The sequence below is a fragment of the Octopus bimaculoides genome, chromosome 7, assembly GCF_046866305.1.
Source record: "Octopus bimaculoides isolate indiv1 chromosome 7, ASM4686630v1, whole genome shotgun sequence".
In the NCBI taxonomy this organism is placed as follows: domain Eukaryota; kingdom Metazoa; phylum Mollusca; class Cephalopoda; order Octopoda; family Octopodidae; genus Octopus; species Octopus bimaculoides.
In genome coordinates, this window is record NC_142934.1 from 73,901,725 (window position 1) to 73,973,813 (window position 72,089).

General features: G+C 36.6%; 2 protein-coding genes across 2 annotated transcripts in view; one reads left to right on the plus strand and one right to left on the minus strand.

Moving 5' to 3' along the window:
* The first annotated feature begins 8,501 nt into the window (after positions 1-8,501).
* Positions 8,502-41,766, plus strand: LOC106876492 (dolichyl pyrophosphate Man9GlcNAc2 alpha-1,3-glucosyltransferase). Its single transcript, XM_014925055.3, has 14 exons — positions 8,502-8,661; positions 22,283-22,367; positions 24,207-24,296; positions 25,296-25,384; positions 27,660-27,742; positions 29,038-29,102; positions 33,579-33,761; positions 34,841-34,976; positions 36,028-36,113; positions 36,816-36,900; positions 37,107-37,177; positions 38,327-38,395; positions 40,482-40,638; positions 41,441-41,766. The coding sequence occupies exons 1-14, from the start codon at positions 8,559-8,561 to the stop codon at positions 41,708-41,710; spliced, it is 1,572 nt and encodes a 523-aa protein (XP_014780541.1). The 5' UTR covers positions 8,502-8,558; the 3' UTR covers positions 41,711-41,766.
* Positions 41,767-48,679: 6,913 nt separating this feature from the next.
* Positions 48,680-72,089, minus strand: part of LOC106876491 (uncharacterized) — a 72,655-nt gene continuing 49,245 nt past the window's right edge. The window contains exons 2-9 of the mRNA XM_014925054.3: positions 64,264-64,347; positions 58,683-58,904; positions 57,216-57,390; positions 56,951-57,027; positions 54,871-55,155; positions 54,631-54,707; positions 52,258-52,377; positions 48,680-50,131 (exon numbers count right to left, since the gene is read on the minus strand). Coding sequence (XP_014780540.1) covers positions 49,958-50,131; positions 52,258-52,377; positions 54,631-54,707; positions 54,871-55,155; positions 56,951-57,027; positions 57,216-57,390; positions 58,683-58,904; positions 64,264-64,347 — 1,214 coding nt within the window. The 3' untranslated portion in view covers positions 48,680-49,957. The remainder of the gene's footprint in view (positions 50,132-52,257; positions 52,378-54,630; positions 54,708-54,870; positions 55,156-56,950; positions 57,028-57,215; positions 57,391-58,682; positions 58,905-64,263; positions 64,348-72,089) is intronic.

A 72,089-nucleotide genomic window follows, 5' to 3' on the forward strand; every position in this document is an offset into this window, starting at 1 on the left:
TATAATACTAACAAATGCACCAATCCTTTGGATGGTTAAAGTTGCTTTGGTGGTATTTTTCACCAAATAATTGAACTACTGAGAAGGTTTAGGAGTAGCATGGCAATCTGTTTCTGATTAACCTTGGGAACAGAAAATCAAATTGAAGGCTTGTTATTGTGGAGGTCATTGTACTTCAATGATCATAGAACATATAAATTTGCAAGTGATGCAAAGTAGAGCTACTGAAGTGTTTTGGAAGTAGATTAGGGATAATGACTACAAAATATAATTGTTTTACATGAAAGTGAAATTTCCTGTCAGAAACAGCCACATACATGGTATAATGAAATTGAAGGAAGATGTTGAAACTTCCCCTCTGTGAGTTTATTTTATTCAACAGCAAAGGGAGCTATTTTTTCAGAGAGATAAGCTTACAAAAGCCCCTTTATTCTGTCTTTCCACATAGCCTGTGCATAAACTAACAGGTGAATGCTGCATAAAGTTAAATTGGTATGGAGCTTTCTGAAAGATACATATAGCTTTCACTAGTGGAAGCAAAACTCTTATTTAAAGGTTGATTGTTTGGGACAAAGCATATGAGATTGTTTAAAAAAGGCTAGAATGACAATGCTAAAATGTATTTGAAACAATGGACAACAGTTGAAATATCATAATGGATGGGTAAAGTGAAACAACGCATTGGTAGGTAAACAAAGGAATCAACTAATAGAAGAGAGGGAAGGGAACATCACCTTTCAAGTAACTCAGAATAGGTAAAGGTAAGCTTGCCAAAGTTTAATGCAGTTTAAATATGGGGATTAAGATTGTTTAATATTTGATATTCAATGCGTACAGTGTTCCTAGTCAATTTAATCCCCACGACAGGTGGACAGTCGAAATAAATGGACAAAATCCTTTCACTTTTATAACAAGATTAAAAAAGTATGGAAGACCCTACATACAAAACAACTATGTCCATTTAGGTCCATTTACTCGGGAGCTCTGGGTAAAATGTTTAGCGCATGACCATTCTTGGGACATAAATAATGTGTGTGTAAAGTTTGGTGAAAATCAGTTGAGAATTGTGGAAAAATATGCGTTAGTCATTATACACACACCTACTGTGATTTGTACATACTAGATCAATAGTGATAAGAAGAACAGAGATTTTTCACATCCATAATTTTATTTAACAGTTATTTACAGCATAGGTCCCGTAAAGATGTTATAAATAGCTGTTAAATAAAATCATAAATGTGAAAAATTTCCGTTCTCTTTATCATTGTTAATACTATTACTTACTCTATGAAAAATATGCAGTCCTGAGCAGGATACTTTGATTTACCCAGTGAGAAAAGTTACCAGAGCTTAGCAATTTATTGTTAGCTAGGGTACCACATAAGGACTGTTGTGGTTAGCCCATATCTGAAACTGACTTGAATGGTACTTTTAATGTTCCACTGGCACGGGTGCCAATCAGGTACTGTCATCGGCCAAGACAGCGATTTCACATGCCTCAACAGGTCTTTGCAAGCATAGTTTATTGTCCAATGATTGAAGGGTACTCTTAAATGAGCTGGTTATACAGCACTGGTATAGGCCATGGTTATGGTCTCACTTGGCTTGGCAGGTCTTCTCAAGCACAACATATTTGCAAAGGTCTTGGTCACTTGTCATTGCCTATATATATATATATATATATATATATATATATATATATATTAAATCAATAGTTATATATATATATATAATTATTGATTTAATATATAAATTGTTATAAATTGCTTTTTTCTATGCTGGTTGCCTGATAATTATCATTAACGTGATTTTTATCCTTATTTTATGAACACACACACCCAACATGGGCTTCCACACAGCTTTCATGTACCAAATTCACTTGCGAGGCACTGGTCAGTCCAAGGCCATAACAGAAGACACTTGCTCAAAGCATTGCCCAGTGAGACTGAACCCAAACCAACATGGTGACAAAGTGATCTTCTTAACTGCACATATAAAGAAAAGATTTTTAGATATTAAAAATATTTTTAAATAGTAAAAAAGTAAATAAATAATGAAAACATAATTATGAAAATGGGAAGGAAACTTGTTTGAAACTTAAAATGGCATCTATACAAATCAGTTGATAAAACGGAAACTGTAACACTGTTATTCATGATTGTCTTATGCTGTTACAGATTTATTCACTAGGATTGACCTATGCCCATCAGCTGTCATAAAGAATATTGGTTTAATCAATAAAGTTTATTATTCCATTTGATTTCATCCCCAGTCAATTTGTTTGTGACAAAATGATGATTATGAGTTAGGTTGTAATCATCATCATCATCTAACGTCTGTTTTCCATACTGGCATGGGTTAGGTGGTTAGACCAGTGTTGGTAAACAGAAGAGCTGCACCAGGCTCCAGTCATCCTAACACCACCCACTTTACAGAGTGTACTGGGTGTCTTTTGCATGTCACTGGCATGGGTGGCCTTTACATGTCACCAGCATGAATACCTTTAGCTTGTCACTGGTATAGATGTCTTCTGCATGTCACTGGCACACGTACCTTTAATGCATCACTGGCATGATGTCTTCTCAAGCACAGCAAATTGCCTGAAGTCTCATCGTTGCCAGTGCCCCTGGACTGGCTCTTGTACAGGTGGCACGTAAAATACACCATTTTGAGAGTGGCTGTTGCCAGTACCGCCTGACTGGCCTTCATGCCGGTGGCATGTAAAAGCACCCATTACACTCTCGGAGTGGTTGGCGTTAGGAAGGGCATCCACCTTAGAAACTCTGCCAAATCAGATTGGAGCCTGGTGTAGCCATCTGGTTCACCAGTCTTCAGTCAAATCGTCCAACCCATGCTAGCATGGAAAGCAGACGTTAAACGATGATGATGATGATGATGATGTTGTATATCTTCCATGTTAAGTTTGAAACAAATTGTGTGTGTGTGTGTGTGTGCATTTTAATATTCATTTGTATTATACATGCACCATTCTATTATTGGTGCCCTAGTGATAGATTAAAATTCCATATGATGAGATCATATTTTACAGGAGAGCAGTGATAAAGGTGTTTGGTTTCACCCAGATTAACGTTCCCACTTGACCTATGTTTTATTTTTTTTTTTTAATAACTTGCTGAATCTGGAGAAAGGGTCAATATCCATGACCTTTGTAGGCCCTTCCAAGACTGGTAACCTTGATGCCATTGATGTTTTGCTATAACTATTGCAGGTCAACATCTGCAGGAAAGCCATGAACAGAGAGAAGATTCCAGGAGACCAAAGCTTAGGGAGAAAGGACTGGCTATTGTGGTTAGTGCAGGGCTGAAGAGGTTTGATACAACAAAGGTGATGAGATGTGGAGAGATGAGTGAGTCAGACAAAGGTGGGCACTGTTAACTGAAAAGTTAACTTTGTTAACTGTTAATCCATTAACCAAAAGTTAATTTCAATAATCAGTTAATTCTTTAAAAATGTAACAGAAGTTATTGATAAACCATGAACATTAATTTCTGTTATACAAACAAAAACAAAAAAATCAGTTTTTGCTCTAAAACTACCTAAAAACACATTTAAAAAATGTCAAAAGTATAAAATCAGCCTATTTTGGCCTTTTTAAGGGCCTTAGAACCCCAAAACTAGTTTTTGTTTTTTGCTTTAGAGTTTAAGAATGCTGATTTTATAGTTTTAACTTAAAAGACCTAAAAAAAGGCTGATTTTAAAGCTTTTCCCCAATTTTTTTAGGTTTATAAAGTCTTTTAGAGCCAGAAAAGGGTAAAATAAAACACAATATAAGCATTAAACTAAAAAAGTTTATTGATAAAATTGCTATAAAAAAAATAAAAAGAAAAAAATGAAAAACAAGATATATACATAATTTAATTTTTCCTCATTTTTTCGTTCTCCATTTTGTTCATGAGATGCATGCTGCCCTTCATGAAAATTAGCATGTCAAAGTTTTCATCAGACAGGGATTATCTCTTGGCCCTCAAGATGTCCTTGCCCATAGAGAACAAACATCCCACTGCATCACTGGAGGGGATGGCTGTGTGGAACTTGATGAACAAGTCCACCAACACTTGCTCACCCAAGAAGGCAGCATCTGTCAGCAAGTCCTTGGAGATGGTCTCCAGCCAGGTCTTGACCAAATTCTGGGCCTTGTCCTTGAGTGACTTGTGGCTCCTGCTGCTCTGTTTTGGCTGGGTGACACCACTAAAGAATTCCTCCTCCTCTTCATTGTTGCTGCCTCCACTGTTGTTGCTCCACTGTTACTGCCTCAACTGCTGCTGCCTCATGGCCTCCTTGGCCTTACCCTCCATGTTTTTCTTCACCTTGGCAACCTTGGTGTTGTCATATTTATCCAACCAGATGAGGCGAAACCTGGGGTGGAAGGCAGCAGCCAGATGGCATTCTTCATCCTCCAGGAGGGTCCTAAACCTTTTGTCAATGCCTGGCAAAAGTGCGTTGACCAAGGAGCTGCAGTAGACGAGGCCCTTGGACTTGATGTCTTTGAGCCTAAAGATTGTTGTGGTAACTTGAGTTAATGGAAGTTAACTCAAGTGGTCTTTTGTTAATGGAAGTTAAATGTAATGGAAGTTAAATGTAACGGAAGTTAAATGTAACGGAAGTTAAATGTAACAGAAGTTAATTAGTCTGATAATGATTTCCAAAATCAACTTAAAAGTTAAATTGTTGACGAAAATGTTAACTCTGTTAATTAACAATTAACAGAGGAACAGTTTGGTGCCTAAGTTTGGAGTCAGAGTACAAGATGTGCCAGTTTAAAGAAACAGAAGCCATTATAGTAGTGAGGTGGTGAGCTGGCAGATTTGTTAGCACACTGGTTAAAATGGTTAGCAGCATTTCATTGTCTTAACATTCTGAGTTCAAATTCCACCAAAGTCAACTTTGCTTTTAATCCTTTCAGAGTCAACAAAATAAAGTACCAGTTGAATACTGGGGTTGATGTAATTAACTTACTCCTCTCCTGAAATTGCTGGCCTTGTGCAAAAAAATTGAAACTATTATAGTAGTAAGGAGTTATGAGACTAGCCAGCTCTGAGAAACAGATGTCACTATATAGTGAAAAGATTCAAGACAAGCCAATTCTGTGAAACAGAGGCCATTATAGGTACCTTTAGTGAAGACCACACTGTTGCAAGCATTTAGGCCAAGTTTCCTGTCTGAAGCTAAGTTCTCCCTTCTTCCATCAGTCTTGGATATTTTGAAAAGGTCATAGCGCTACCCTCCTTCTTCTCACAAAGCCAATGATGCCAAAATTGGCTTCTGAATTTTAATTTCTTTAGCAAATCTGTTATTGGATTGTCACATTTATTTTTGTTTTAGGTAAACACTTATAGATATGCCTTTTATAACATTGTAGTGGCGCCTAATATCAGTCGCCATTCTGGAGAGTTTATCCATGCATGTGCAGGGACTAGTCTTCCGGAAGGAATGCAGGAAGAGTCTCATGCGCATGCGTAGTCATCCAATATCCAAGCGTTCCCGCGTCTTTCTACCTCTTTGTTCGCTGAACCTCATGGAAGCTAGACATCACAATAGCAGCTCTCCGACAACTCTGCAATGGAGCCACATAGATAACCAGAGAGGAGAAAAATGACTTCTAACCACGCAACTTCATTGACGGCGTCTCATCTAACCAAAGGCGACATGCTACCGAATTCCCTCCTAGTGTGAACAGAATTCTACTGTAATAAAATATTTGTTGTGCTGTTAGTTTAGAGTCTGCGTTCCGTTTTCTTCCTTAAGAAATTGAATGTACGGAATTGGGATACACAGAATGGTGTATATCCACTTCCCTACAACATGATATTGCTGTAAGATATTTTCTTCTCAATTATTAATATTAATATGCATATCTTTGGTTTGCAATCACTGGACCAAAGAAGAACCCCCTACCCCACCCAACCTAATTTCTGAGTTAAAATACTTCTGTAGTAACGCGTGTCTTGTGCGCATGCATAGTCCCACGCATGCGTGGAATTCATCATCCAAGCGTTCCCGCTTCTATTCATTCTCTTTCTCGGCTGGCCGGCATTGAGCATGGACGTGTCAAGCCTTCTCTCCATCTTTCGAACTCTAGGAACAGCTCACATCAACATTCCAACGTCTCAGCAACCATGCTCTCACACAGAAGGCGTCTCAACAACGAAGATTAAAGCTGCACATTTTCCACCATGAATAAATATTGTTGTGTTGATAGTTTGGAGTTTCTGTGTTCCGTTAATTCCTAATTTAATATAGGAAAGTAGGTGCACACCTAAAGGTGTGTAACCACTATTCTTATATAACTGGTGACCCTCTGACGTGATTCGAACACGCAGTCCGGCACACTTTCCTATAAAAGTGGTGACCCCGACTAAAGAACAAACGCGGCCATGGATTCTGGACTATCAACCAATAATACTACACTGCCGCCGCTGACATAAGTAACTACGGCACTTTCCTATAAAACTTTGAATTCATGACAGCATTTTCCAGCAATGCCACTCATCAAGGTCGACGCTAATGGTCGTACAGAGATTGTGTCTGTCGACCGTCTGTAAAAGCGTACCTCTTCAAACACCATCATCACCAAGCAGCCTTTTCTCCACCAGCTTCGTTCAACCAAGATTACCACACGACAACAACAACCACTACCAACTACGAGCATCGCCCCCCGACGTCGCCAACAGCTTCAACATGACATCATTACCACCGTCAACATCATTACCACCACACATACAGAACACAGCTACAGCTATAGCCAGTTCCGACGCCGACGTCTTCACCACCAATGTACTGTCTACCACAATGTCGTGCGCCAACAACCCCACTACCAAGTACACAAGCAACCAATATCAACACACTCGGTTTTATCTTCACTGTATGAGTGGAGTATCCACTCACGGACAACAGTCAGAACTAACCGACTAGGATATTTAGTACCAGGTAACAGGTCTCAACTCGCATCGACGCTCAACTACAGCTCTGCCAACTGACCACAACTTCCTGAGTACAGACATTCAACTTGTGTAACTCTTATACGAACTGGATTTTTTTTTCTCTACAGACACTTTTAATATGTTCTGTGTTTTTTCTCACACACACACTTGTGCACTCATACATTTTCTTTCCTTTCAGTAAAAACAAACAATCAGACTTTTATATTCCGTGATTTCAGTTCCTGGACAGTGGTCATCACGTTTGTTTTATCATTGTCTCATTTGTTTTTCACTAGGTGGCATTTACTGCCCATATTACTTGCATGTTTTCTTTCAATTCATTTGTACATTGCATGCATGTATCTCACGAGTGTACATTCATTTCTTTGATTTTTCTTTGTGTGTGTTTGTGCCACATCTTGTGGGTGGTTTTCAGTGGCCATCCTGCTTCAGGTGTTCCTCCAAAATTTTATATTATCGTGCGTTCCGCACTGGCAAGGGAGCCCTGTAGTAACGCGTGTCTCGTGCGCATGCGTAGTCCCACGCATGCGTGGAATTCATCATCCAAGCGTTCCCGCTTCTATTCATTCTCTTTCTCGGCTGGCCGGCATTGAGCATGGACGTGTCAAGCCTTCTCTCCGTCTTTCGAACTCTAGGGACAGCTCACATCAACATTCCAACGTCTCAGCAACCATGCTCTCACACACAGAAGGCGTCTCAACAACGAAGATTAAAGCTGCATATTTTCCACCATGAATAAATATTGTTGTGTCGATAGTTTGGAGTTTCTGTGTTCCGTAAATTCCTAATTTAATATAGGAAAGTAGGTGCACACCTAAAGGTGTGTAACCACTATTCCTATACTTCCAACACTGATTTGGTTTTCATTTTTTCAGGGATGGACGCAGTGGTATAAAATAAGTAGCAGTAATCCACTGAAGTTGATTTTATCGACAATTGTCTCTTCTCTACAAAAGTTGGTCTATTGTTCGGTTAAAAGTGACCTACACATTTTTATAGAATTAGAATTTCCATTTTGAAATTTCTAACGAAATAATAATTTTCTTAAGTATTTGCATTTTGGGTACTGGTAATTATTCGATTTATACATATTCAATAAATAATGAATGTTTACGTTTAAAATACTATCCCGAACCACATCAATGCAAAGCAAAACAAAAATTTAAAATATGATAAATTACAATCTTATAAAAAAAACATTTTTTTAATTATCAAAAGGCGGTGTATTGGTAGAATTGGTAAAGAGGTTGACAAAAATCTTCTATTATGTATAATAATTACGGCCCTTTACATTCTAGGTTCAAATCCAGTTGGTGTCGACTTTGCTTTTCATTCTTCCGCGGGCGATAAAATAAATATCTGTAAAATACTGGCTCAACTTACGCAATTTTATACCACTCAAAGAATTGTAGCTGTATACAATTGTTAGAAATAAATATATTAACTTGTAAGCCTTTATCATACAAAGGGAATTGTTATTCAAAATATTTGGACAAAACGAAAATGATAAAATGAAATTTATGGAAGAATATTTCAGACGGACATTTACGGGTTAACACCGCCTCCCTGTCTTTTCAAATCGGAGAATCTGACAACATGACCACGAAAACGTCGTCGGCAGCACCTATTTGCGAATTTTTATTCGTGATAGTGTGTGCTGTTCTTGTTCGATGGTTTATATCGCTTGGAGGATATTCTGGTTAGAATATTTACTTATTTTGGTTTTGATTTTAGGCTATATATGCATGTTCCATTTCAATTTATTACAGAAGTCTTTCTCTGCCACGCACCTCCGTTTGCCACATGTTAGCTTCTGCTAGCGCACTTTGATTGTTACAGAAAAAAAAAAAAAAAAGATAGATAGATGCATGTAAGTAGGCAGGAGAAAATAATCATACTTTCATTTTTGTCAACGTAAACATAATATTGTTCATGCTTCATTTCAACAGGTTTGAAGTGTTAAGCAATTTTTTTTTTTTGATTGTTTTATTTTATTTTTAAGTAGACCCATTTTAAATGTTGAAGGCTGTGATGTATCGATCGACTGGCGATAAACAGTATCAGCACATCATTTTGCTTTACTAAAACAAATTAAAAGGTGACAGTGAATGACCCGCCAGTATTAAAAAGAATAGAATTTGATTTCTTGTCTTTTGTGTCGAGTCAGCAATTATAATTTGAAATACAAAATAATATCGTGGTTTACAGAGTGAGTTTTACTAGTAATGGTTTTGAAAATTAAATCCTATTCTGATTGATCAAATCACTGCTTCTATTTTGTACATTAATGAACGTAACATTCCTTGATCGAGTTTTCACCATTTCTGATGTAAGCATCAATAATATATATTTAATAGCGAGCTTTAAACTTTCGATCGTTTATTTAAAATTATATTATACCTATATGGAAGAAGTAAACCATTTTTATTCCATATGGTTGAAATAAGGTTATGCGGCTGGGGGAGGGTCTTGTAATAAAACCAGTGTAGTTCGTGTTTTATCATCACCGTCATCGTGTTATATTTTTAAATACAGAACAGCTGTTAAATGATAATTTGCTAAATCTCACGAATTTGATCCATTTGAATGTTTTGTACTTCATATTGGGAAATTATATTTATATAGATGTGAGGATATTCTGTGTGTGTGTGTATATATATATATATATATATATATATATATATATATATATATACATATATATTTTTTACTATTATTTTCGTCAGTCGACTTGTTCATCCCCACCTGTCGGTTTAACGAGGACGTTAGACGAATCTTGAATCCTATTCAAAATTAATTTAAAAATAAATTTGATCTTATTTTTTTGTTATTGAATCTCTCTCCGATCAGTAAATGTTCTGTTATTGTTAAGTTTCCTTGCTTAGTGGCATTTCTTCCTGCTTTACCTACGTTCTGAGTTCAAGCTCCGCCGAGGTCGACTTTACCTTTTATTCCTTTCGGGGCGGGGGTGGATAAAATAATTACCAGTTGAGCACTGGGGTCAGTGTATTTGACTTACCCCTTCCTTCAAATTTCAGGCGTTATGCCTATAGTGGAATTGATTATTAATTTTCCTTTAGAATAACACCAACTTTGACATCATTATGGCGAGCTGGCTGAATCGTTAGCACGCCGGGCAAAATACTTAGTGGCATTTCGTCCGTCTTCACGTTCTAAGTTCAAATTCCATCGAGGCCAACTTTGCCTTTCATCCTTTCGGAGTCAATAAGATAAGTAGTTGAGTACTAGGGTCAGTGTAATCGACTATCCCTCTTTCCCAAATTTTCAGGCCTTGTGTCTGTAGTAGAAAGGATTACACAAAGATGGCACATGATCAAAAATTTATTGGAAGGAAATATGCAATTGAATTAATGTTAGTATATACCCATTTCTATATTTTTTAAAATCAATCTTGGCTAGAAATGAATAAGTATGAAGTTTAAAGCTGTAAATCTGTATAACTGCGATAATGTAGTTTTAAATTTGATCTATTTTCTTTCTTTCCCTGCCCACATTGTGCTAAGTAGAATATATTTATAGCACAAACACGTTGTCTCTCCATCGCTCCTTTATATTTCTTTCTCTAGCCAACGAGAATCTCCACATAATCGCTTGACCAGTTAAAAATTGTAGCTAAATTTCCCTCAAATCATGTCCTTCCGTCTGAAACACCATTGGTCATTGATCTTAGTGATCAAGGCAGACCCGGAGTCAACATAACAATCACTTTCCATGAGCCTTCAAGTGAGCATCTATGTGATCCTTTGTCTTTCTAGAAATAACAGTTATATATCCCACTTTTCAGTCTTAAATATATTATCTGAATAAAAAGATTGGATGATCATGGCTGGATTGCTTTTAAATAATGATTTGTTGGTGCAGGACTAGCTTGGAACTAACATTTAATCTAGTTAATTCTTAACAGATCAATCATCACATGCTAAATTCAATACAATTCAATATCATGGTGCATTGCAAAACACCTTTCCTTGATAAATCTACTAAATATCTTAACTGAAACAAACTACAACTACATGGTTGCTCAAAACGCCCCCCACCCCCACCCCAAAAAACAGCTAAATCTCTCAAGTCACATGCCACCATCTTAAAAATATAAAGAAGACACTGGATAATGGTCCAAAATAGCTTTATAAGAAGGGGATGATGGCTATGACTCAAATAACTTTTGATTATAGGTCTGCTCAATCATGGTTAACCTGAAAGCTGCACAACACAACACTTTTCTTCAGTCGATGCCACTCAATTCTTCATGCAAGAACAGCTTTCATAATGACTACTTGTTTCAACAATCCATACCGAATGTCATTCAATCACAATAGTGATGAATGTGCTGTATTGTATACAACCCTTTAAGAGCTAAGATCATGAAAGAGCCTTTATGTCCGATGTTGCTAACAGATGGGCTGCTGCTGATGAGTGGGCCTTCAATATTTTCTAAAAACTTTTCAGATTTAACCCTTTAGCATTCAAATTACTCTGTCAAATGTTTTGAATTAATCTTGCATTAACTTGTAACTTTCAGATTTCAATTATGTGATTGTTTATTTTCAGAATGACGTTGTAGGGTAGGTGTGAGAGGCCTGATCCAGTCAGTTTATTTGTGTCTGATATGGCTGGTTTGAATGCTAAAGGGTTAATGTACTTGTGGGCCTTGAGCAATTGATAGCCTTTGGATAGTTTTTTGTATCATGATATGTTTGATTTTTGCTTACATAAGCATTGCCAGTGATGGAAATGGTGGATGGGTACATTTTTTTATTATCCTATACTTGTTTCAGTCATTGGATTGAGCCATGCTGGGACACTACCTTGAATAGTTTCTGTCAAACAAATTGTTCACGCCCCCAATACTTAAAGCCTGGTTCTTATTCTATTGGTCTCTTTTACTGGACTGCTAAGTTATAGGGACATAAAAAACACTAACGCTGGTTCTCAAGCTGTAGTGCTGGTCAAACACACATAAACACAGGTATAAGACAGGCTTCCACATAATTTCCATCTACCAAATTCATTCACAAGGAATTGGTCAGTTTAGGGATCATAGTAAGGTTCTGTACAATGGAATTGAATCTCAGATCACAGGGTTGCAAAGCTATTAGTTTCTTAACCACACAGACATGCCTGCACTCTTTAGGGATTTTTTTTGTAAGATATATAATACTTGAGCCGTGGGCAAATGTAAAAGAATCTGAATGGACCATTACAAAAAGAAGTTACTGATCCCTACTTTATGTAGTTGGTCAACCTGCTAGAAATAGTTGCCAAATCATTTTCAAAGCATACTGTACCATCTTTGGGAAGAAGGACACATTGGTTTAGCCTTTATCTTTTACTTCTTTCAGTCACTAGACTGCGGCCATCCTGGAACACCGCCTTGAAGAATTTTTAGTCAAATGAATCAATCCCCGTACTTATTTTTTCTCTTAATCCTGGTACTTGTATTGTCAGTCTCTTTTGTCGAACTAAGTTACAGGGACATAAACACACCAGCACCAGTTGTCAAGTTGTGGTGGGACACACACACGCATACATAAGCCCAAAGAAGTCGCACGACTCTACTGCAATGTATCATCAGATAAAAGGATGAGCCTATATGAGCAGGAGACTGTGCATGGATATGTTACTAGAAAGCTCCAAGATGATAGTAACATCGATCATCAAAGCAGTTTATCATGGACCAGTAGCCAGATGACTACCTCTCTCTTTGAAGGGTATGCGTTTGCAATCCAGGAACAGGAAATATCAACCAAGCACCTGATGTGCAAAAGCAGTAAAATGTGACAACCAATGTAGACTTTGTGGAATTAACACCAACGATATCACCCACATCATAAGCAGTTGTTCAAAAATGTATTATCTACCAATGAGACATGATGTTGTAGCTAGGACACTCTATAATGAAATCTGTTGGAAGGATAACCCAGAGGACAAAGAAATAAAAACCCACAGTATGGTAAAAGCCATAGCCACTCATAATAAAAAGGAATACTGGTGGAATGTCCCAGTGAAGACCTCAATAAAATGTAAGCACAATAGACCTGACATAATGATTTGGGATAGAGAAGAGAAAATGTGCACAGTTGTGGAAATTAGCTGCCCAACAGATGAAACTGAAGATTGGTGAAAAAGAGAATATCTACACTGAACTATTAAGAAATCTGCTGTTACTCTATTCAGATTACAAGTTAAAGTTTATACCTGTAATTATTGGGGCTCTGGGATATGTAACACACTGCCTAAATGCCAATCTTGAGAAATTAGGCTTCTCAAAACCAGAAAGAAGAAAGCTAATTCAACGACTACAGATCCAATCCATCACTGGAACTGTAAAAATCTATAAAACTTTCCAGAAGTTAATCATTTAAATATATATGAGTGTGTCTAGATATGAGAATACATAGATAAAGCAAAATATACGAATCTGCACATATACATACATACATACAAAAATACCTTGTTGTTGATGTTGAAATTCCAATGAAGGAGCCTTGGATCTAGGTTAGAAACTGGCTCTTTCTCTATTGGCAAGAAATCTTGAAATAAAACTGACCAATGACATACATACCTACATATATGTATATATACAATGGGCTTCTTTCAGTTTCCTTCTACCAAATGCACTCACAAGGCTTTAGTTGGCCCGAGACTATTGAAGAAGACACTTGTCCAAGGTGTCACACTGTGGGATTGAACCTGGAACGATTTGGTAGGGAAGCAAGCTTCTTACCACACAGCCACACTGTCCTGAGTGCATTGCCTGAGGAGGGTTATGGTTGGAATGTCTTTTGATCATAGGTCTGCTGAAGCATGGCTGACCTGATGTTGAACAACAACACCAACTTTATTGTATACTCATAACTCTGGTAACATTTCAGTTTGTAAAGACCTTTTGTTATATTCCAACCAGTCCAGGTATGGGCTCAATGGAATATCACTATTCAGGCCAGTTCTTATCTGGAGTTATTACCTTCCTAATTGGTTTCAAGGACCACATCTTGCTCATACATTTCATATTTGGCGTGGTCTCTATGATTGGATGCTATTTCCTAAACAACACTCGCATTACAGAGTGTATTGAGTACATTTTATCATGGCACCAGCACTCGTAAAAATATGAAGATAATGCTTAAGTGTTTTAACCCATTAGATTGTTAACTCAATGTTAGAAGACTTCCTGTCCATGTAATATTCTGTTAAGAGCATATTGGAGTTGTATCCCATATCTTTCTCCAGACCAACAAGAAGTTTTGAACTTAGCACTGCAATCTGATGAAACATTTATACATTAGTACTGTTTCTTGTAGCCATGGGCTGTACCTCCATATCATACCTACTTATTGCTAGTTTGCTGTTCTTTATCACTAGGTCAAGGTCAGCTCTGATGAACAGGTTTATGATTTAATGTGTCCCAGTCATGATTGTCCTGTTTCTTTTTTTATTTTTTATTTTTTATTTTTAGTGATTTATCTTTTACTTGTTTGAGGCATGAGGCTGTGGCCCTGCTGGGACACTACCTTGAAGAATTTTTAGTTGAATGAAACGACACCAGTACCTAGTATTTTTGCTAAGTCTGTTACTTATTCTATCAGTCCCTTTTGCCAAACTGCTAAGTTATTGGGATGTAAACACACCAATACTAGTCGTGAAGCAGTGGTGGGAGACAAACACAGACACAAAGATACACACACACACACACACACACACACACACACACACACACACACACACACACACGTGTGTGGTTTGATTTATAGTTAAAACATTTGGTGCAGTTAGAGTATAATCTTTTATCTAGGTTTGTATATAGCAGAGCATCACGGTAGAATACATTCCAGCTATTAGCTGTTTTTACCAATCTCATCTGGTTGTAACACCTTTGAAAAATATATGAATTCAGTAATATTGTCAAAGTAGTTTTGCTGTTACTTTCATTTGTGATCTCTATTGAGTAAATATTACTCGGAGTAATGTTGAATGTTAGATACTCCTGATCCATAAAAAATGTAATTAGTAATAGTTGAAAATCATCATCATCATTTTAATGTTCCCTTTCTCATACTTGCATGTCTTGAATGGAGTTTATTGTGGGAGATTTTCTATGGTTGGATGCCCTTGTTGTTGCCAACCCATACTCGTTTCCAAGCAAGGTAATGTTTCCCCATAGTCAGACATGTTTTTGCAGAATATTGAAAGTGAATAACACTGAGTGTATGTCAGTAACATTCATTTACAACTATCGTGCAATGTCGAGACAAGGAAACACGCACACATACACACACACACACACATGCACACATATGCAATGAACTTCTTTCAGTTTCTGTCAACCAAATCCACTCACAGGGCTTTGGTGGGCCCAGAATTATAGTAGTAGACACTTACTCAAGATGCCACAGTGGGACTGAACTTGAAACCATATGGTTGGGATGCAAACTTCTTAACCACATTGCTATAAAAGGTGGTGAATTGATCTGGTTCTGTGTACTTTGGTTTCAAATATCACTAAAGCTAACTTTGCCTTCATCTCTTTGGGTGTCAATAAAGTACCAGTAAATTACTGGAGCCAATTTTCCCCCTCATCTCTTTTTTACTCTCTGGATTGACAACCATGAAGTGGCCAAGAAAGAAGTGTTTGTATTGAGAGCTCTGCTAATCCATTGACCACCACTCTGGGAACATAAGATAAAAAAGAAGAATTACATTTCATAACAGAAATTTCTTGCTTTGACACACTACCCAGCACATCATCATCATCATCATTTAACATTTGTCTTTTATGCTGGCATGGATTAGATTGTTTGACAGGAACTGGCAAGCCAGAGGACTATATCAAGCTCCACTATCTGTTTTGGCATGATTTCTGTAGTTGGATACCCTTCCTAACATGAACAACTTATTTTCCAGTATATGACTAGTTTTTATCTTATAAAATCTGAAGAAATGAAAAAAACAACAAAACATGTTCCACTGGCAGGATTTGAACCAGGAATATGGTGGATCAAAGCTAATTACTGTTAGGCCTTTACTTTTGCTTTCTACTGTGTCTGCCTTTCCAACACTCCAGTATGTTTAGTAATAACGATTTCCAACATTGATACAAGCCCAGGAATTTATAAGGAAGAGGTATGATTATTTGAATTACCCGTGTTACATATTCTCTTGGAAATAGGTGAAGGTTGCCAACAGAAAGGGTATCCAACCATAGAAAATCTGCTTCAACAAATTCCGTCTTTATAAAGACTGGTAAAGTAGACGTTAATGATGATGATGCTCCATGTGAACAACCTACATGTGCACCAGTAGTAAATATCAAGATCTGAATATACAAGTATGAAATTTAGGATAATTTTCTGCACTGCCTTTGTCATAGTTTCATAGTCATACAACCTTAGCAATCAATGTCAGTTATTCTTCCATAACCAACACCCTCATATTCATTTATACCTTCTTCATAAATTTGCGTACATCTCCCATCATCTTTACTATTATCATAACTATTAATATCATTCTAATTATTACTGACTCCATTATATACACATCACCAACATTATCAACAGAGTCAACCAACAGTAAATCAACCATAGAAATAATACCTCATCTTACAAGACTAATACATTAAAGATAGTAATATCAATAGTATCATCTTAGTAATATTAATAGTATATCTTAAGGTGGTAACCTGACAGAAATGTTGCATGCTGCGCAAAATGCTTAGCAGCATTTTGTCCGTCTTTACACTCTTAAGTTCAAATTCTGCCAAGGTGGACTTTACCTTTCATCTTTTTGGGATCAATAAATTAAGTACCAGACAAATACTGAGGTCAATATAATCGACTTACTTACCTTCCTCCCCCAAAATTACTGGTCTTGTGCCAAAATTTGAAACCAATATTATTATTATTATTAGTATTGCAATCATTATTGTGAGGATTCATTTTATTACCGTTATTGAGGTGGCAAGTTGGCAGAATCATTAGCGTGCTGGGTAAAATGCTTAGTGGCATTTTGTCTGTTGTTTGGTCTGAGTTCACATGCTACTTGGGGTCATCTTTGCCTTTTATCCTTTCGGAGTCAATAATATAAGTACCAGTTGAACACTGGGGTCAATGTAATCGACTCATCCCCTCCCTCAAAATTGCTGCCCTTGTGGCAAAATTTGAAACCATTATCATTATTATCATGGAGTGAGTGAGAGTGCAGCACATGCCATCAAAGTGACACTAGGGTACAAATATACGAAGCCCAATATATCCACCTTGACTACTTGCCTGATAAGGGTACATCAGACATACAAGCATCACAACCACATGTGCGCAACGTGGTGATCTCATTAAGATAAACAGCCCCTGACCTTGCAGTTGGGGGCCCAGTTAGAATTTTCTTCTGGTCAAGTAGCCCATCCTGCTCAAAAGGTCCCTGAATAAGGGTTGTTCAAGGATGTTGAACGAAACACCCATGTTTCCAGAGGTGAATTATTCAAACCTCAAAGAATTCCTTTCAACACATGGCTATGATACTCCTCCACTACTTCGGCTCATGATCAGGGATGCCCATATTGTCAGCCAGCAAGGGACATGCTCAACTTAAAGTCAAGCAACTGACAAGCAAATCTGTAGTATTGAGCAGAATATTTTCTGTAGCCCATCTTTTGTACCAAGACAAAACATGTACATGATAACTCTTACATCAGGGCAGTTATTATTATTATTATTATTTAGCTGTCTTATTTTCATTGTGTGTTTTCACTACTCTACTAAGTGCAGTACTGTGTGTCTTAGGTTGTGCAGTGTTTTGTTTTGGTTATGTTAATTTTATTGTATTGAAAGTACTCTACATAATGTGTGCAGTGCTTAGTGATACGGTTTTCTGTATATTATACATATTTGCAAGTCCTGTGGTTTTGTCTATTTATTAATCTGCATGCTTTTTTTGATTATTCCCAAAGCCCCTATTATTATAGGGATTATTTCTGTTTTCAGGCTCTCTTAGATCTTTCTACTTAGATAATTTTTCCATATCTTTTAGAGATACATTATCATCCTTTGAAACTGATATATTAGTGAGGAGGTATTTCTTTTCCTGCTGGGTCTTGACAACAATAACTGTTCAGTTAGCCTTAATTTTCCTGTCTGTTTGTATTGGTGTATCCCAGAATATGGTTGCTTTGCCATTCGCAGAGAATTTTCTGGTGTATTTCTCTATCACCTTTTTCTGTTCACTAGTGAACTTCTTAAACATATAGACATTCCTATGCTTAATTTCATTCACTTATCTAATATTGAACATAGCTATAATATTGTAGTAACGCTGTGCGCATGCGTAGTCTCACGCATGCGTAGAATTAAACAACCAAGCGTTCCCGCTCAATTCATTCTCTTTCTTGCTGGCCAGCAATAGAGCATGGACGTGTCAAGAAGTGTCTCCAACACCCAACTCTGGAGACAGTCTCTTTACGTGTATAGCTGTCACTCTCCATCTTTCGGACTTACACTCGACAGCTCGCTTACACCTACATAACAACGTCCCAGCAACTATGCTCACACAATCAGAAGCTGTAACAACAAGAGCTAAAGATGTATATATTTACCACCTGAATAAATGTTGTATAAGTTGATAGTCTGGAGTTCAGCGTTCCGTTATATTTTTTAATTTTATATAGGAAAGTCAGGTATACATCTAATGATGTATAACCAACTTTCCTATACTGAGTTGGGTGTTGGAGACACTTCTTGACACATCCATGCTCTATTGCTGGCCAGCAAGAAAGAGAATGAATTGAGCGGGAACGCTTGGTTGTTTAATTCTACGCATGCATGAGGCTACGCATGCACACGGCGTTACTACAGGGCTCCCTTGCCAGTGCGAGAAACGCACGATAATATTAAATCTGTTAGAACGCCTGAGGCAGGATGGCCACTGAAAACCACCCACAAGAATGTAGCACAAAACACACACAAAGAAAAATGAAAGAAATGAATGTGTACTCGTGAGAACATGCATGCAATGTATAAATGAAATGACAATGACAAAACAACCGTGATGACAACTGTCCAGGAAACTGGAATCACGTGATGTAAAAGTCTGATTGTTTGTTTTCCCTGAAAGGAAAGAAAAATGTACGAGTGCACAAGTGTGTGTGTGAGTGAAAACACAGAACAAGTGAAAGTGTCTGTAGAGACAAAAAATCCAGTTCGTATAAAAGTTACACAAGTTGATTTTTGAATGTCCGTACTCAGGAAGTTGTGGTCAAGGAGCAGAGCTATAGTTGAGTGTCGGATGCTAGTTTCGACCTGTTACCTGGTACTAGGTATCTTAGTCGGTTGGCTCTTGCTATTTTCCGTGAGGGGATGTCCCACTCATACAGTGAAGATAAAACCGAGTGTTTGATATATATATTTGTGCTGCATTTTCTGCGTGGTTTCGGTGGCCATCTCGCCTCAGACGTCCCTCCAAAATTTTTTAATTTCGTGTTCCACACTCAAGGGGGAGCCATTGTAGTGACGTCATATTGGCGCCAAAAGGCATAGGCACCATTGCTGAATCCTTAACCACGCATGCGTGGGTTTTCAACATCGAAGCGTTCCCGCTATTAGACTGTCTCTTTACCAAGCCAGACAGCGACCAAACAAGACGTCTAAGCAGGCTCTCCCATTTGAGTGTGGTTGAACCAAGTTGTCTCTACAATGACACCAGCTCGAGGAACCGTATATCTACATTTCAGGCTACTCTAAAACCGGACGATTGGTAGCTGTTTTATTTTCCACCGTACAATAAATATTTGTTGTTGTTGATCAGTTTGGAGTTTCTGCGTTCAGTTCTCTTCCAATTTAATATAGGAAAGTTAGGTGTATATCTAAAGATATATAACCCACTCTCCTAAAATATCATGTTCAAAAATAAGAAAATGAAATTAAAGAATATATTACACACTGTAAAGGGGTTGGTGTTAGGAAGGGCATCCAGCCAAAGAAACCATGCCAAACTTGATGCAGTCATCTGACTTGCCAACTCCTGTCAACCATCCAACCCATGCCAGCATGAAAAACAGGCATTAAATGATGATGATGATTGATCATGATTTAATGCCAATCATAGATGCTATATGAAATTAAATGTATTGGCCTGACATACTGTTCACAGAGGTGCTTATTTTGTTCTATTAATTTGTAATTTATTGCTGAAAAAAATAAATATATATCAGTGTGTAAGTCAATAAGTATTAACTGTAATATTACTTAATACTTATCACTCATAACTATCCTAGTAGTTGCTAGTGACCTTCTAAGTAGATTTTTGTGAATTTGGCTTTAAAATTTGCACCTGATTATGACCTAAGGCTGAAATGGTCATTATACAAATTTTAAAATGATATATATAATCATTTAATGTCTGTTTACCATGCTTAGATGGTTTAACAGGATCCACTGAGCTGCAATGCAGTCGCATTGTCAGCTTTGGCATGGTTTCTATGGCTAGGTGTCCATTTTAATACCAATAACTTTACAGTGTATACAGTGTTTTTTGTTTTTTTCTTTTGGTGACACCAGCACTAATAATGTTGCCAAATAGCTTGCAAGACAAAGTAAAAAAAGTAAAATGAAAAGATGTGGACAACCCTCACCCCTTCTGAAAGTTTTTGGTATTGATTCGCTTTTGAAAATTTTTCAAGACTTATGTTTTAAAGATCTGAGATAATGATTCTTAAAAAAAATGTGTAACATAAATCTGAAAACATATTTTTCAAAAAATAATGTTAAATCTGAAAAATTCTTGGAAGAGAGGTGGGACAGTCCTCCTCCCTGATCCAAAGTTTTTCTTTTGTTTTAAGCACCTAGAATACTTAAAGCATACACAGTTGAAGAAATTGCAATTTTTGGTATTCTAGATAATTTCCAACTCTATTATTTAGGAATGCCTCTGTGTGTGAGAGTGTATACACATGTATGTATATATATATATATTTTTATATATATATATATATATATATATGTAAGTATGTATATATAAGCTTTTACACAATTTCAATTCATGAAATTTCAAAATTCCAATCCCAAGACATTGTATAGTAAGGTCAAACCAACCTAGAACCATGTAATTTCCAAATGAACTTTATGGTCACAGTGATAGATTTGACACTCTACAACAATAAGCCAACAAAGATACCTCTACGTAGTCACTCAATCTTCTAGAAATAGCATCCCAAATCTCCCTCAGATTTCACCCTAACATCTTCAGTAAAATGTATATGGCCCTGGATTCCCGGTAGATAAGAAAACGACATGATGATCACAGCTAGAACGCCTTTGGTCATAGATCTAACTGATCAGGGTTGACCTAATGCTAAATAGCAGCCAAATGCCCTCGAATCATACCTTACTGTCATAAAGTAAATAGAAAGGACAATATAGTCAAAGTTTACAAAAATATGAGCGGTCAAAGGTGGATCATTTTTCTGCTTAATCAGGGCTAATGATAACAGTAACAATACTTTATCCACTGGTCCTTACTTAACTTCATCATCTTCATCATTTTTTTATGTCCAGCTGCAAGAACTCAGATTATTTATCCTTTTAGTTATGTTGATGCCAATTTTTTGTCATTCCTGTGTAAAGAACTTGAAGTTTAAGATTGTTTCCTTCATATCTGTTGTGATTGTGTGTTATAATAACAAATTAACAAATTACCTGAGAAATTTTATAATACCTTTGTGGTCAGATGCTATGACATGGCTGTGTTAAATTTGTCTGAAATCTGTAACTCTTTCATTAGCACCTTAGCATTCAGATTACCCTGTCAAATGTAATGCTTATTTATTCACATTGTTTTGAATTAATCAAGCAGTATCTCATAGTTTCAAGATTTCAATGATGTGATTGTTTTTTTTTTTTTTTAGAATGACATTGTTGGGTAGGTGTAAGAGACCATATCTGGCCATTTCAAACTTAAAACAGGTGGAATATTTTCGGCTGGATATGGCCAGTTTACATGCAAAGGGGTTAAGATGTCAATAGTTCTATGTTGAAATGGTGAAGCCACATTTACATCCTCTGTAAACATTATGTCCTGTATTTCTGAATTTTAGTGGAATAAAAAACCAAAAACTAAAAAACTTCTTATTTGAGAAACCATACAACATAGTCTGGTAAACAATAAACATAAAACAGTAAATGAACAATTGTAAATGAAGTAATTTACATTGTTGAGCTTTTGAAATTTTCAGTATTAGATATATATATAAAAAGGTGAAAGCACCATTTTTCCAAAATTAACAGAAATACATTTTCTCCCTTTTATTCTAGGTGCTGGCAAACCACCAATGTTTGGTGACTTTGAAGCTCAGAGACATTGGATGGAAATCACCTATAATCTTCCAGTTAAAAAATGGTAAGTAAATAGAAGAAATATTTCACTTACTCTAATTGTTATCACCATTATTCCCATCATTTTCTTATTAATGTGGGTTGTATTGGTTTATTTAGCTAAATTTGTTGTCAAAAGCTCCAGAGTGTAAAGAGCTATCACATTGGAGACCCAAATTTAGAAGAAAGAAAAATTTATATAAACAAATAACATCAACACTACCAATAATAATGATAAATTTCTTTCTATCTCATTTTGCTTTTCTGTTTTTCATTTCGAATGTTACTATATTTACATCTTATGTGTGTGCGCGCACACACACACACATGGCTGGTGTTAAGTAGGGCACCCAGCCATAGAAACCATACCAATGTCGACATTGAAGCTCAATACAGCCCTGCAGCTCATCAGAACCTGTCAAAGCAGCCAACTAATACCAACATGGAAAACTAATGTTGAATACTAACCATGATGACATATATGACATTGATATGGGTGGGTAGTTAAAAAGTTTGCTTTGCAACCTTGTGGGTTGGGGTCCAGTTCCACTGCATCACACTTTGGGCAAGTATCTTCTACTACAGCTCCAGGGCAACCAAATCCTTGAGTGGATCCAGTGGACAGAAACAGAAAGAAGCTTATCATATATGTGTATGTCTCTTCTTGACATTGTGTGCTAGTTGGAAATGAATGTCACCATTTTACATGCAACATTGTTCATTTGCAATCTTCTGTGAATACATGTCTGACTATCATTGATGTGTTCTTGTTTAAACAACTAAGGGAAATATTACCTCACTTGGAAATGGGTGAAAGCTGGAAACAGGATGAGAAGCTAGCAGTAAAAAATCTACCTTCATAAATTTCATTTGATCCATGCAGGCATGGAAAAGTGGAGACTATATAGATGCTACCTTGGCATGTGATCTACAAGGGAGATTACTTTAGGTTACTTTTTAGTTTATTTTTCAATTTCTAAAATCTGTAAGATGCTGGCTAAAGATTTTTACAATGTAATCACTGACAAGATGAAAGCAGTTGCATTTTTAGAAAAAAACAGCACTAAATTCACATAATTTCTTAAGAGAAAGAAAGGTGTCACTTTGGCATGTGATCTACAGTTTCAAGGGAGATTACTTTAGGTTACTTTCTTGTCTACTTTGTGTTAGTGCTGTATTCCATGTGATCTACGTGAGCAAATTTACTTTGGTAGATGATCTATGTACTTATTTTAATTGTTGTATGGTTTTCTTATTAGAATAGTAAGAATTTTGAAAAAATACATTTACAATGCTAAATATATACAAAATAATTTAAAAAGTAACCTAAAGTAATCTCCCTTGTAGATCACACACCAAAGTAGCACCAACTATATGTGTGTGTGTGTGTGTGTAGATTTATAATAAGTATCACATCAATGTTATAATACTTAATTCATTAACATTTTTAGCACATTAAATTAATTAGCCTTGTTTTTGATATTTTCAGTGTCATTAATCATAATACTTTTATCATAACACATACATTACTCATTTACTTTCATCAAAAAAATTGGAAGTTATGATAAAAGTATTATTATGAATAATGAGGCTAACTAATTTAATGTGCTAATAATTTTAACGAATTAAGTATTATAACATTGATGTGATACTTACTGTATGCCTACTTTTGCATCCTCTGTATGTATGTATATATATATATATATATATATATATATATATATATTTGCCAAAACTACGATATAGAGTGACCAGCTTACATATAATATATTAAATTATGAATATCAATATAATCGACTAACCCTCTCGCTCAATAAAAATTCTGAATAAAATGCGATTATATATTGATGTTATTTATTTGTAGGTACCATAACTCCACTGATAATGATCTCATGTATTGGGGCCTTGATTATCCCCCCTTAACAGCTTACCACAGCTGGATTATGGGGGCAATGTAAGTTGATATTTTTTTTTTTTTCTTTCTGACTTCTTTTGTGTCTTATTGTCTTACCGTCCGAAATATTTTTTCATATGACTAGTTTTTTTTCTCTTATTTTTTAAACCTCATTCGTAAGAATCATACAATTTTTGTTTTGAATTCTCAGTTTTCACTCTTTTCTGAAGTTTTAATGTTAGAAAACTTGTTTAATGTATTGTTACTATACATGGACAAACCAGCTTGAATGAGGCCTTATATGGTCATTCTACCTCCTGCAAATAACGGGTCAATCTTCCTCAAACTACACCATACCATTTCAAAAAGCAGAAGGACGCTGTGGATAATGTAGTTCTAGATATTCTGGATGACTGCAGTTGAAATAAGCTTTAGTCATAAGCTGTGTTGTTTAAGATTGATGTAGAGCTAAACAATTATGATTGGATCCTGTAATGAAGTATTGATATCACCCACTACATTCTTGGAGCAGTTGGTATTAAGAAGGGCATCCAGTTGTAAAAACTTTGCAGGATCAGATTGGAGACTGTTGCAGCCTTCTGGCTTGCTAGCCCTCAGTCAAACCGTCCAACCCATGTCAGCATGGAAAGCAGACGTTAAACAATCATGCTGATGATGATGATATATCCAGTAATATTACACAACATAGGATACCACAATTTGTGCCATATCATACTATACCAAACCTGTATTTTCAAACTGTGAAATCTTGGTCACATTCACAAATATATTGGGAGTAGTTCCTTGCAAGGTACAATGGAATTCTAATAGGAGATCTTTTAGATTTTTTTCTTGTTTAGTATCTTAACTTCTATTTCTTTTATGTCTTCAAAAAGCAGCATCAAAACATGTGAAGGCACTGGAGATAAAAGTAAACTTAGATTGATGCCATTTCAATTGATTATTATTGAATTAACTGATATGTCCTACTTGTATAATTAACATACCAAAATTGCATACATGTGCGTGTGGATTTACATCTTCCAATTTTCGTTGTAGTTCACATTACATTAACCCTGACTGGGTTGCTCTCCATTCTTCTCGAGGTCTTGAAAATCCACTTCACAAGTTATTTATGCGATATTCAGGTAATTCTGATTTGACATTTTATAAATTTAATGACTGTGTGTGTGTGTGTGTGTATTACTTTTGAAACTGAAAACACTTTAGTAGTTACTCTAGCACTCTAATTTTGTGTATAACACTGGTAAAACTGTTTGAGAAGTAATATACATGAAACTCAAATACTTGAGTAATTATGTAAGTATGTTCAGCACTTTAAAAAAATACATTTTTGTGCTTTAAGATGAAATGGTGGGAATGCTACATCAAAAGGATCAAAGGTCCTTCCTAAGCCATAGGCTTATAAAGATGGTTTCTTGGATTCCGTAACCTCTCTTTCTGCCCCACTGGATGGGACACCAGTCTGTTGCAGAATTACTCACTTCTATCAGCTGAGTGGACTTGAGCAATGTGAAATGAAGTGTTTCCGTCAAGAACACAATGTAACGTCCAGCCCAGGAATTGAAACCGCAATCTTACAATTATGGGTGCAAACCTCTAACCACTTAGCCATGCTCCTCCACACTTAGCCATGCCCTTCCACACACACACACACAGACACAGATATATATACATTCAATGGAGATCAATAAAAAAAATACCAAACAGAAATAAACTTTAGGCTTAGTGTGGTTAACTAAAATCCTTGAAAGAGATGCCCCAGTATGGCCACAGTTCAATAGCTGATACTAGTCATCAAATATGAGATTTTATTACTCTCTCTGCTCAGGTTACTATGTACCTTCTCTACAACAACACACTTGTTTCTGTCTCTCTGTTTCACTATAACTTTTCATCATCTGATACAAGATCACCTCCTCCAATGCCCTCTCCCCTCTCAAAGGATCTTTGTTTTGCAAGTTACTTGGTGACCCTGTCAGTGCTGGTGCCACTTAAAAAGCATCATGTCCGCATTGTAAAGTGGTTAGCATTTGGAAGGGCATCTGGCTGTAAAAACTATGTCAAAACTGACCTCACATGTGCTTGTACCACGTAAAAAGCACTCAGTCCACTCTGCTAGGTGGTTGCTGTAACAAAGGGCATCCATCCATAAAAATCCTGGCCAGCTCCTGTCAAACCATCCAACCCATGTCGGCATGGAAACCAGACATTAAATGATGATGATGATGATATTACATTGTTTTCACTTCTCATATAAATACACGTTGATTACACTGTGATGTAAACTCTGACAAGTCTCTTGACTGTTTTACATACATTGCTAATGAATGGTCAAACAAATATTTGGTTCAGTACTTGTGTAAGAAATCTTTGCTGCTGTTGTTGTTGGTGTTCATGTAGTTCTAAGACAGCAACCTAACAGAATCATTAGCATACTGGGCAAAATGCTTAGCTGCATTTCATCCAATTTTACATTCTGAGTTCAAATGCCACTAAGGTCAGCTTTGCCTTTTACTGTTTCAGGGTCACTAAAATACTAGTTGAGTAGTGGGGTTGATTTAATTCACTTAGTCCTTCTCTCCAAACTGCTGGCCTTGTGCCAAAATTTGAAATTATTATTATTAATTGTACCAGTGGAACATTAAAAGCACATCCAAGCATGATCGTTGCCAGGACTACGGATTGGCTCCTGTGCCTGTTGCACGTAAAATGACCATTCGAGCATGATCGTTGCCAGCGTCGCCTTACCGGCACATGTGCTGGTGACACGTGAAAATCATTTGAGCATGGTTGTTGCCAGAACAGCCTGACTGGCCCTCGTGCCAGTGGCGCATAAAAGCACCCACTACACTCTCAGAGTGGTTGGCGTTAGGAAGGGCATCCAGCTGTAGAAACTTTGCCAGATCAGGTTGAGCCTGGTGCAGCCTCTGGCTTACCAGTCCTCAGTCAAACCGTCCAACCCATGCCAACATGGAAAGTGGACGTTAAATGACGATGATGATGATTTGTTGAGGTGGTGAGCTGGTAGAACTGTTAGCATGCTGGGAAAAATGTGTAGCTGCATTTCATCTGTTTTTATATTCTGAGTTCAAATTCCACCAAGGTCAACTTTGCCTTTCATCTTTTTATGGTTGGTTTAATAAATACCAGTCAAGTACTGGGTCAATGTAATTCAAAATTGTGGGCCTTGTGCCAAAATTTGAAACTATTATCATTATTTGTTGTATTTCATCCTTTGATCTTAGCCAAGAAAAGAAATCATTATTATTATTATTAGATAATGCGAAGAGCGCGGTACGATTGCAATATTTTATTGGTTGAATGATACTTCGACAGCTAGCCTGTCTTTCTCGAGTTCAAAATGAAAAGTGATATTATTATTATTTTCTTTCTTCCCAGTTATCTTCTCAGATCTTCTACTTTACATCCCTGCTGTTTGTCTGTTTATGTACCACAGTTATAGAAAGGACAGCAAAAAATGTGTAAGTACTTGTGTTTTAGTATTTTAAATTTTACCTTCTTCAACTTTTGTAAACATGACCTAAATCATCATTATTTTGTATCCACTTTTCTACACAAATATTAACGATGATAATAATAATGGTTACTACTGTATAGTCTTTAAACTTTTATTCTTATTCTACCTTAACTTTTATTCTTATTCAGCTGTTTAAATAAATAGGAGTTAAAATATATTACCAAACAATTCTTCAGATATTTTATGCACCTGTTTGATCTTTCGTGGTTTTGCTTTTTTTAAAACTTTTCCCATGGCATTAGGAATTAAAATGATCAATGAGATAAGCCATTCAGATGTTGGCTCATAGGTCATTGGCAAGAAATATAAATCTCTTTGCCTTTGTCTGTGTGACTAACAGCAGATTTCACTCAAGTTAGTTACTTGAGGAGTTAATATTTATGCAATAACATCAACAATATAAAATTTGTATATAAATTTAGAAATCAATATAAAACAGTGTAAAAGGCTCAGTAGTTACTAGAACACCATTTGTCTATTTTTGGTTATCCCAGGTCTACCTTGATGAAGCAGGACTTCAATTAAGACATTCTTCATATGTGTATCCTAGTCCCATCTTTTATCTATAGTGTATGAAATTTTAATTCAAGTTCCATAGTTAATTTCTTTAAAATTGGATCTACTTCAACTCCACTATCTTTTCATGTATAAAAATAATAGTTATATCAGGTGAAATTTTCATCCATCATCTCTGTCTACTATTCATTAGAGAGTTGAGGTGGTAGCATCCTCAAGCACCTCCTCCAAAAGGTCCTATCAGAAGCAATCATCATTACACTTTCTGGTTGGATTCACAAGTATGACCAACTGAGACTGGATATTATCCAAACATCTCATTCCTGGTCTACTTCTAGGTTGTCTCAGCTTGAAGAATTCATCTTGTGATTCTTTCCTGCAACATTCTAATCATATATCCATAGTACTAGAACTGTGACCTCTCAATGCAGAGGAATAGTGGCTTGACCTGGAGAAACTCACTGATCTCCAAGCTATGCACTCTGTTAAGTAACGTCACTCTAGAGAGCCTTCAGAGGAGTTCCATTTTGATTGCTAGTATTCACAATCATTCTTTTCTGTCATTACCCAATATTTATCACCATCAGTGAAGATAGGCACAGAAACTGAACTAAGGATAACAAAGTTTGAATAAAAATGATTGCTTTCAGCTTAGATTGATATATGTTTTTCAAATATTTTTCTCTCAGAATAAACATTTTTCTTTCTTATTTTGATTTAAAGCTACTGTCTACAGCCTGTGCCTTGATTTACCCTGGACTAATTCTGATTGACCATGGACATTTCCAGTATCCTTTTGATGTTTAGCACATAACAGTACTGTTTTTACTATAATTACACTGGAAGATTTAACCAAGAGTGCCTTCTGCATAAAGAACATATAGTTATATACAGGCTAACTTACTGAATGTAGTGAGGTGAAAATAATTTCTAGCTGAAATTATTCCCATAATTCATAATTAATAATGACACCCCAAGTATCTCTGTCAAACCCATGCTGACATGGAAAATGGATGTTAGTGATGATGAGTGAAAATTCATCTCAAAAGGATAGGGGAGGGAACTTTGAAATTTTAATTGCCCAAAAGTTAAATGGAGAAAGAAGTTAATCTGATCTTTTGGTAGCTATGGTGACAACTCTGGACAGGTTTCAGTATCATCAGATCTCCTCAGCAGAACATAAGACAGATTCTTCCACCTCAGCTGCATATTCTCATTTAATTTTAATCATTTTACAATAGGTTACATTAGGAATCAATGATTTATTTTTGTTATGATCCACTTTTGATTACATGTGCCCAGGGTTCACATATATATCATATCACATTGATTCATTTATTTAATGTTCATTTTTCTTTGCTAGCATAGGTTGGAAGAGATTTGTTAATGGCGTATTATTTTTACAGCTGGATACTCTTCTTTCACTATCCTTTGTTCTTTTAGTAAGGAATTTTTGTACCATTTGTCTTTCCCAGATGACAAGACTCATCATTAATCTCTGTATAAATCCTAAAGTGTTTCATAATATAGTTATAACAGATTTTCTGGAAGTATTCATTCTAAAGTCTTTGCAGATTACTGATTTTTCTGAACTAGGCATGGTTACACTTTAAATTAAACAAATATTAAATTTACTTAAATAATTAGATGAAATTCAAGTACTTGTGCATTATTATAAATGATACAAGAACAATATACACTCAGGGCACACAGGAATTAGACTTTCTCAAATGGCCAGGAGGCTTGCTTGAGGTTGTCAAGTTTCTGCTACCTAGATGACCAAATTAGCAATGGTGGAGGATGTTCTAAAAGCATTGTTGCTAGAATAAGAATAGTTCAACGACTTATTAACCTCTGTTGGCAATAAAAGGACTTTCTCTGAGTGAAAGACAGATTGTATGATGCTTGTGTACGAATGGCTATACTCCATGGTAGTGAGGCATGGGTTCTGAATGCAGAAGACATGCATAGACTTGAGAGGAATGAAGCTAGTATGCTCTGCTGGATGTGCAACATCACTGTGCATGTACGACAAAGTGCAAATGTACTGAGAGAAAAGTTAGGCATAAGAGGAATCAGATGCAGCATGCAAGATAGAAAACTACGTTGGTTTGGACAGGTGATGCATATGAATGTAGACAGCTGTATAAAAAAGTGCCAATCACTGAAAGTGGATGCTACCTGTGGAAGTGGGTGACTCAGGAAGACATTGGATGAAGTAGTGAGGACTGATCTCCGGATGTTGGGCCTCATGGAGGAAATGGCAATGAACTGAGATGTCTGGTGATATGTGGTTCTTGAGAAGACCCACCCACCTCAGTGAAACAGTTCTGGGAGTGTTGTGTGTTCCACCTATATGTAACATCATCATCATCATCATCGTTTAACGTCCGCTTTCCATGCTAGCATGGGTTGGACGATTTGACTGAGGACTGGTGAAACCGGATGGCAACAGCAGGCTCCAGTCTAATTTGGCAGAGTTTCTACAGCTGGATGCCCTTCCTAACACCAACCACTCAGAGAGTGTAGTGGGTGCTTTTACGTGTCACCCGCACGAAAACGGCCACGCTCGAAATGGTGTATTTTATGTGCCACCCGCACAAGCCAGTCCAGGGGCACTGGCAACGATCTCGCTCGAAAATCCTACGGGAGCCAGTCAGGCGGTACTGGCAACGGCCACGCTCAAAATGGTGCATCTCATGTGCCACCCGCACAAGAACCAGTCCAGGGGCACTGGCAACGATCTTACTTGGCTTGCCGGGTCTTCTCACGCACAGCACATTTCCAAAGGTCTCGGTCAGTAGTCATCGCCTCGGTGAGGCCCAATGTACGAAGGTCTTGCCTCACCACCTCAGCCCAGGTCTTCCTGGGCCTACCTCTTCCACGGGTTCCCTCAACTGTTAGGGTGTGGCACTTTTTCACGCAGCTATCCTCATCCATTCTCACCACATGTCCATACCAGCGCAATCGTCTCTCTTGCACACCACAACTGATGCTTCTAATGTTCAGCTTTTCTCTCAAGATACTTACACTCTGACGGGTATTCACATTGACATTACACATCCAACGGAGCATACTGGCTTCATTCCTTGCGAGCTTACGTATGTCCTCAGCAGTTACAGCCCATGTTTCACTGCCATGTAGCATGGCTGTTCGTACGCATGCGTCATACAGTCTGCCTTTTACTCTGAGTGAGAGTCCCTTTGTCGCCAGCAGGGATAAGAGCTCTCTAAACTTTGCCCAGGCTATTCTTATTCTAGCAGCTACACTTTCAGCGCACCCACCCCCACTACTAACTTGGTCGCCCAGATAGCGGAAGCTATCGACTACCTCTAGTTTTTCACCCTGGAATGAGATAGAAGTTGTTTCCTGTTTGTTTACAATCTTTATTGCACTTGAACATCTGCCACAAACAAAAACTAACTTGCTAGTTAACCTGCCTTTGATGTTGCTGCACCTCTTATGTGTCCATAGCTTGCACCGGGTACATCTTATAGAGTTACTACCTACTCCTTTTCTACATACTGAGCAGGGCCATCTACCTGAAGGGGTTTGTGTTTTATCTACCTTCCTACTTATTAGGATTTTGGCTAGGTTGACTCTAAGGCCCTTCAATTCTAGACCTTGCTTCCACACCTGAAACTTCTCCTCTAGTTCTGATAGTGACTCCGCAATTAGGGCAAGGTCATCAGCACAGAGGAGCTCCCAGGGGCAACCTGTCTTGAACTCCTCTGTGATTGCCTGGAGGACTATGATAAATAAGAGGGGGCTGAGAACGGAACCTTGGTGGACCCCTACCTCTACCCGGAATTCAAACAATATAAAATTTCACACACCCTATCTCTACAAACCAAACTACATCTCTTCCTCACATTTCTTCTTTTTCATGCACTACACTCATGCTTATCTGTGCTTCCCAATCCTGACTTCACTGCCCTGCTCACTGTATCATTGTTATCCTGTTGTCCTCCACCTCCTTTATATACTCACTACATTCTCCACCTCCAACACTCCTTGCATTCATGTGAAGTCCCTACTCCCTACTCATGCACCCTTGGCAATACTCTATTATCCCATTTATATTCTGATTCCCATACCTTGAGAGTATGCCCTGACACTTCACCATCTCTCTCCTGCTCTCTCTCTTGCACTCTCACCTTCTCACTCTCTTCTACTCTCTCTCATTCTTGATCACTCTCTCTCTCTCTCTCTCGCTTTCTTCTTCTGACTGGGTACCCATGTATCTCCCCTACAGCAACACACTGTTTCTGTTCTCATTCTTGATCTCTCTCTCTCTCTCTCTCTCTCCCACTCTCTCTTTGCCTTTCTCTGACTAGGTAACTATGTATCTCCTCTACAGCAAGGCACCTGTTTCTGTCCCTCTGTCACACTCTAACCTCTCATCACCTGGCATAAAACCACCTCTTCCAATGCCCCGCCTCTCAAAGAATCTTTGTCTTGCAAGTTGCTTGGTGATCCCAGCAGTCCACACTGTAAGGTGGTTGGTTTTAGGAATGGCATCCACCTGTAAAAACCATGCCAAGACAGACAGTGAAACTTGGTGCAGTCTTCTATCAAGCCATCCAACTGATGCCAACATGGAAAATGGACATTAAATGATGATGACTATGATAATACAGGTTTATCAATACTGTACTATTAAATTGGGAGGTCCAACAAACTAGTCTGGCTGCAGTAGGAATTTAAAATTCCTGTTCATAAATTAGTGCAGATTATAAAAGGTTTTGGACCATCAGTATCCAAACAGTGACTGTTCTACCTGTATATGTTTATGGATCATCTCCTAAGTATAAAGATCACAATTTTCATGTACCTTTCTCTCTCTCTCTCTCTCTCTCTCTCTCTCTCTCTCTCTCTCTCTCTCTTTCTTAGTAATTTAAGTCAAAGTTCTCACTCAATAAGTCTTAGGTTCACCTCACCACAAACAATTAGGTATTATTGAAATCCAGAAAATATATTGTCACCAACGTATTGCATTTTCTTCTTCCTTCCATCCTTTCTATCCATCTCTTTCATTTTATCTTTCTATCACTGAAATAGAGAAATATCCCTTAGTCTTGGTGTTCTCTTTTTATCTCTTTGAATTTCAATACATGAAAATTCTTTAAGAGAAGATATTTTTGAAATTGCCCATCTCACTGTATGCCACCACCACCATCACCACCACACTACCATCACCATCATCATGATATTAATTTATGTTGTTTTATTTCTTTATTTATAACTGCCTTAACATTATCCATGTACAACTGTGTCAGTCTTGGACTGGCCCTGTGGGGTATTTTGGCATTGGCACAAGATAAGGACGTTCTCGGCGCTGTTGCATTTATATTGGCTCTTTGCTATAAACAAATGGAACTTTACCATTCCTGGCCGTTCTTCTGCTACTTACTTGGCAAATGCATTTTCAACAAAAAAGAAAACAGGTAAAATTGTATTTCATATTTGATATATTTTGTTTGATAAGGGGAAATAATGCTGAGCTTCATTATATTTATAGTTATTGGCAAAGTGACAAGCTTGCAGGATTGTTAGCAGATCAAGAAAATGTTTAGCGACAGTTCTTCCATTTTGTTACATACTGTGTTCAAATCCTATCAATGTCAACTTTATTTTATCAACCCTGAAAGGATGAAAGGCAAAGTTAAATACTGGGGTTGATCTAATCAACTTCCAGTCCTTAAAAATTGCTGGCCTTGTGCCAAAATTAGAGGGAATTGTGATACCTCATTTTTAAAATTTTTTATTATTCTGAATTCCTTTCCTATTAATTTCAACATCCTGTTAACTATTTGCTTCCCAAAGTTTGTGGTTCCATCCAAAGCTAGAAATTATTATTATTATTAAGGGGTGAGCTGGCAGAATCATTAGCATGCCAGATGAAATACTTAGCGGCATTTTGTCTGTCTTTATGTTCTGAGTTCAAATTCTGCCCAGCTTGACTTTGCTTTTCATCCTTTTGGGGTCGATAAATTAAGTACCAGTGAAACACTGGAGTTGATGCAATCGACTGGTCCCCTCTCCCAAAACTTCAGGCCTTGTGCCTATGGTAGAAAGGATTATTATTATTAATATTAGGGTGATGGATTGACATGGTCGTTTGAACAAGTCTTGTATTTGTTCTGGCTTTTTGTATTCTGAGCTCAAATCCTGTTGAGATCAACTTTGCCTTTCATCCATCTGGGGGTGGGTGGGGGTCAATAAAATAAAGTGGCAGTCATATACTGGGGCTGATTTAATCCTCGTATAATAAGTAGTCGTAAGTGAAGAAGGAGATAAGAGAGACAAAAAAAAAAAATGAAAGAAGCAAGAACAAAGGAAACGTGAAGGAGGAAGAGAAAGAAGGAAATAAAATGAGGAATAAGAGATTAACTGTAATGTACTTGAGTGTATGTGTGTGTGTGTATTTTATATTGGTACAAAATAAAATTCAGAACTTATGTCATCAATATTGTATCATTAATGAATGATAAGGTCTATTTATGTTTTTCAATTCTCTTCCCAGGTTTCTAAAGTTGGTCCGGTTATCTGTAGCAGTACTCGGAACTTTTAGTCTCTGCTTCTTGCCGTTTTTCAAACAGAAAGGTAGCATCTTTCAAGTCTTGCACAGATTATTTCCTTTTGAAAGAGGTCTGTACGAGGTAAGAATCAGTTTGATTGAAATTTTATTTTTTAATTCTTCAGTTTGATTGATTTATAGTTCAATTTGTCCATTGAATTTAATTGTAGTAAAGGTAGAGAATCTAATTAATTTCTCATCTTCATTGATTTTGCATCCATTTTTTCCATGCTAGTATAGGTTAGACAAGACTTCAGGACATGTTATCTTAAAGGAGATGTCCTTGTCATTGACTCAAACCTGTTTCCAAGTAATGTGTGTATTTCCTTAGTTGTTTGCACAATGAACAGCTGAATGTCCAAACATGTTTTGATCGCAGACACAAAAATAGACATTGTGTGCACACACCATCACATTTGTGTGTATACATTCATAAATGGTCGGTGGAAAAAAAAGGAAGTTCTCCTCAGACCAGGGATCTGTGTTGATAGCTTGCAACATTGTAGATTCTGCTAAAGGCAGCAAGAGCCAGTTGTTGGTTTTAAATTGCATGAAAGATTAAGTCTGCCACCCAAAACAGGAACAAGTCCTCTGACAGTTTCTGTTCACTAAATTATACTGACATAGTTTTTGTCTACTTGTGGCTTTCATAGAAAATACTTGTCCAAGATGTTGCTTAGTGGTATTGAACTTTGAACCCTGTTGTTACAAAGAGAACTTCTTAACCTCACAGCCATGTTTGTGTCCTACACAGCATCATCATCAAGTTCCCTTAAATGATGCAGTGGGGTGCCACTGTAGATGCTTTTGCATTTGGCTGTCACTATTGGTCTCTGTTCTCTGTCATGCACAGCAGGGTCACAGTGTTGTGAACCATCCAGTTGTTGATGTTGTCAGACCGAGATTTTCTCTTTCTCTTTCCTCTTCCAACTGTGTGCTGCAGGATGGTTTTGGACAGGGAGTTGTGGTGACTATACCAAGCAAGCTTTCATCTTTTTACCTGCACAAGGAGCGATTCCTGTCTGCCAGCATGTTTGCTGATAAAGCTGTTTGTTTTGTGCTCTGCAATTCATATTAAAGACAAATTAATTGTATTTTTTATGTGTTATAAACCTTCTGTTTATCTTTTACAGGATAAAGTTGCTAATTTCTGGTGTTCAATCAGCATTTTTGTGAAGTTAAAAGATATGTTTCCTCAGAAATCTTTGATTTATCTATGGTAAGATGTTGTTTACTAATTTAATAGATTTTTTTCTCCTTATGAACATCATGAGCCTCACCATCAGGGTCCTTTCTGTATCACACACTATAGTCTTGTGCTGCAACTGCACTCTCTGCCAGACTATTTCCTGTCCTTGGCTAGTTGTTTGTTTCGAAAAGAACTTTCTGGAAATGTTCTGGCCATGTTCCAAAATTTGAAATTATTATTATTATCATTTTAAGGTGGCGAACTGACAGACCTATTAGCACACTGGGGAAAATGCTTAATGACATTTCATTCATCTTTAGTTCAAATTCTGTCATTCATCCTTTCAGGGTTGATAAATTAAGTACCAGTTGAGTATTGGGGTCAATGTAATTGACATCATCCTCCCCACAAATTTCAGGCTTTGTGCTTATAGTAGATAGGATTGTCATTATTAAGGCAGCACTCTGGCAGAATCATTAGCTCACTGGGCAAAATGCTTAGCAGTGTTTCATCTGTCTTTATGCTCTGAGTTCAAATTCTGCTGAGGTCAACTTTGTTTTCATCCTTTTGGGGTTGATAAAATAATTACCAGCTGAATACTGGAACTGATATAAGTGACTTACCCCTCCCTCAAATTCATTGACCTTGTGCCAAAATTTGAAACCATTATTATTATTATTATTATTATTATTATTTTAATTTTTATTATTATTATTATTATTATATTTTCAGCTTGTCAGTCACAGCAGTGTGTCTGTTACCAAGTGGGTTAAATCTGCTCAGCCGACCAGCCTTGTCCAGATTCAAACTGACACTGGTAAGTTTCATGTAAATTGTCCCCCAATTTGCTTTCTTGTTTTTCTTTTTTAGAAAAGTTTTTGCAACTTTGTACATTTGCATATCTTGGGTAGGTTTGATGCCTTGCATGACTCTTCGAGTAAGGGTCTTCAATTGTAGCCTTGAGTTGACCAATTTGGTAGACAGACACTGTTTGAATGCTGAAGCTTTTTTCTTTTTTCACAGGCTAGTTCTTCATTGATATTTTTCCTGTTTTCATATCAAGTTCATGAAAAATCTATCCTCTTAGTTGCTCTGTAAGTATTTGTCACTATATAATTTTCTAATGTATGTGTGTGTTGTGTTGTTTGATTGATTTTGACATGGCCAATATTGAACAAGAGTGACATAACCAGTTCAATCAATTCCATCATCATTAATATTTAACGCCTGTTTTCTATGCTGGCATGGGTTGGATGGCTTGACAGTAACTGGCAAGGCCAGGGGCTACACCAGTTTCCTTAGTCTGTTATGTTAAGGTTTCTACAGCTGGATGCCCTTCCTAATGCCAACCATTCAACAGAATGTAATAGATGCTTTAACATGACACCAGCACTAGTGCCATGTAAAAAGCATATACATTCACCCAGAGTATATAATGGAGTCAAGTCAGAAAGATGAAAGTAAATTTTAGTTTTGTCTTTTTTTTTTTCTTTTTACTCATCTTTGGCAACTGAGTGGACTGGAAGAATGTGAAATGAAGTGGTTTGCTCTAGAACATAATGCAACACTCTAACCACTAAGCCATGCTCCTCCACTTTCATCTTCAATAAGTCAACCATACTTGTGTCACTAATAATGTTCTGTTTCATATCTCCTGATCTTGACAATAGTCATCCATCCATCCATCCATCTCTCTCTCTCTCTCTCTCTCTCTCTCTATCTATCTATCTATCTATCTATCTATATATATATATATATATATATATATATATATATATATATATATAGGTGCAGGCATGGCTGTGTGGTAAGAAGCTTTGCTTCCCAATCACATGGTTCTGGATTCAGTGCCACTGTGTAGTACCTTGGACAAGTGTCTTCTACTATAACCTTGGGTCAACCAAAGCCTTGTGAGTGGATTTGGTAGACTGAAAGAAGCCCATTGTATATATATATATATATATATATATATATATATATATATATATATGTGTGTGTGTGTTTGTCCTACCACCATCACTTGACAACTGATGTTGGTGTGTTTATGTCCCTGTAACTTAGTGGTTTGACAAAAGAGACCAATCAAATAAGTACTAGGCTTAAAAAGTGTAAGTACTGGAATTGATTTGTTCGACTAAAGGCAGTGCTCCAGCATGACTGCAGTCAAATGACTGAAACAAGTAAAAAAAATAAAAGAATATATTTATTGTAAAATTTTATTTTTCCCTCTCCATTTTTTTCAGCCCTTTCTGCCTGCTTCTACCAAATTATCCATTCCTTTCTTTCTGGTTTCTGCACATATCAACATTGAGGTAAGTAATATAAAAAATACAATGTTTTATACTGCTATCAGTTAATTATTTAAAGAACAGACTACTATATTCAGTCCCAGCTTGCAGTTTGGGATTGGCTTGGTAAGATGAAATGGAATATGTTACCGGAGTATCAGTATGGTATCTCAATAATATAATGTTCGAACACATTTGAGATAGTTACAAGAAGTAAAAAAGCTGTTACAAAAAAAAGAAAATAAATAAATAAATAAAGGCACAAGTGTGGCTGTGTGGGAAGATACTTCCCAACCACATAGTTCCGGGTTCATTCCCACTTGGGTAAATGTCTTGTACTACAGCCTCAGGCCAATCAAAGCCTTGTGAGTGGATTTGACAAATGGAAACTGAAAGCCTGTTGCATGTATATATATATATATATATATATATACAGTTCTTCATTACCAACTTTCTCACCTATATATATATATATATATATATATATATATATATATCGCCATGATAGATCGCTGACCACTACATTTATATTTTTTTTCTCCTTGTTTCCTTATTTCTTTCTGTGTTCCTTTCAGTTGAAGAGCGTAGCTCGAAATGTTAAAGACTTTTTCTATTCCCAAGCGTTAAACTAATACATCCATTTGTTGTTTACACAACCTGTCCTCGTCTGTTGTTTTTTTCGTAAATTCTCCCTTATATATATATATATATATATATATATATATGCGTGTGTGTGTTTGTCACCCCATCACTGCTTGACAACCAGTGTTGATGTGTGTCCCCATAACTTAACGGTTCAGTAAAAGACACCGATAGAAAAAGTACTTGTCTTAAAAATAAGTCCTGGGGTCGATTTGTTTGACTAAAACCTTCAAGGCATTATTCCTGCATGGCTGCAGTCAAATGACTGAAACAAATAAAAGAATTGATAAGTGCAGATGTGGCTGCATGCTTCACAACCATATGGCCTTGGTTTCAATCCTATTGTATGGCATCTTAGATATGTATCTTTTTTTATGGTACTGGGTCAACCAAAGCCTTGTGAGTAGATTTGGTTGACGGAAAACTGAAAGAAGCCTGTGACATATGTATAATTACATATATGTATGTGTCTGTGCATGTTTTGTGCTTGTGTGTACCCTTGTCTTGACATCATAGTTGTAAATGAGCATCACTGTCATACAAGTGATGCTGTTCATTTCCAGTCTTCTGTGAAGAATACATCTTGCCATAGGGAAATATAATACCCTGCTTTGAAACAGATGAAGGTTAGTGACAGGATGTACTTCCCTTTGAAAACTTTACAATTACAATGGGGGAATTTGTTTGACAGCCAGATAGGCTGAGCCTTATTACATACACTTGTGATATAAAATCCCTAGTGTAGTAATAGTAAGATATGACCATGCTGTTAGTAATGTAGCACCTTAAACTTAGCCATTTTGGCTCGCATTAACACATAAGTTGTGTCATGATATTACAGTGGAAGGAAAAAGAAAAAAGTTAGTTTACTTTTTTTGGATCCAAGTGCTGGTGCCATGTTAAAAGCACCCAGCACACACTGTAAAGTAGTTGGCATTAAGCCATAGAAACCAAGCCAAATCAGACTAGAACTTGGTGCAGCTCCCTGACTTTCCAGCTCTGGCCAAACTGTCCAACTCTTGCCAGTATGGAAAAGGGACATTACAGGATGGTGATGATGTCCTAAACATCAATGTTTGTTTTCAGATAGCCCTCATTTCATGTTCTGAGTAATATGTAGCTCTCTTTTCATATCTCCCAAGTTTGAAAAATATTAAGAATGTATATTATATTTGATGCATGGATACTAAAGAAATATGTCCTGTGCATTACATATTATACACAGAACAGGTAAAGGTTTAAACAACAACAACACACACATTTATATGAATGGTACAATTTATGGTTCACACATTTGGACATGCTTTAAAAATCGATGCAAATAATTCCAGCTGCAGCTCGGTCTTTTTCTTGATATCATTTTGAGAATATTATTAGAGACACTAAAGAGAATTTGTAAGTTATTTTGGTTGAACCTTATTCTTGAAGTTTATATGCAACTAAGCCGTTTCCTTTTCTGTTCTTTTAGTATGTTCCCATTGCTTGTGAAAGATGGCCTCATCTTGCAGTATTTTAGTTGTCAAGCATTGTTTGCACTTGTTGTACTCATGCTATACAAAATAATGCCAGACCAAGTCTCTAAGAAGAGAAGTAATTTACTCTTCAACTGGTTACTTCGATGCATGGTAAGTGGGAAAATTTTTTACTGTTATAAAAATGTCTTGAAGGTATAGTAATTTGTTATTGATTTCAATAGGAGCTAATGGTGAACATCGTTAATATCTTTTGATTAGCTTTTCTTTAGTCTATTACTGTTTGTGTCTGGTACACTCTACCATCACCCTGTGTTGCTTGTCTTTCTCTCTCAGGCCACTTGTCATTGTGTGACAATTTGGGCAAATGTCTTCTACTCTAGCTCTGGGCTGAACAAAGCTTTGTGAGTGAATTTGGTAGATGGAAATTGAAAGAAGCTCATTTTGTACATGCACAAATGCATGTGTGTACCCTTGTTTTGATACTGTGTCATGGTTGTAAATGACCATTAATTTGTTCATTTCCAGTCTTCCATGAAAAACATGTCTGGTCATGGGGAAATATTACCTTGTTTGGAAACAGGTGAGAGCTGGCAATGGGAAGGGCATGCCTCAACAAATTACACCTGACCCATGCAACCATGGAAGAGTGGCTGTTAAATGTTGATGATGTCAGTAAAACACACCTTGCCAATTAATGAGCCTACAAGTAGATCTCTCTCAAAACACATCCTATCCTGTCATCTTAAAAAAGCAGTGATATATTTTGACTTCATTCAGGGAATGTTTTTAATCACAAGTATGTTCAATGACCTGGTGTTAAACATGAACAACAACACATATTTGCTCTTTATTATAAATACATTAACTTTTCAGTTTAGATATTGTTGACAATCTGTTGTGTGCATTTTTTCTGTTTTGTTTTTGTAAACATAAATTTCTTTTACTCTTTCAGATGCTCTTGTCTGTATCAATTGGTTTAGCTCTGAGCATAGTTTCCCTGGTTGTTGAGCCACCTAATGATAAACCCGATCTCTTCGCTGTCTTCATTGCAGTCTACTGTTGTGGTCATTTCTTAATGTTTCTCATCTGTTTACACTACATACAGTTTACACTTGATAGACCTCGGTCAAATCCTGTGAAGTCAAACAGTTCTCCAAGAAAAAACGGACCACCAGAACGTAAAAAGGCCTCAGAAGGTCATAAAAAAATTAAAAAGCATTAAATTTTTTTTTTTTATGATATCAAGGTAATAAAAAAACATTTTTTAATTAAAAGTGATGTGGGCTTTGAAATTCTTATTTACTTTATGACTGTGTGACTGAGAAGTTTGCTTTTCACCCACCTGGTTTCAGGTTCAGTCCCACCATGTAGCACCTTATGCAAGTGGTTTCTGCTATAGCTGTAGGTTAGCCGAAGCCTTACGAGTAGATTTTTGTTGATACAAACTGAAAAAAGCCTGCCTGGAGGTGTCTGTGTCCCTTTTTCTTGTCATTATGCGGTAGTTATAAGTAAGCTTCATCATCATACAAACAGTGTTGCTTCCAGTCTTCTATGAAAACGTCTAGTCAAGAGTAAATATTACCTTACTTGGAAATTGGTGAGGGCTGCTAACAAGTAGGGTGTCAGCCTGTAGAAAACCTGTCTCAAAGAATTCCATTTGACCCATACAAGCATGAAACAGTAGATATCATCATCATCATCATCTTATAACATGTTTTTTTCATACAGGCATGGGTTGACAGGAACTGGTAAGTCAGAAGAATGCACCAAACTCTGCTGTCTGTTTAGGCATGGTTTCTCTGGCTGGATGCTCTTCCTAATGCCAACCACTTTAGAGAGTGTACTGGGGGCTTTTTACAGGGCGCCAGCAGCAGTGAGTTCACTGAGTAACTTGCGAACAAGACCCCTTGACTGGGGTGGGGGAGTAGTTTTGGGGCACAGGAGAAAAAGTGTTTTGTAATAGAAGAGAAACATGGCCACCTCAGATGGAGAAGAGAGGGAGAGAAAGATGGTAGAGATTAGATGGAGTGGTGGCAGGGGCCCTATATTTGAGTTATAGGGAGGTGTATATAGTGAAGTAGACCAGAAATTAGAGAAGGTAAGATCACAAAATTGCAAAAAGAAAATGGGAGCTGGGTGGTGGGAAGGGATAATTATATATTCTGTGACTTTATAATTACCACTGGTGGATTGGCAGAATTGTTAGTATTGGTAAGTAAAAGCGCCATGTAATATTTCTTCTAGCATTTATATTCTGAGGTCAACTTTGCCTGCCATCTTTACAGGGTCAATAATGTGAAGTACCAGTTAAATACTGGAGTTGATGTCATTAAACAGTTATCCCTAACCTAAAAATTGCTGGTCTTGTGTCTAAATTACTCCTGTTAAAAGATTTGTGTCTGTAGATGCAGTAGAGCATTTGATTAAATGGTTCAACCAGGATTTATATCTATTTATGAAAGGCATCTGCTTTTCTTTTCCGTCTGTCACTGGCAACATCATACACCAATAGATAAAGGATTGAAAAAATGAAATACTTCTCTCTCTCTCTTTAAAGATAGGCTTAGGCTGAAATGTGAAAAAAAAAAATATTTACCCAATGGCATTCAAACATGAAATATATTCTTCACCAATAAAAGTTTTTTGTTGACACAGACTACCAGTAATTTCCCTGAATTGTGTTTTAACATTTACTTTCATTTGTTTCCATTCAGAGTTCAAATTTTGCCAGAGATGACTGTCTTTCGTATCTTTAGGGGCAATTCGCTTGATTGCCATATACCACTGTAAGAAATCTTTATGATACTGCCAACCCTACATCAGATTCTTAATCCTTCACCATTTCTTTAACCTGCTTCCCTCACTTGAATATATCACCACTCTCCTCCATTAGCTGAATTCATCTTTCCTCGAAATTGTTTCTTAACCAGCAAGTTCTGTAAGTAAACTACCAGGTACAAAAATAGGTCCTAATTACATTAAACTCTTTATGAACTTTACTGAAGCTAGATATTTGTCCAATTCTCAAGCCACTGTAGGTATGTACAGTAATTACATCAACTGCATGGTTGTAACCTCCCTTCCTGGGGTTGAATTCACTGCTTATATTTTTAATAGCAACGCTCTCCATCCAGTGTAGGAATTTACCCTTTACTCTGTCAGACATTCCTGTCTGTTTTCTCAACATCGCCATCACTCTTGATGGCCCACCACATTATAAAGCTGAAACCATTAACATCATCATCATTTAACGTCCGTTTTTCATGCTAGCATGGGTTGGATGATTTGACTGGGGACTGGCGAACCAGATGGCTACACCAGACTCCAATCTGATCCGGCAGAGTTTCTACAGCTGGATGCCCTTCCTAATGCCAACCACTCTGAGAGTGTAGTGGGTGCTTTTTACGTGCCACCGGCACGAGGGCCAGTCCAGTGGTACTGGCATCGGCCACGCTCAAATGGTGTTTTTTACGTGTCACCTGCACAGGAGCCAGTCCAATGTTTCATCCACATGCCAGTAAGGCGAAGCTGGAAATGATCGCGCTCAAATGGTGCTTTTTACGTGCCACTGGCATGGAAGGAAGGCTACTGCTCTGGCAGTGATCCCGCTCAAACAGTGGAGTGCTAACAGCACCATCTGAACGGGATCACTGCCAGAACAGTGGTCTCGATTCTGTGCCAGTGGCACGTAGAAAAATTCAACTTCACCAACTATGCAACATGGATTTGAATTTCCTTTTCAAGTCTGAATGGTAATTACTGTGCTGTGCCATGCCCAAACCACTGACAAAGCCTTCAACTCTTTTCCTCCACCCAGTGTACTTAACTTAGGATAAAGTTCTCTTTTCTACAAAATTTTTCCTGCCAGCTTTGCTACTTCTGTTGACTATCCTTCAGGACTTTTACTTTGTTTTTTTCCCTCTAATCTACAAACCACTAATTTTTCACAAAGATATATTCAACACTTGGTGAGAAAGTCCTTCCCTCCTTGCAACAGAGCTCCCAACATCTTCAAAAACTCTTGCTTCAAATATTACACTTGTCCTTCATCTACAGCCCTCATAACTGGCTGCCAAACTACCAATCATTTTGCATCTCTGTCAACCTTATCTACTGTATCACCTGAAAATTGTGTAAGTTTCTGTGGGGGGTGAAATAGGCTGTCAGCTAAGTGATTCATCATCATCTTTTAACATCTGATTTCCCTACTGGCATGAGTTGGACACTTTGATAGGAGCTGACCAGCTGGAGAATTGCCCAGGTTCCAATTGTCTGTTTTAGCATGGTTGCATGCTCTTCCTAATGCCAACCACTTTACAGTGTATATTGGGTGCTTTTTACATGGCACTGGTACCGCCTTTGAACTCGTTTGCAATTTACCCATCCTTCTTTTGGTAGTAATGATCAGTAATTGTACATATAAGCATAAAAATACTGCTGGACTATTTTCATGCACCATCTTTTACTATCTCCCTTCCACCTCTTCCTTATTTACCTACTCTAAGTTTTTCATTCCTTAACCAATCTCTAACTTTATCTCCAATCTCATTCTGGTACAGTTACTACCATTTTCTCCATCACCCACTAAAATTAATTCTTTTGCATAAAAGACTACATAGAGATGTGTTCATTAGATCAGCTAGAAACAGAAGCCAAATTTCCCTCAAATCGTTCTGTCTTAAAAACAAGATACATTAAATAATATAGTCTCAGATATTCCTAAATGAACAAAAAAAGGTCAAAGTTGGAATACCTCTCTGGCCATAGGTCCGTTTCTTTGATCAGTGTTGACCTGGTGCTAAACAACATAACATTTATATACCTGTCTCAGAGGAACATCACAATAGATACAATATATTTTTTTCATGTAAGATTATTTAATAAGCAATCTAGCAACAAGATCTCTTATTCCTTTTGTTGGAATTTTTTTTTTCAAAGATTTTTTAGTAAAGAAAACAAAACAATAATCTGGTTTCATAAATAGGAATTTTTTTTTCTCTTTCTCAAATACTAAAAGATGGTAAAAGCAATGATGAACAACAGTGACAAAGGCACGAAATGCCTGTCCCATTACAGGTATATCCTTGCACAAATGTCCACAAGTCCAAATCCTAAAGATTATAATATGAAGTTCTTGTATTGTAATGATAAATTCTGATTGTGTAAGATTTTCATAGGATAATTTCATTTCATTTGTTTGTGTGAGGGTGTGTGCATATGTATATATATATGTATGTGTGTGTATGTGTGAATTATTTGGTTTGTTTTATGAGCTATGATTAACAATAGAATAAATTTAACAAATTCATTAACAACAACAACAACAACAACAAAAAAAGAAAAAGAAAATAAATTTCTCAATTTCACACACTTATACTTTCTTTAGACACAGGTTGATTCATAGGTAAATAAATAAGGTATATGTAGATTAATAGAAGTAAATAGGGGTATTTGTAGATAACTTGGGAGACTGACAGATTTTTAGGTAACTAAAACATATGAATAAGAGGTAGACAAATTGATAGATAAGGAAAGAACTGAGCTATAAAGATTTAACTAACATAAGTAAACAAGTCAAAGAGAATGAGATGGCAGAGTGCCAAATAAATATTTGTTATACAATCATAGCATTTATATATATACAGACTCTTATACACACATACAATCACACATAATTATGCTTAACAAACCTGTACCCGCCCATGAAAAACTACAATTCCAAAGCTTTGTTAATGAGATATCTTTAGGTTCAAGTCATAGATTTAGCAAGATGAGCTTGTCTGATCCTTTTTTTTTTTTTTGTGCGTGTGTGTGTGTGTGTTTGTTGTATACCCCACCCACCCCTACACCACCAACACAGAACAATGTACAAGTTCCATTTCTACAATTGGAATTTTGAAAAAGTTTAAAAAAAAAAAAAAGAAAGAAAAAAAAAGGTTTGATGATAGTAAAATTTTAGTCTCTCATTTTCAGCTTATTACTGGGCTTGGCTTTTGTTATTGAGGCTCCTAAGTATCATATAGACAAAAAAAAAACATATAGGTATGTCCAACTAATTAGGAAACCTCTTATAGTTAGTCACTCAACATGCTGAAAATAGCAGCCAAATCTTCCTCAAATTACACCCTACCATCTTTTAAAAAAAAAAAAAAAAAAAAAAAAAAGTTGAGATACACTATGTCTGAATAAAAGACATCTTTGATCATCGGTCTGCAAGAGCAGGACTGACCTGGAGCTATATAACCACAACAATATACCAGTATTTAAAAGAAAATAAATGATATGTTAGCATGCTATGAGGAGTATCATCAATATCCAACATCAAGCAATCTTTCATCCATGAAACTGCAGCATTTTTCTTTGTCTAGCTTATTCTCATTTAATCAATTCATTTGATTTTATTCTCAACCACATTGCCTTTACAAGAAAGAATACTGCAATTCTTTGAAGGAGGCGCCTGAACCAAAACATTAAGATATTTCTTCTCCTCGTTGCACACCAACAAATCTCAATGTTTTGCTTCATACTGATTTGAAACCAGAACAATGCAGACCAGAACTAGTCTCCCAAATACTGTTACTGACATACATCAAGTTAAGGAATATATATATATATGTGTGTGTGTGTGTGTGTGTAGCAGGAGTGTACCATCTGGGTAGGCAAGGTAGGCAATGCCTATTCAGACTGAAACTATACATATTAATTATTTAATATAAAGGGTAAATGATTTCTAATTCATTATGAAAATGTTAAATTAATGCATGGAATTCAGTGTACAATTCAGTAAATGGTTAAATTTTGGTGTCAGACAGCTATATCTACTGCCCTTCAACTATAATGTATAGACTAATGCATAAAGTTTATTAGTCCCACATGTTGCAGAAGGTATAAAATGTAGGATGAAAACTGCTTGGTGTATCATTACAGAGTGAGGAGTGCATGTGTGTGAGTTACATTGCATGCTTGTTTGCTTCTAACGATTGAGCTAATTTTCAAGATATACATCATATTATGTGAATGTATAAAACAGTAATAATATATTATAAATTATATATATATATATACATACACAAATATGTATCTAACATCTTGATTATAAAATAGTGTTTGCACACATTTTTAAATACAATACAAACTTTTTATATACTTATGTGTGTAAACATATATATATTTGAGAGTAGACATTTTCACATATTGTCTCATAAAAGACCTTTTGAAAATTTACTTTATTTAATGCCTACTGCCTATCCTGAGTATTTAGTCATGGGAGGGACATACCTGATATATGTATTTGTATAGATGGTATGTTATCTTTTCTTACTAAAATAATGATGCCCTTTCTATTAAGAAAAAAACCCCTATTTTCCACCACCTACACACACTGAAGCAATAGGCTTTATGTACCTTTGCTTCAGTGCAGATTACAATGGTTATAGTAAGATTTGAACTTATGGCCATAATAGCTTATAATACAGCCCTGTAACATTATAAATAGTGTAGCTTTTGTTCTCTTTCCAATATATGTCTATGTGCATGTGTGTGTGTGTATATATATATATATATCATCATCGTTCGTTTAACATCCGCTTTCCATGCTAGCATGGGTTGGACGATTTGACTGAGGACTGGTGAAACCAGATGGCTACAACAGGCTCCAATCTATCATCATTTAACGTCCATTATCCATGCTGGCAAGCTGAGAGGCTGCACCAGACTTCAGTCTGATTTGACATGGTTTCCATAGCTGGATGCTACACACACATAAATATACATACTTATTTATTTATATATATATATATATATAGATATATAGGTAGAGAGAGATACATACAGAGTAACTATAATGTACAATTTGATATTATCCTAAATTCTTATAACTTCGATGCTGCAAATGATAGAGTTTAATATGTAAAAAACATTTAAAAGCTAAATGAAGTAATTTTATTGCTATCAATTAAAAATTCATTAAAATTATTTAATTTTTGAAAAAATGTTTAATAGTTACTTCACTTTATTTTATAGGAACATGTAAAGGCTATTGTTTATTTAATTAAAGTTCACTTGATAGATGACCTGGGTGCTAGGATAATTTATGTGATTCAAACATATTTTTAGAACTTCAGAACTGAAATGATAGTGGACATGTTGAAAATGAACACTTTTAAGAATAAATCGATTAAAAATGTAATGCTTTCTTTCACTTAACCGTTTTTCACAGATAAATTATATGATATGTAGAACTGAAGTTATACATATTTAAAATTGCTTAAGAACTTTATAATAACCCTATATATATGTTTGTGTGTATCATAGTGTAAGAATTGCAAAATATATTAAATACATGTTTTACATAGTTCAGACACTATTTGCTAGGTAGAGTGAATAGATATGTTTAGGTTAAAAGCTGATAATTGGCTCAGTTTTGCCCTCAGCAGGACCATTTGTGTTAGTTCACAATAGTCTTGAACAGTCCAGTTTAGAGCAAAATTTTGAGTAGTCTGCTAACATTTGAGAATATATATTATTAATGTGGTGTACATTGAAGGCTTTACTGTGGGGTGAAAAGGTTTTTAGCTTTCCTTGTGTAGCATGCATGCTCATGCAAGTCTTAGACCTCTAGCATTGCTGGTGGTGGTGGTGGTTGTAGTGTTGCTGCTGTAGATGAATAGTGATGTTTATTTGTTGACATTGATATATGTTTGATTTGGGAGAATAGGATTCAAATTATTCACAGTGAGAAAGAATGAGAGAAACTGATGCATCAGGCAATCAACAAAAGACAGAAGTGAATACTGAGGTAAAGAAGAGGTAGGCGAGGCATAGGGAATAAAGAAGTTGAGGATACTGAATAAGGTTGGGTAGGGGAGAAACAGTGACAGATGGAAGCTAGGGCCTACAACGGAGGAAACTGGATGGAGTAAAGATGAGGTTTGAGACAAGGAAGGGGGATAAGATCAATGATGAGCAAATGAGAAAGAGGTAGCAATAACAAGGAAATAATTGAAAGGGATGATGGAATATGGCAAGGGAGATGTGGGAGGAATTAGTAACAAAAGGAAGAGGAAAGTAAGTCTAACATCAAGTAAGGAAGTAAGGTGATAATTAAGGAACTGAAAAGAGCTTAGTGGGTAGCAAAAGAAAGATGAAAGAAATGAAATTTGAAATGACTATAGAACAAGGAACCAAGATTTTAATGAAGAAGGAATCAATAAATGACAGGTGGGATATAGCAATAACAGAGCAGTTTAGCTCTCGGTATAAGGATGGAATATAAACACAAACAAACAAATTGCCAAAAAAACAAAAAAAACACGTGGGGACATATTTTTTCATAAAGAACATAAAAATGGTAAATTTTGGTGCCTACCAAACTGACAATGATTTATAAATACTAACAAATATTTCTAGAGACTGAAACAGTGTAGGAAACACTGTTATCGTTCTGGTCGGTGATGATGTCATTCCTTATTCATAGGACAACAAAGTCATCACTTTCACTGGTCGGCTGCTTTAGTTTGCCATCTTGGTCAACATAACGGATACGGAGGTAGCGTTCTTCATTTAATTCTAATTTGTCCATTTGTAAGTCACCACTTCGGCCATCAACAAATGCAAATGCTGGATAGAGTCCTTTTTGTTTCAGCTGAAGAAGAAAAAGAATAAAACAAATGAAACATTTTTTTTAATAGTGTAGTCAGAGAAGGAAAGCAGCACTAATAATCTATGTTTTAGGTTTCCAAGACAATTAGAAGAAAGAGAAGACAATCTTCATTACCTCACACCTGGTTTAAATGCTTGCCACAAAGGTGTGGGGGCTCTGCTAAAGGCACTCAGGGCCAAGTGGTGAGCTTAAATCAGGAGACAGATTAGTGTGTGGAGGCAAACCTCTGTTTCCCTTCTGCAGCTTGTTACACTGTTGTGGCTATGTGGCAACAAGCTTGCTTCCCAACCACATGGTTCCCGGTTCAGTCCCACTGTGTACCACCTTGGGCAAGTGTCTTCTACTATAGCCTTGGGCTGACCAAAGCTTTGTGAGTGGATTTGGTAGGCAGAAACTGAAAGAAGCCCATCATGTATATATATATATATATATATTCGTTTACTTGTTTCAGTTATTTGACTGCAGCTATGCTGGAGCACCACTTTGAAGGGTTTTTAGTCAAGCAAATCGATCCCAGGATTTATTTTTTAAGCCTATTACTTATTTTATCTTTTGCCAAACCACTAAGTTATGGAGACATAAATACACCAACAGTGGTTGTCAAGTGGTGATGGGGGGGGGGGGGAACAGACACTAAGATACACACACAGATGTATACTGTGTGAAATGATGATAATACATATATACAAATATAAGATGTTATAGATTTGAATGGTGTGAACTGTACAATTGTGCTAACCACTTCACCAAAACAATATCAACTTTGTCCAAATTAGAAGACTTAACCAGAGGCCTGTCAATAGGAATCACAGTCCACATTATATCAAGGTTCTAATTGACAGCTGATTGACTCTAATAACTATTCTGTTTCTCTCTTTCTACCACTCTACCAATTTCATACACACACATAGTATAATTACCAGAGTAAGAACAGGTTGGAAAAAGCTAAGGGAGCTACAATTGCTGCTGGCAAAAATGATCTTTTTCCCTCAGAGGAACTGAAATACTGCATGATAGTGAGACATGGGCCTCAAATGCAGAAAACTTCACAAGATTGGAAAGTAATGAAGAGAGCATGATCCATTGGATGTGGAATGTAAGTGTGCATGAATAACAAAAGACAAATGTGTTGAGAGAAAAACTGGGCACAACAGGAATCAGAGGTAGTATGCAAGAAAAAAGACTATGCTGGTATGGACATATGATGCTTATGGATGAGACAAGTGCTTAACGTAGCTGGAGCTTTTAGAAGAGAGAGACCCACAAAGACATGGGATGAAGTGGTGAAGGCTGATCTCAAGATGAGATCAACCTCAAGATGATAACAAAAGACCAGAATGACTGGTGATATATGGTTTTTAGGAAGACCAAACCATCTTAGTGAAACAAATTCTGAAAGCACAAAGTGTATGTCTATATATATGTGCATGTGCACAACTGCCCTCAGTTTCCTTCTGAAGATATCCACACCACCTATCTTTCTAGCTGCAGTATTCTGCCGCTATAATTAAATGTGAGCAGAATTGCATACTTTACCAGCTATCTTCCCAGCTACATATCACCTCTCTCTCTCTCTCTCTCCACTCTTTCTCTCCTCCTTTTCCTATGTAGTGTACCATTATTATTATTCTGCTGATTTTTACCCACTTTTTCTTGCACTGGCAGTCATTTCCTACTCTCCTCTAAGACCCATTAACTCGAATATATTTCATTATCCACCATTCACTTCATCCACTCCTCAATCCTACTCAATTTCTATAGTTGTCACCTACCCTGCCTACATATCATCCCTCAATATCTTTTCTTCGTTTAATTCACCCACTCACCCATTCCCCATCTCTAAACCAGTTGTTATTCTCCCATACACACTTGCAGTCTCTACTCGTCCACACTCACAGTTCTATCCCCACTCACATGTCTACTCACTGCATAACTTGAGGGTCCACTATCACTCCTCATTACTGTTATCTTCTTACTTTCCAGCTCCACTATAATTGAGTTATATCAAATATCTCAACCAAGTAATGTTTAAAATAATACAGAATAAAACCAATGTGGCCACAGCCTGATAGCTGAAGCTAGTAAGGGAATAAAAGAACAACACTCACATCTTTGCTTTGGGTTACAAATTTTTCAAATTCTCCTTGGTTGCGACAATAAAATCCTATGGTGCAGCTGGGGTCCATGTCTTCAAATGGAAGTTTCCTTGGGGTTGTGCAATGGAATGACTGTAAAATAGAAGATTTTCAAAATATAATTAAGCAGAGATGAGTTATCTTTTATTGTTTATTTATGCGTCATTGGACTGTGGCCATGCTGGGGTGTCACCTTGAGAATTATTAAGATTATAATAGTGAAGAAATTCACCATACAGCTATATCATTTTGAATTCTTTATCACTCATGGCACCTTGGGCAAGTGTCTTCTTCTATAACTTTGGGAGAAAGTAGTAGATGGAAACTGTATAGAAGTCCATCTTATGTATGCATAAGATATCTGTGTGTGTGTGTGTGTGTGTGTGCACGTGTATGTATGATTGTAACAGGGTTTCAGTTTCCATCAACCAAATCTACTCCCAAAGCTTTGGTTGGCCCATGGCTGTAGTGGAAAACACTTGCTTAAGGTGCTGCGCAGTAGGACTGAACCCAAGACTGCATAGTTGGAAAGCAAGTTTCTTAACCATACAGCTGCATAAGAAATGGGTTCCAATGCAAGGCAGCTTTGCCAAAGGAGAGAATTATTGTTTGATGTGGTTAATTAATGTGAATAAACAGTTAGAATGAATGGCAGGCAAATAAAACTGCGCTGAAATAAAACAGAAACATATTTACATAATAGAAATTACAATGGAAGACATGGATGTGATCACATGTAAAGTAAATCTATTGAAAGCTGTTGCTGTAAATAGTTTCCTTTTATATTAGTAAAAAAATTTACACATTTAGTGTTTTTTTTTTTTTTCCAGCAAATGAAACAATCTGTTTGTTCATTTGTTTTACATCTGTTTTTCCATGCTAGTATGGGTTAGAAGGAAACATATTGAGGCATTGTTTTATGCATGTTATCCTTTGTGACACTAACACTCAACTGTTTTTCAAGTGACGGAGTTTTCATCCCCTCCTCTTCAAGAGCACAGAATTAGTAGATGATTTGTAGCTCAGCACTTTTTCCATGTGAAGCACAGAATGTAGACATTCACATATATGTCTGCACACACACATCCTCTTCATCATTTAATGTCCATGCTCCTTGCTGGCATGAGTCAGACAATTTGACAGGATCTAGTAGCGAGTCTGAGGATTGCTTCAAGCTCCATTTCTGCTTTTGTCTGCTTTCTATGACAAAACCATGTGATATCAGGTTCTGTCCCACTGTGTGGTACTTTGGGCAAATGTCATTTGCTACAGCCACAGGGCAGCTAAAGCTTCATGAGCAGGTTTGATTGAGAGAAACTGAAAGAACCTATTGTGTGTGTGTGTGTGTGTGTGTGTGTGTATATAGGATGTGTGTGTGTGTATATAGGATGTGTGTGTGTGTATATAGGATGTGTGTGTGTGTGTGTACCCTTGTCTAGACATTACATGATGGTTGTAAATGAGCATTATTGTCATACAAGCAATGTTGTTAATATCTAGTCTTGCATGGTAATCAAGTCTTGGTTTGGGGGAAATATAACTTCGCTTGGAAATAGGTGAGGTTTGGCAACAGGAAGGACATCTGCCTGTAGAAAATCCACCTCAACAGATTTCTTCTGAGCCATGATAATGATAATATGGTGATGGTACATCCCCCACCCTCCACATGCACAATGGACATTGTGTGGGTCTTCCTCTATTAGAGTTATTCTCAAAGCATTGGCCCAGAGCTATAAGCAGAAGACACTTGTCTAAGGTGCTGTGCCAAGAAATGAACACAAAACTACCTGGTTGTAAAGTGAAATTCTTAACCATGCAACCATGCCTATGCCTTCAACTAATGAAACAATCTGTCACTGAAAAACATTTAATTCCTTTCATACCCCTAAAAATTGGAAAAGCTTTCACTAAAATCCCATATCTTTTCTAGTCATTCTAAGATCCTGCAGTAATGATTAGATTACACTTCACTTGTGATACTTAATAAGACCAAAGCTAGAATACTAAAACACAAATCTACTCCTCTCTGCATTCTAATTTCTGTTAAATTTAATAAATTTAAATTCCAGAGTTGTCTCCCCTTGCTATTTGCGCTCAGAATTTAATAGTCTTATTAATGATTATTCTCCTTACAGAGACTGTAATTATGATTAATTAAAATTCATTTTAATTCTCACTTCATTAAATATATTAGTATTGACTTAATTATATGTTAAGGATGGTTGATATTTTTGGTAGAATAAAAAAAAATTAAAAAAACTTTGATAGAGTCTTAAATTTGATACAAAAGGGGAAAAGATCAATAAATGAGAGGCAAGAGAGAAGGTAAAAAAAATATAAACTTACTGAAAATGGGAAATCTCCAGACATCACATCAATGTTGTCTTGGCAATAGTGAGGATCAAAGTATATCAACTTTTTATCTGAAAAATGAATAAAACAATCAACCCTTTGGCATATGAATTGATAACATCTGGCTTCTGTTGAGTGTGAGTGGGTGGAGGGAGGGGGTGGGGGTGTAAGTGGGGAAAGATAGAGATGAGAGGTAGGAAATGAGGGGAGGCACAAATAAATAATACTACTTACCCTGCCAACCAACAAAGTAGAGAGAGTGCTTTGGTTTTCCACCAATAATACCGATACAATGTTCTTCTGCAAGCAGACTCTGAAGGCATGGAATGTACACAGAGTTAAGGGTTTCTCCACCAAGACGAACAGGAATAAGGACCACCACTGCCCGTTTCCAGCGGTTGCCAGAATCAGGCTCAGGCACTTCATGGTTCCCTTCATTTCCATCGCTGTCGTTAGGCACCTTCAACAAAGTGTTGTTGTTGCCAGACATACATAAATCTGCTACGTCTTGTAAATAAACTAATTAAAAGAATAGTAAAAGAAAACAACAATCAGAACCATATGAGAATAAACTGACAGCAAGATAATCAAAAACAGATAATTAATAGCTTAACTTCGTTTCATTTCATTTCACTTTATTTTTCTGTCATGAAGGTTTCTACTTGACAGAAATTATAACCAGATAAAAATTAACTAAACCCTTTAGCAATTAAACTAGCCAGATCTAGCCCAAAATATTCTACTTGTTTCATGCTCAAACTAAATAGATCCAGCCTTTTACACCTAACCTACAAAATCAATCTGAAAATAAACACTCACATAATTGAAATCTTGAAGTTATGAAATAATGTATGATGAATTCAAAACAATGTGAATAAATAAGCATTACATTTGACAGAGTGATCTGCATGCGAAAGGGTTAAACAAACTCCTGAAACTAGAATTGTGTAAACAGTAATAGAGAACCTTAGATTTTGTGATTGCAATGAAGGCAAAATGGACACTGAAGGTAAGTGGGCTAACAACCCCTGGGTAGAGAGTTCAAGTCATATGAAGCTGCTGAAATGTGTTCCAGGTGAGGTCAGGTAATTCTATGTATCTTAATTCACTCCTCTAGGAAACAGGTACAAGTACTTTTATGGTGAAGTTATTTTCAATAAACTAATACCACATGAAAAAAAAAATAAAGTTACCTTCTCGAGTCATACTAACTCATAAGGGCCAATTTCTCGGTTTCATGGCATATGAATTCCCCACCAGGACAGTCACTAGTCTGTCACAAGATTACTCATTTTTGGCAGCTGAGTGGACTGGAGCAATGTGAAATGAAGTGTTTTGCTCAAGAACACAACGCATTGTCCAGAAATCAAAACCACAGTCTTACGATCATGAGTCCAACACCCTAACCACTAAGCCATGCACCTCCACAATACCACAACCATGAAGTAATTTTCCTTCATTTGCTTAATACTACAATATTCAGAGTTAGGTACCAGCTCTATGGTGAACTATGTGGTTTATGAAAAGATTAATTTTGTGTGTATGTGTGTGTGTGTGGAGAGAGGGGGAGAGAGAGAGAGAGAGAGAGAGAGAGATAGAGAGAGATAGTTTCACAGCAAGCTGAAATAAATAGGCCGTCAGTTTCCATCACTGGTACACAACTGCATAAGTGACAAAAAAAACCATGTCAATGGTCCAGACTACTTTATTTCAATGGCTCTACCTAAACATCTGTTTAAATGTACACATGTATATAATTTCTTTTTTTTTTTTACATTATAGTCAAGAGAGAAGGCAGAGTCCATGACACTGTACAGGGCTTATGATACTAGTAAGAGGAATAGAAGAGGTTATCCTCAAATCAAAGGCTCAGTCCAAATAATTGAAGACTTCATTTATCATACCTTGGCTGATAAACTTAATTCATCACTCAATTTTACATCATCACCTGGCACCTTGACTACCAAGTTGGCCATGGTGGGATTTGAATTCACAACACAAAGAACCGAAACAAATATCGCAAGGTATCTGGCCTGACATTCTAACAGTTCACTAACCTACTTTGGTACTTTTCATTAGTTCCAAAATAATTATAAGTCTAAGTTGACCTTGATGGGATTTGAACTCAGACTATAGAATATAGAGTCCAGAACAAGTACCACAAAACATTCAATTGGATACTCTAATGACTTTGCCAATTCACTGCCATTAAATGTGATGAATACTATAGAGCAGAAATAAAAATAGGTTAGTCACAACAAGAATCAGACTTAATACTGCACAAAGTACCAAACAGTTGATTTCATATACCTACCAGTGCAGTCGGCAGCTACATACACGCACATCTCCCTTAGAACAGGTTGGCACTCATAACTCTTCTCCATTGCCAATCTAAAAAGATATAAAATTAAATCAGCTGAATAATGACAAGGATAATTAGGTTAATTAAGTTAATGAACTTGTGGAAATCATTCTTATACACATTATAATAATATGCACATTGTAGTTAGTATGTCTGCAGTTCTAATAGACTATTAAAGACTAATAAGTAAATAACTTTCATTATTGTGTATACTGACCTCAGCATTGTAGCTACAGTGGCTGGCCCATACCATTCTCCAGGCTTCCGTCCTAGAGTTGAGCCAATATCCACTAGCTGATGTACAGAGAAGGGGCACTGTTGGTAGTCTGCAAACCATTTAATAATCTGGCGGTAAACATTCAGGTCTTTATCCCGATGCTGAAGCCGCCAACCTAGTAATAAAAAAGAAAAAAATATATGTCAGACATGCTATACTGGAATAAGAATAGGTGTAGCTGTATGGTAAGAAGTTTGCTTCCCAACCACATGGTTTCAGGTTCAGTCCCACTGAGTGGCACCTTGGGCAAGTGGTGTCTTCTACTATAACCTTGGTCCAACCTAAGCCTTGTGAGTGAATTTGGTTGACAAACTGAAAGAACCCTGTTTTGTGTATGTGTGTCTCATCATGTTGGAATGTTGAACACTGCACATTTTTTGTCTCTCCATTTTTTTTTCCTCTTAATCCTTTCTGTCAAGTGTAGGCTTGAAATGTAAAAGACTTTTCCATTCTTCATAAGTGTTAAACTAATACACTTGCTTGTTGTTCCTACACCTGTTTTCATATTTTGTTTTCTGTGGATTTACTTTTCGTAATGAGATAAAAAAACCAAGGCTGTGTATATTTTAGAACATTTATAGATAGAAGGTCTTACAGCTGTTTTCAGGATATTTATTATATCCCTTCATCAGAGATGGTGTGAGAAGAAGGTTAAGCAATAGTTAATTTAGATAAGATAGGAAATAGAGAGTGAATGCAGGGATATTTTATTTGTAACATACATGCCTACTGTCTCCAAGCAATCACTGGGCTCTGAGCACATGACCTAAATTGTATAGGCCATGTATCTACAATGTATGAGCAAGATCGTTACCAGTGCCGCTGGACTGGCTCCTGTGCAGGTGGCACATAAAATACACCATTTTGAGCATGGCTGTTGTCAGTACCGCCTGACTGGCCTTCGTGCCAGTGGCATATAAAAGCACCCACTACACTCTCGGAGTGGTTGGCATTAGGAAGGGCATCCAGCTGTAGAAACTCTGCCAAATCAGATTGGAGCCTGGTGTAGCCATCTGGTTAACCAGTCCTCAGTCAAATCGTCCAACCCATGCTAGCATGGAAAGCGGACGTTAAACGATGATGATGATGATGATACATATATTTATTTATAATTATTCATGTGGAGGGGCAAGCTAGAGGTAGTAGATAGCTTCCGTTATCTAGGTGACCAATCCTTAAAATCTACTGAAATATGCAATTCCATGACATGAAACTTATTTACCTATTGATTCCCTTGTTACATGGAGGTCAATAAACATGAATTCAATGGGAAAATATGTTCTGCATTGTAAGGGCAATACATGCTTTAGTAAGATATTTGAGGAATGCAACTCTTCTATAATACGGGAGATGTCTACAATTATTAAATGGCTAATTAAAATACAACTGATGTTGAGTAACACTTACCTCTGCCAAAAAAATGTGTAATAAATCCTTGTGCTAACATCATCTGCCCAGACCGTATCATACAACCCCACCCACAATCTGTTGTGAACTTAGTGCCCTTAAAAGGTTCAAAGTCACGCCGATATGTAAACCATAGTCGACTTGCAAAATCCATTTTAAACAGCTCCATATTGTTCACACGATTACTCTGACCAATCTCTTTGCCTTTGCCATCAACTTCATCTGAAATAAGCATCAAGAAATTATTAGAAAAGAACACAACTCAAAGTGGATTTTTTTCTTTTACCTGAAATGGAATTTCATCTGTTTAATTAAACACTGTGAAAATTACAGAAAACAATGATAATAACAAAACTGGAATAAAGTTTCCTCTTCAAATCATTATTCTAATGAGTGCCACTAAAGATTTTGACACCCTATATAGTCTGTGACAAACAAGATAGTTTGGCAGGATTTGAAGTCCAAATGTAAAAGATTGTAGCTAAATACTACAAAGCATTTTGTCCAATGTATCAATGATTCTATTGATTCCATACCCTCTTAATAATAATAATAATGATAATGGTCTCAAATTTCAGCACAAGGCCAGCAATTGTAAAGGGTAGGGTAAGTTGATTACATTAAGCCCAGTACTTGACTGGTACTTATTTTATTGGCCCAAAAAGGATGAAAAGTAAAGGTAACTTTGGATGAACTTAAGCTCAGAATGTAAAGATGGACGAAATGCCAATAATAATAATAAAGATAAGAAGTATGGTGAGATGGAAAACTGAACTGACATTTTATGGAAAAAGCTTGGGCATCCTGGGTATCAGAAGAGGGATTTTCCAGGGTGATAACCTATCTCCATTGCTTTTTGTTCTCTGCATGATACCCTTGGCCTTGGTACTATGGAAAATGTACCTGGGGTACTAACTAAAGGAAAAATCCCAAACAATCAACCACCTCCTCTTCATGGATGGTTTGAAACTGTATGGCAAAGATGTGAAACAAGTAAGTTCCTTGGTGAACACGGTCCACTGTTTTAGTACTGATATTAGAATGGAATTTGGATTTAAGGAGTGTAGAATAATCTACCTAAAAAGAGGCAATTACTGAACAGAGACTTGATTAAACAATCTGAAACGGAAGGATACAAATACCTTGGTGTACTCAAGATGACTTCAATACTTGAGTTTGATGTAATCAACTAAACTTCCACAACTAAAAATTACTGGTCTTCTGCCTAAATTATTATTATTATTATTATTAGGTTCTTTGTATTTTGAAATACTTTGTACTATAAAAAAAGCAACATTTGCTTTTTTTCATAGTATGTGAGAAATATTTTGTATGGAATGATGAGCATGATGTAGCTGTATGTGTGTGTGCTGTATCTGAATGTGTGTGTGTTTGTATGTGTGAGTATGTTTGTGTGTATGTATGACTGTGTGCGCATGAGAGAGAAAAAGAGAGAGATAGAGAGAGTGCAAGAGAGAAAGCTATAGGGTGTGTTTATAAGTGTGTAAGAGAAACGTCTGTATGTAAAGGTCATTACTGAATCTGTAATTGTATGTGGAGGTGGATCATACATCAACTTGTGCGTATTAAATTACAGTCAGCTCATTTCTATTTATATATACATACACACATACATACTTACATACACACATATACACACTTGTATATTACCACATTCATATACATGCATGTACACATCTGCACTCATACACACACACATATATATATATCTGAATTAACATACACATACACAAGCATGTAAAATCACCATCATTTTACATCTGCTTTCTATACTAGCATGGGCCGGATGAGTCACCATGCTCTTCATCTGGAATTACTATCCTTCATGACAGGTTGGAGGACCACATCTCACACTTACATTCCCTTTTTTCTTGGTGTGGTTCATATGGTAGGATACCCTTCCTAACACTAACTAGTTTAGAGAGTGTACAGCATGTATTGTCTAAGCACAGATGTAAATATAAAAAATTAATTAGAAATAACCAACACATGTTCTGTGGAGGTGCATAGATTAGTGGTTAGGGTGTTGGACTCATGAGTGTAAGATTGTGGTATCAATTCCTGGACTGAGCAATGCATTGTATTCTTGAGCAAAACACTTCATTTCATATTGCTCCAGTCCACTCAGCTTGTAAAAATGAGTAATCCTGTGACGGACCAACATCTTGCCCAGTGAGGGATAAATATGCTAGAAAAACTGGGAAACCAACCCTCGGCTTCATCATCATCATTTAATGTCCATCTTCCATGCTGGCATGGGTGGAATGGTGTGACAAGAGAGAAGCCAGACAGAAGCCTGCACCAGACTTCTGTAACTGTTTTGGCAGGATTTTTACAGCTGGATGCCTTTCCTAACACCAACCACTCAGCAGAGTGAACTGGGTGCTTTTTACATGGCACAAGCACAGGTGAGGTCAGTTTTGGCAATGTTTTTACAGCTGGATGCCCTACCAAACACCAACAGTGTGGACTGGGTGCTTTTAAGTGGCACCTGCACTGACAGGGTCACCAAGTACTTGCAAAAAAATAAATAAAAACTCTTTTGAGAGGGAAGGTGGCATCAGAGGAGGTGATCTTGTGTCAGATGATGAAAGGTGAGGCAGAGAGGTAGAAACAGGTGTCTTGCTGTAGAGGAGGTACAAGGTTTCCCGGTCGGAGAGAGATCAGGAATGAGGACAGAAACAGGTGTACTGCTGCAAAGGAAACACATGGTTACCCAACCTGAGAGGAGTGCAGGAGAAGGAGAGAAAGTCGGAGATAGCAGGATAGAGATGGTGGCAAAGTACTGGGCATACTCACAAGGGACGGGAATCAGAATATAAATGGGATGGTTGAGTAAAGGAAGAGAGAGATATAGATGGTGGCAAGAGCCAGGGCCTTATGGAACAATAAGAAATAACCAACACATGTTGTATATATAATGTGTAGTATGGCTGGATGGTTAAAAATTTGCTTTGCAGCCAAGAGGTCTTGGGTTCAACACCACAGTGCTTACATAAAGTGCATAGTAAAAACAGGTAGTTTAATAGAGAAAGTCTAATTGAGACCATTTAGGGTATATAGTTAGAGGATCTAAATGCAGTATTAAGAAGTTTATTGATAAACTCAAGTGTAAAACAAAAAGTTGGTACCATTACTAACAGTACATCAATGACCCTATTCAGCCAAAACAACACTGTAAACCATCAGGTTACATTATCAGCTTCTAAAGTTAGTTTGTGCTAAGAGTGCTTTCCGCATACTAATTTTCCATACAGCATCTGCTTTGGAACAATCTAATCATTCATTTGTTCAAGGTGATTGGTCCAATGTAAATTGTGCTTGCATACCATAACCTCAATACTTAAATTTTGATTCCCTTCAAAATCTCTGTGTCTAGAGTCTATGAGGAGCAGCTAATATTCAAAATATGTCATAAGCATCTCAAATAAAAGCACATAGTGCTTGAATAGGATCCATGTCACAAACAAAGAAAGGAAGTCAATACACAGGTATGATAAACATTTATCAACCTTGCAATGCCTTCTTGAGATCAGACTTATGACATGTCAAGACTGAAAAACTGTGAAGGAATCAGTTGCTTTCTAAAGCCTTCGAGGTATTTCAACTAAGATAGACTATTTTAGAATTGTGTTTCCTGTGGCAGACTGGTACATTACAACAATCTTGTTTGGACTAATTCTGAGTCCAAATATCTTATAAGATGTAGAATCAAGATCTATGAGAATTTGAATGTCCTTAGCAGTAAGTGCCATCATCTTCTTAACCAGTTGGAGTCATCTCATCTGCATTAAGGAGATCATTAATAAAAGATTGAAAAACTTTTGCATTCGCAGCAAAACAATGTAAATTGAAGAGATGATCATAAGATTGCTATCATATATATATATATATATATATATATATATATATATATATATATATATTGCTTAAGAGTAAAGGCACATGTGAGAGTAACAATGAAATACAAGAAAAAGAGAGTTGAGGCAAGGATGTCTTCTTGTTGATACCGTTTCTACAGGAATGGCTCCTGCCATGCTCCCACTAACACTGACTCATGCTTCCATGTTACAAAACGGTTTAATTAACAATATAAAGTGTTCTGAACAACCAAAATTTATGGAGTAACTCTCATAGATATGCATTATTCACAGAATAAAAGTTTTTTTATTAGATCAATGTAAACCCTAAGAAAGACCATGTTCTGCTTATAGTGCCTTACCTGTATCTGTCTTGCTGTGAAAATAATATCCATTGGTCATCTATCAGAATAGAAACCACTCTGAGATCCAGGAAGGATATCAATTAAAAGGGGTTTATTCAGGTGAGTAAGAAAAATTCCTGCCAGAACCTTGCCAACAGCTGACATTAAAGTGATTCCTCTATGGCTCTATGCTCTATTCTGACACTCCTTCCTTTCGAAAGAGGTGACATAATTGCTTCTTTCCATTGTTTGGAAATAGCATTGCTTTTCTAGATTACACGAAGTTCATGAAGACTGTGTGATATGAATTTCACCAAAGTGCAAGACTGTAATGCAGATTCCAATCTTTAACTTTCTTACAAAAGTGAACACATTAGATAATGTGATACCCATCATTCACCAAACCTAGATACCCATCATTCACCAAAATATAGAATAATCTCAGTTGTATTACTTTTGATCATAGATCTGCTTGATCAGCATTGAACTGGAACCAAACAACAACATTTTGGGACTGACTGGCCTTTATTGAATAAAATAACCAGAATTTGTTTGTCAGTCAGGTTTAGGCAACCAGAATTAATAATGAGTTTTGGGCAGAGACACAATACAATGACTATAGAGGGATTGAATTCATGATCCTCCTTTAGCATTTAAGGCAGCCATATCCAGCTAAAACATACTACTTGTTTTATGTTTAAACTGGTCAAATCCAGTTTCTAACAGCTATCATACAACGTTATACTAAGAGTAAACAATCACTTCATTGAAATCTCAAAGCTATGAGATAATGCATGATTAACTCAAAAGGATATGAATAAATAAGCATTATATTATAACTGAATAATCTGTTATATATTACATTATAACAGAATAATCTGAATGCTAAAGGGTTAAACTCCCAATGGAGATGTAGAGGTACCATCATGACATGCTGTGCACCAGTCTTTTCTTTCTGTCAAGAGATCAACATCTAATGGTTTCCCTCTCCATTCCTTGATGTATTGTCCATCCATCTCTTTGTGTCTGTTTCACCTTCTTTTCTCTTCTAACTCACTTACACACAGGATGTCCTACATGGTTGTTAAGTCTGCAAGAAATAGAAGCCAAATTGTTGTCAAATGACATCCTATTATCTTGAAAAAGAAAGACACATTGTTTAATGTGATCTATGATGTATTGTGCCAAGGAAGAAGTAGTGATGGTCATGCTAAAATGTTTTTCATCAAAGGTCTTTTCTGACAGACCTCATCAAGGGCTATACGAAAACAACTGCAACATCAACAATAAATAAAGAAAAATGAGTCACCGTTCAAAAGGAGAAAGAATTAAAATAAATGAGAATTAATAAGTTACCATCATGTCGTCTATGATAATGTTCTCCAAGGAGGAAAATAGGGCTGTCATAGCGAAAACTTGTCTTTCGGTTCAACGTCCAACCTAATTGAGAGAAAAAAAAAATATTTTAACATAATAATGGTTTATATATTAACCAGCTTCAGGTTTATGAATATACATAGAGAATATGAAATAAAACCTGTTCTTTATGGAAAAGTCTGTGAAAGATAGAGCCTGCATTATATATAAGGGTCATACAATTATAGGTAATGAAATCCTTCATAGAAGTGGTTCAAAATATAGTCAAAAACAAGAGGGGAATGTGGTGGAATAAGTCCTTTATATGATGAGAAATTATTTTAACCTTTTAAGCATGTGAATCATCACTAAGCCATGAAACAGAAGTCATCAATAAGTTATCCTGATTGTGGTAGAATTATATGTAAGGCATGCTCTATCTGTTTTACAATTAAATCCAGTTACAATGCAGATCTCAGGTGGAGTCATGGAGTCAAACAGTAAAGACAGACATGTGGGACCCTTGAATTCTAATGTAGCTAACAATACAGCAACTATTTTGGTATGTGTGCGAGTGTGTGCATGCTTAGAAACAACACAAACAGCCCACGCGCACACACATTCACACACACACAGAGTTTAAAAGAATAACCACACACACACACATACATACATATATAGTTTAAAATAACCAGAAAGCAGATTGCTGGTATTTCAATTCTATCATTACAATAGTTTATCATCAATAATTAGTACATATTATATCGATAATGACCCATCTCATTAGATGGCGTCTTAAAACACACACATGTACATACATACATATATGTACATATATACATATTATATATATATATATCTATCTGTGTATGCATATGCATATATGTGAACGAGCATGGCTTAGTAGTTAGGGTATTCAGCTCATAATTGTAAGGCTGAGAGTTCGATACCCAGTAGTGCAGACACTATTTTATTGCTCCAGTCTACTCAGCTGACACAAATGAGTAGTACCTGCATTTAAGAGGGCCAGCCTTGTTACATTCTTTGTCATGCTCAATCTTCCTGAGAACTACATTAAGGACATGCATGTCTATTGGGGTGCTCAGCCACTTGCACGTTCATTTCACAAGCAGGCTGTTCCGTTAATCAACTGGAACACTTGTTATCATAACTGATGGAGTGCCAGTTATATATATATATATATATATACACGGACATGCAGGAAGTAAATAGACACCTTTAATTTTCAAAATCTTTTATTTAATATGCAAAGCAAACAATTGAAATGTAATCGATAGGTAGGACTACATACTTTAGTATTTAGTTGACATTCCCTTTGCAGTTTTTAATTCAGAAACTCTTTTTGGCATTGAACAGATGAGCTTTGTGATTGTCTCTTGTGGAATTTCTGCCCACTTTTCACGCAATAATCGAAACAATTCATCTTTAGATTTAGGTTTCTGTCAAGATTTTCATATAGCTCTATCTAGTATGCTCCAAAGATTTTCAACTGGGTTCGTGTCAGGAGATTGGCTCGGCCAAGGAAGCTTTTTGATCCCATTTTCAGTCAGCCATTGTTGATTCCTTTTTGCTGTGTAGCCTGAAGCCCCATCTTCCATGAATAAAAACTCATTTTTCGTTATGTTATCGTGTGAATATATTGGAAGTAGTCCTTGCTTAAGTATTTCGATGTATTTTTCAGAGTTTATATATATATAATTATAAATAAGGGCAAAAGAAAAACATTTTCTATGGCAATATGCTGAAAAATAGACCTTAGATCGTCTAACCACATGCAATATTTTTTACTTTTTTTCTTTTTTTTCTTTTGCCCTTATTTATAATTGTTCATAATTTTCACCTTAAAAGGTATTTTAATATGCTGGCCACTGATGAAATCTTTTTTTTTAAATTTTATCCTTATATCAGAAGTGTGTATGTGTGTATATATATACAGGCGCAGGAGTGGCTGTGTGGTAAGTAGCTTTCTTACCAACCACATGGTTCTGGGTTCAGTCCCACTGCGTGGCACCTTGGGCAAGTGTCTTCTACTATAGCCTCGGGCCGACCAAAGCCTTGTGAGTGGATTTGGTAGACGGAAACTGAAAAGAAGCCCATCGTATATATGTATATATATATATATATATATATATATATATATGTGTGTGTGTGTGTGTTTGTGTGTCTGTGTTTGTCCCAACATCGCTTGACAACCGATGCTGGTGTGTTTACGTCCCCATAACTTAGCAGTTCAGCAAAAGAGACTGATAGAATAAGTACTAGGCTTACAAAGAATAATTCCTGGGGTCGATTTGCTCGACTAAAGGCGATGCTCCAGCATGGCCACAGTCAAATGACTGAAACAAGTAAAAGAGTAAAAGAGTAAAGAGTATATATTATGTAGGTAGTTAATGTAAATCCAGCTGTTTCCTCTTGAAGCACATCTGTGTATTCCATCACTACAATCCAATATTTAGTCTCACTTGCTGCTGTATATTAGTTCAATATCATCATCATCATCATCATCATCGTCGTTTAATGTCCGCTTTCCATGCTAGCATGGGTTGGACGATTTGACTGAGGACTGGTGAAACCGGATGGCAACACCAGGCTCCAATCTAATTTGGCAGAGTTTCTACAGAGTTTCTACATATTAAAATTGAGAATTATGGAAATATCACTTGTAGAGTTATTGTATAACAATAACAGGAAATTGGAAGCTATCACATGTATTGCATTTGCTAATTGGAATTAACAAAGTTTTACATGTTAAATAGACATGTAAGAAATTTCCTAATGGAAATTCTTCAGACAGGAATTAAATAATACAAATTTTATGTTTGGATGAAGTGTTTATATTTAGACAGTAATCAGGAGCAGCACAGACAGTTCCAGTGAAGGAAGAGACACACACTTGTGCTGACATACATGCGCACACACACATATACACAAACACACACGTGTATATATATATATATATATATATATATATATATATATATATATATATATATAAATACATATAAATACATATACATGTATACATATATGCATATACATATATATCATAAATACACAAATATATATATACATGTACATATACATACACATACACAAATATATATATATATATGCACACACACACACATGCATACATATATGCATGTGTGTGTGTGCGTGCGCGTGCACATACACACGCAGGGATGCAGAGACAAACTGTAATTCCTATTAGCAAACGAAACATGTGTAATGGTAAATAAATAATACCAAAATATTTCCAATTTCCTGTTTTGTTTATTTGTGGCTGCATGCATGTGTGTGTGTGTCCATGTGTATGTATTCTCGTTCATTTGCTCATTTTATATGTGGTAGCATAGGTTAGATGAATATCTATTCCCAGAAGATCCTAATACATTGTCTTATTACTTGGGGGAACTCGAGCCATTGAAGGAGTCTTTACATGGTTACCTGACTAGATGGAGATAGCTCCAAATGTCCCTCAGATCATACCGTGTACCTTAGAAAAATGGTAGGACACATTTGATAATGCAATCAAATCCTGAGAATAAAATAAGATTGCATGTTCAAGACAGCAATAGTTACATTGGATCAAGGCTAAACAACAACAACAATATGAAAAAAGTCTGTACCAGCTCTGAAAATAGTTGTCTAACACATTACACAATTTCAAACAAAGGAAAAATATTGAAAACAATAAGTTATAGACTGAATTCTTAGATCAAACAGCTAAATTTGTATGACAGCGAACCCTAAAAATTGTAAGATCATAACAGTACCACTGAGGGATGATATTTCATGAAAAATTGCAAAAAACCATTTACATGAAATACAAGCAACTGATATGAATAGTTGCTTTCTAAAATATATGTTAGGAGACCTGAACAGTTTCATGTAATGTAGGTTATCATTTGATATAAGCTATTTATACACAACAGGTAATATACTTAAACATGTGGGAGGATACCTTAAGATAATGGTCACTAGTATGATTATGATTATATACATTAGATGATTATATACATTAGTAAAATTTCCATGATTCAAAGGAACAGTGTGTGAACTTCATTGTTCTGATTTATATTTTACAGTTATAATATAAGAATTCTTAGTTGTCAAAAAAGATTCTTAAGCAGTTTGTCTTCCAGCCTACTTGCTCCTTATCAGTCCAATATAAGCTTGCCTTTGGAGAAGACATTTCTATTTATGCCAAAGATATATCTAATTGATCAAATTGCTTGCAACTTCCAAATGGAAAATGAATACTCAACAGTACAATAGAGTATTCATAATCTATTATATGAATCTTCTATTGAACAATATAGCCTGAGTACAATAGAGTATTCATATAACAGAGTATGAATACTCCATTGTACAGGCTTGTACAGCAATGGTAATGAAAACAATCTGTCTAATCCACCAAATGGTCAGAATTTTTATGGAAAATCCATGTAGAAGCTGACTATTGTGTCTACTACATGTCTACTACATGTCTCATACATGTAAACCAACATCATAAATTACTTAACAAGAGAACCTGCTACAAATAGCAAGCCAGACTTCACCTTCTTGAACAAAGAAGGACACACTGGATAACGTAATCCCAGAAAGAGAAGACAGTCATGGCTGGGATACCTTTGATTATAGATTTGCTCAATCCAAGTCCAACCTAACAACAATATTATTATCATAAGTACCATAGCCTAAGAGACTTTCCGACTGATTCCTCTGCAACTGATTTGTGCATTCTTTCACAGCCAAACCATAAACATGTGCATTATCATGAAACGAAGGTTATCAGCAAAGAGTAGGTTATCATTATATGTAGATTATAGATATCATGATCAAAATTTTATGCCTGTTTTCTGTGCTGGTAGAGTTTGGATGGGTCATCATAGTATGAGCAAATTCTTATTCGCAATTATTTCCTTTGTAGATGGGTTGGGAACAAATCTCACTTGTATGTTCCATTTCTGGCATGGATGCTCAACAAGGTGTGATAATGTGATAAGGAAAGGAGTAATGTGAGAGAGGGAGTAATGTAATAGATTGCAATGATGATGAGTACTGGTGAGGGATTGAGAGAGAATGTAAATGAGTGATGCATAAGAACAGGGACGAGCAACTGTGCATGTTTGTGCGTGTGTGTGAGAGAGAGAGAGAGAGAGAGAGAGAGAGAGAGAGAGAGAGAGAGAGAGAGAGAGAGAGAGAGAGAGAGAGAGAGAGAGTAGATGATAGAAAGGGATGACCTGGAAGAGAAGGAGTGATGACTAACAATACGGAAGAAAGATGTGAAGGGACATTAAATATGGAGGGGTCCAGTGCCATTCCTTATTCCACACACACACAATGCCAGCATGGAAAACAGACATTAAATGATGATGACGTTGGTGATGTATATGTTGTCTGTTACTGTTTCCATCAATGCTACCATTTTGGTGGGTTTTCTTTTATGTGTCAGTCAGAAGAAGACAGGCTTCTCCCATGATCTTTTGCATGGCCCCTAATATTAATAGAAGTGGGAAAGGTAAGAAGAAACTACAACTTAGTGGCTATCCTCAGACAAGGATCCTGGTCTAAATACTCACAACAAACTATATTCTAAGGGCCAGCTGGTGGTGATGGAACTGGACAACATACAAATCTCTTTGACCATAATTTGCTCCAAAGCTATATATGCCACATCCCAGTACTTTACTACTTTACCTTCTATGGGTTTTTCCCTGCCTCTAAGGCTTGACAAAGCATTATAAACAGTGTTTTGTTGAGGCAACAAAGAAACCTTTATGCAGTCTCTTGACCTGCTAGAAATGGCTGCAAAATCTAATTACAATTCACATCCAACTCTCTTCCAAAGATTTCATCTGGAGAAAGGGGCTCTGTCCATGGCCTCCACAGGCCCTCTGAGGCCAATGATATTGATAAGATTAATGTTCCTCTAAATAGCTGTAGCAAAATCTTGAGCAGGGATGGAATTCCCAAGAGCTGACATCCAGAGAAGGATGCAAATACTGGTTAGTACAGTGTCTGGTTGTGTGGGGAAGCGGAAACACAATTTGAGTGATAAGAGGAGAGACAAATGAGCCAGGAGTGGAAAAGCCATGAAACCATTGTAATCATAGATGAACAATAGATAATCATGAAAAGAATGCTTTTGTTCATATGATTGTATCATTAAGGATGACCTGAGGTTAAATGACAATAACAAGTCTTTCTGTTCAGTTAGTGGTCAGTAGTAAACTTTTGAAATACATTCAATCTTTGTCGGACACCCAAGACAACCAAATAATTTTGACCTCTTCAATACCATTTCTTTAATTTTTGTTGATTTGTTTGGTTTAGCTGTTATAGATAAGACCATAATGGAGCAACACCTTTGGCACATAACTTATGACAGTTAGTAATCTGGCATAAGATCAACCCAATGCTCAATTGGTACTTATTTTATTGACTCCAGAAGAATGAAAAGCAAAGTTGATCTGGGCAGAATTTGAACTCAGAACTTAAGGAACTGGGAAAAAGATAATGCTAAACATTTTTTTTTTTTTGTCTGAAGTACCAACAATTCTGCTAGCTTACTACCCTAATAATGAACTACTAATGACTTGAATTCTTCTAAGTCCTTGATATGAGATTAATTACACATGTGGGTTTACTAAGTATTAACAGGATTGCGCTGCCCATTCATAGGCAATACTCTTAATAACACATTGGGTTATCTAGGCAACAAAAGAGACACATCACAATTTAAATTAATTTGGGTTCTGTATAAAATAATATTCGTCATTGAACAATACTGCTTTGTTCTTCGGTGCATAAATATTTCTTATTAGCTTTTTAATGTTTACTGCAGTAAACGTTTGGGAAGGTCTCTGGTTTGAGGATAGCTTCCTTTATCCAGTCTCAGAAAATCTGGAAAAGGTCATGAATGTTGCCTTTCCTTCCTTGACAAAGTACAAGCAAACCAGCAAGCCAACAATCCAGCTAACCAGTGAGCAAGCAAGTGAGCCAAAAATCAAGCAAACCAGCAAGCCGAAACCAAACAAACCAGCAAGCAATCAGGCAAGCCAACAAGCTAGCCAGCCATTTTCTCTGCCCATTACTCATGGGAGGGTTGTTGCAGTATAGTCCTCAGGCACCTCCTCCATAGGGTCTTGTCAGAAGCAACTGCCATTAGACTTTCCCACTGGATTCCCAAGCATGACCAACTGAGACTATAGATGTTATCCAATCATCTCATTCTTGGTCTACCCCTAGGTGTTCTGCTGGTTGGCTTGGTTTGAAGACTTTGTCTTGCAATTTTCTTCTGACAACATTCTAATCACATGTCCATAGTACTGGAGCTGTGATCTCTCAATGTGGAGGAGTAGTAGCTTGAACTGGAGACACTCCTTTATCTCTAAGCTACACACCATGTTGAGTAACAATATTCCAGAGAATTGGTCCACCCAAGAAAGTCCTCCCTGCATACTCTGCAGGTTATGGGAACATCACTGAGACACATGGAGAAGTTTAAGTATTTGAGGGCCATATTCATGAGTGATGGAAAACTGGAGGCTGAATTGGATGATAGAATTGCCAATACTAGCACAGTAATGTGCCAACCTCAGCATTCAATGCTCAAAAGTTGAGAGGTTGGTACAAAATTCAAACTTGCTACTTTCAGTTTAGTTTTCATGTTTATTCTCTCCTATGGTTATGAAAGTTGAGAAATGACCAAAAGAGTAAAATCATGAATACAAGTGGCCGAATGACTAATTAAAAGAAAAAACAAAAAACAAAAGGGAAATGAATGAAAATGGGAACAC

Excerpts from the sequence above, each read along its gene's own strand:
- LOC106876492 (XM_014925055.3), top strand. The coding sequence starts at position 8,559 with ATGACCACGAAAACGTCGTCGGCAGCACCTATTTGCGAATTTTTATTC. Across the intron at positions 24,297-25,295 it reads AGCTGGATTATGGGGGCAAT|TTCACATTACATTAACCCTG; the intron begins GTAAGTTGATAT and ends TTTTCGTTGTAG. Across the intron at positions 25,385-27,659 it reads GTTATTTATGCGATATTCAG|TTATCTTCTCAGATCTTCTA; the intron begins GTAATTCTGATT and ends CTTTCTTCCCAG.